Source organism: Thalia democratica, chromosome 4, assembly GCF_965202585.1.
Source record: "Thalia democratica chromosome 4, ktThaDemo2.hap1.1, whole genome shotgun sequence".
Lineage (NCBI taxonomy): Eukaryota > Metazoa > Chordata > Thaliacea > Salpida > Salpidae > Thalia > Thalia democratica.
This window is the reverse complement of record NC_139168.1, coordinates 47,003,127-47,070,642: the sequence shown is the minus strand read 5'-3', so window position 1 is coordinate 47,070,642 and position 67,516 is coordinate 47,003,127. Positions and strand designations below refer to the sequence as shown.

The 67,516-nt window shown below is 25.1% G+C and overlaps 2 protein-coding genes across 2 annotated transcripts; one reads left to right on the top strand and one right to left on the bottom strand.

Moving 5' to 3' along the window:
• The first annotated feature begins 18,496 nt into the window (after positions 1-18,496).
• On the top strand, positions 18,497-38,313 carry LOC145833400 (uncharacterized). The gene is made up of 23 exons (XM_082940579.1): positions 18,497-18,694; positions 19,320-19,908; positions 20,182-20,356; positions 22,850-23,007; positions 23,073-23,171; positions 25,942-26,311; positions 27,300-27,470; positions 27,652-27,763; positions 28,205-28,368; positions 28,437-28,477; positions 28,539-28,585; positions 29,751-29,919; positions 30,542-30,757; positions 32,324-32,530; positions 32,918-32,992; positions 33,546-33,676; positions 33,904-34,077; positions 34,217-34,375; positions 34,564-34,770; positions 36,248-36,378; positions 37,023-37,156; positions 37,872-37,991; positions 38,165-38,313. The coding sequence occupies exons 1-23, from the start codon at positions 18,497-18,499 to the stop codon at positions 38,311-38,313; spliced, it is 3,996 nt and encodes a 1,331-aa protein (XP_082796705.1).
• Positions 38,314-44,528: 6,215 nt separating this feature from the next.
• LOC145833399 (polyadenylate-binding protein 1-like) lies at positions 44,529-50,463 on the bottom strand. Its single transcript, XM_082940578.1, has 5 exons — positions 50,402-50,463; positions 49,508-49,643; positions 46,953-47,195; positions 46,519-46,654; positions 44,529-44,680 (listed from the first exon to the last, which is right to left on the bottom strand). Exons 1-5 carry the CDS (start codon positions 50,461-50,463, stop codon positions 44,529-44,531), a joined length of 729 nt encoding a protein of 242 aa, XP_082796704.1.
• Between the last annotated feature and the right edge of the window lie 17,053 nt (positions 50,464-67,516).

Genomic DNA, 67,516 nt, shown 5'->3' with positions numbered 1-67,516 from the left:
ATAAAGCTTGTCTAAAACAAAGTATCTTTTCAGACTAAACATATTAGGCTTTAAACATAAATTTTTAGCCTAAAATTATGGTTGAAATAAATATCAAATATAATGTAATATTAGTATTGGTGTGACATCTTGTTAGGTAATTATTGTTATATTTAGCTTGTGGCTTTGATATAAACTCTAGGACTTTTTTTGATTCTTTATGTTTTTAAAATTCATATTATTTTTAAAATTTTTAAGAAGTAACTAATACCATGGTAATAATAGCAAAATAAGCAAATATAATCTACTTTTAAAATGAGGGGATTGATAATTTTATTGGTTTTTTTTTTTGTACTTCAATACTGTATAAAAACACAATAGATCACTTGACCATAAAAACACCAAAGATTTTTTATTTTTTAGGTAATAACAAGGTCAATAATTTTACCAGACATTTGAGAATTTAGGCAAAGAAACTTATTTTTTTGATATTTTTTATATGCAAAGTAAATACATTTAGATTAAGGCCATAGGGGGGGGGGGGTCCAACATTTTTTTTTTACAAAAATTAACTTTGGCTTTTATATGAAAGTTTTAAGTACAAATTACAAGCTAGGTTTTATAGAATTAAAAAATATCATTTAACTTTTGAGATATTTAATTTTTTGTAAAAATTTTCCTATATAAACGTATGAACCACAAGTTTTTTGGGGTCAATTTTCACGGAAATTTAAAAATTCACTAAAAATCTATCTCCTTCTTTATTTTTCAAGCAATCTTCTTCAAATTTTTAGGAAATGTTCCTTATAATAAACGGAAAAAACGTTACTTTAGAATTTTAGTAATTTGAAAAAATAAAAATTTTATCACAAAAATTAAAAAAAAGTTTTTTTTTTTCAAAAAAAAAAAATTTTTACAATTTTTTTTTTAAATTCCAAAGTAAGGTTTTTTGTTATTGTATAAAGATTAGACTGTGAAAGTTTGAAGAAGATTGCGTAAAAAATGTAGGAGGAGATAGATTTTAAATAAAATAGTCTTTTTTTGCTGTTTTAGTTTTCCCTTCCCATTGGGAACCTATTATTCGGCCCAACTTTGACTGGTCATTTCTCAAAAAATAATTCGAATTTTTTAAAACAATAAAAAGCATCTTGAAGCTTAGAAAAAACTCTATAAAATAAGATCAACTTGTAAAAAACATGGTTTACCCCCCCTATGGCCTTAAATAAGAAATAGCTATTACTTACATGTGTTTATTTCATAGGGGGTAAATCACTTTTTTCACAACTTGATCTTGTTTTGTAGAGCTTTAACTAAGCTACATAATACTTTTACAGATTTTTAAAATTCAAAATATTTTTTTGAGATCAAACTGGTTAAAGTTGGAGAGAACAATAGGTTTCTTATAAAAAGATAAAACTAAACCAGAAAATAAACATAAATTACTAAAAATATATTATCTCTTATGTTTTTTTGAGACAAATACCTCAAACTTTCAGGTAATGTTCCTTGCTATATTTAGAAAAATGAGATGTAAAATAAAAAAATAAAATAATAAATTAATTAATCAATAAAAATTTTATGACAAAAAAAAAACAAAAAAAAGTTTTGTTTTTGTTATAAATTTATATTTTTTAATTTTTTTAATTTAAATTTATTTAAATACTTAGTTTCTTATTGTACACTCCAATGTTAACCAGCTATATCTCAAAAGTTTTTTGAGTTTTTAAAATCTGTAAAATGCATCTTGTAGCTTAATGTAACAACCTTACAAAATAAGATCAAGTTGTGAAAAGAGTAGTTTCCCCCTCCCAATGCACTTAATACATTTTTTACCGTTTATTACTTAAAAGGGGAAAAAAACTTTTAACTAGAAAACATCAGAAATAAAGTCTTTTTATAAGCTAAAGAACCAAATACAATACAATCAAGTTTTTTATAACAAAAATTTAGAAACATGTTTTTATTGGTAGTGACTTAGTTTTACTGCCTATTTTTAGTAAATTTCATTACATACTTCCTCATATTTCTTTCTTTCTTTTTTTTTGAAAATACTGTAGATGTGAGATATTTTCATTTTTATTGACCCAAAAAGGACTTTTTTCATTAAGTCTGATTGGTTACTTATAAAAAGCTGCCTGTTTATGACTTCCAAAACTTATTTTTAATTTCTCTTTGATGATTTATCTTTTTGATTCAAAAAATTTCACATCTAAAATAAGTAAAACTATCATTTTCAATTAGCAAATATATTTTAACTCTTACAAATTTACTAGTTATCTAGGATTTATAACTACTTAATATGCCTGTATTTACTGGATTAAGCAAAAAATAATAATTAAATTACTTCACTATTTTCATGTTAAGTAAATTTGGGATAATATATATTTTTTTTTAATCTTTTCATGTTCTTTTTTTTTTTTTGTGTAAGTTTAGGTTTTTTATGATAAAAGTAGTTTTTATATTGCCAAAAAATTTTAAAGTAAATAAGCTGAGTGTACTATTATGACATAAAAGTCTTTTTATACATCAAGGTCCTTTGACCAAATTTTTGAGCATCTATAAGTTGATAATGTGTATTTTTAGTTTCAGGAAATTAAAGCCTGTTTAGTCAAAATTACTTTTATCTTATTTTTCTGTTATAAACTTATTGATTTAGATTAGTAAAAAAGTGTTGTTTGAAGTTATGAAACTGATTTAGGTAAATTAAAAATGTTAAAGAAATTTTTGGAAGAAAAATTAAATTTGTTACCAACAAGTTGTCAACAGAAAATAGTGAGTGTTTTTGTGTTAATTTAATGTAATGTTTTAGGAAATACTTTTTAAAAACCTAATAATGAAATTCATTTTCAATTTAGCTTTTATATTCTTTTTAAATTTTAGATGGTTTATTTGATAGATTTATTTATAAATAACATTTTAAGGACTCTCTTAATTGCAATGAAGAATCATTTAGAGAAACTGCATGTGAATTTTACCAAAAAGCAGTATATAAAGTAAGTTTTATTTTTGATTTGTAAATAATGCAATTACTTTATTACTAAATTTTGGTACACAAGTTTTTATTTTTTATTGAGGATTTTACAAATTTGTTTTTTTACATGTAGTACAGTAACCTCTCGCATCTTTACGTACTCGTGACGTTACGCACTATCGTTTAGTTACGCATTTTAGAATTATAAAAACTTTAAAAATATGTTATTTAAATATTGCACAAATTAGGTTTAGTGTATGTTTTTAATTAAAAAAAAATTTATAATGATAGCTCACCTCTCTAAATATTTAGACTTTGTAAACTTATGTTCCTTGACTAATTGAAAAACATTTAGTTATTAGTATATCAGCATTTTGTTAACAATAAGAGGTTAAGCTAAAATTCTAAGATAAATATGACTGTGTTAAATAATGAAAAACCTAAGCCCAAATAAATAATACAGCACTCTTGCCCTATATATGAATAATCATCTAAAAAAGAAATCTTCTAAAATTTCCTAGCAAAAAGTAACAGTGATACTTAACAAATATAGAGCTTACACTTAACACAAATCTCAATTGTTTTTATTAGTAAAAAATATCACTAATTTTCATTTGACGTTTTTTTTAGTTTTAGTTTATCTTTTGTAACACAGCAAGCGTTGAAATTTTTCGCACGTTGCCTTTGTAATGCTCACCAGCACCAGTTACTATAACATTTTTCTTATATTTCATATATTTTTGTTTAAAAGTAGAAATCCATTACAGCACCAAATGCATATTTTAATGAAAGGCTATAGAAACAAATTTTAATATAAACACCTCACCATTTCTTAATTGTAAACAAATGCTTAAGTATAAATTAAATTTGCTAACTAGAACACAATGTAAATGTTAAGTATTAAATAAGTCACATATAAATAAAGATAAAATCTACTTATTATCAAAATTAGTAAAGTTTTTCTACAAGTATTATTATTTTATATAAACATAAATTTTTTTTTTTAATACATGTATAGTTTTATCTTTTGTTTTTATATAAATAAACAAAATAAACAAATTGTTGTAAGTGAAAAAGTCCCCAGTATGCTTTTAAATAGAAGCATTATCAAAAAACAGCCATTATAGTAAGTATATTTGATACCTCTCGTATCTTTACGATCTCTCATATCTTTACGCACTTTTTCTGTGGACACATGCGTAAATAAGCGAGAGGTTACTGTAGTGATAAATTTATAGTAGGTTGATTAATAAAATTTTAGTTTTTTGTTGGATATCGATAACTTAATAATTGTTATACATAAACTTGAGTTTATATAGCATCAATTAGCTATTCTTAGATATATGATAAAATTTAAGGCCATATCTCAGTGGGATAGAGTGGCAGTGAACTTGAACAGTGAAAATTTGTACAAAATCAATTATTTCCAATCTTTTCAAAAACTTTAAAACATAGCTCAAGATTATAGCAATTGAGTTTTTCAAACTAACTAAAACTATTCTTAATTTAACATAAATAACAAAAAACATTTCATTTTTTCCTTAAATTTATTTGAGATCTTTTGTAGTAAGTCTTATCAAAAATTATATTTTACTAAATTAAACTAAATTGAAATTGAAATAAGAATATACTGTAGTTTAAAGTTTTAAAAAATAAAATTACGTAATATCCAAATGCAAAAAATAACTAAGTGCTTATACTGTAGAAGTTTGTTGTACTAATAAAACTTGTTAGATTAAAATCTAACCTAAATAAACCAGCAATAAAAACTAAAATAAAACTACACTTTAAAAACAAAATTTTACAAGAAGCTAGTTATTTTAAAATTACTTAATATAAGGATTTAAAAAGTCTACCTTGGTATACGAACGTTTTCTGCTTACATAAACTGGGCCTTAAAGATTGAATGCATAAGGCTTCCGGAATATGTAACTTAAAAGAGTTCTCCGCTCTAACTTAAACTTAAGAGTTCTCTTTTTTATAATTTTTTGCACATTCATGATTGTCCAACAAATGTTGCACAATGGCCAAAAAATATTACTTGAACCCATTGCAACCCCATCTATCTGTTCGTACATTTTACCATCAAAACTAAACTCAACGCCCAAAGTTTTACAAAAGAAGAAGAATACAACAATTCATTAAATATCAAAGGTTTCACGTAAGAATCAATCAGCATGTTCCAAAAATCTTGAAAATCTGGTTTGATGGTCGTTTGAAGTAACCTACTAAGTAATACTTCTTGGCCGTCGCACAACATTTGTTGGACAATCATGAATGTGCAAAAAATTATAAAAAAGAGAACTTTTAAGTTTAAGTTAGAGCGGAGAACTCTTTTAAGTTACATATTCTGGAAGCCTTATGCATTCAATCTTGAAGGCCCAGTTTATGTGACCAGAAAACTTTTGTATACCAAAGTAGACTTTTTAAATCCCCATATAAGTAATTTTAAAATAACTAGCTTCTTGTAAAATTTTGTTTTTAAAGTGTAATTTTATTTTAGTTTTTACTGCTGGTTTATTTAGGTTAGATTTTAATCTAACAAGTTTCATTAGTACAACAAACTTCTACAGTATAAGCATTTGTTAGTTTTTGCATTCGGATATTACATCATTTTATTTTAAAAACTTTAAACTACAGTATATTCTTATTTCAATTTCAATTTAGTTAAATTTATTAAGATATAATTTTTGATAAGACTTACTTTGAAAGATCTTAAATAAACTTAAGGAAAAAAATTAAATATGTTTTGTTATATATTTTAAATAAGTTATGCACTGGAAAAAAGCTGTTCTCAATTAAACAAAAGTTATCAGGCTTAAAGTAGCAGCTAATTAAGATGTTTTTGTTAAATGCTTTATTATTTTAAAATTCAGGTATAGTTTAAACTAAAAAATGAGACATGTTAAAAAATAATTTCAATTATTTTTGCATTGTTTACACCTTGTAATTATTAAGTAGATGTAAGTATTAAGCTTAAAGTTTTAATAATAATAATAAAAACTTTTCCAACTAAAATTAATCAATTATAATTTGAAAAATAAGTTCTATAGGGTATTTATGAAAAATATAATGACTAAAACAATCTAAAAGTTAAAAAATAAATATTTATCTGGTTTGTCTATATATTGTTACTTAATTGCAATCTTTTTAATATGAAATTTTAAAACTTTATACACAAAAATGGCAGAATAATTTGGTACTACCTTATTTTCTGAAAAATGAATAGGTTTACAACAAAAAAAAAACTGCAAAAATACTTTTTTTTTTAATCAGAAAAATTTAATGAAATTACTAATTAAACTTTTAAAATATTAAATTTAAATTCATTTTTCAGATTATGAATAAAGTGATAAATTCTTTCGATTCTTAGATAGTTGATTTTCTATGAATAAGTATGTTTAAATTTGATCTATGAAAAAACTCTTAAAGTTGCCTCACGCCAACTAGCTAATATAACAAAGTTTCTGTTATAAGCCAAATATTTGGGTAGGGGACAAATTTGCACGAAAAAATAATTCTACAAGGACACTTTTGAGCAGAGGGTCAATTTTGCACAAAGATATTTTTGCACTATTTGAATTTTTTTTAATAATATTTGATTAATTTTTTATTAGTTTTTTTTTACTATCACTGTTACCACTTACCCTTACCCTTGGGTGGTAACTTATTTTTTAGTTTTAATTTTTTTATTGTGTAGTTTATTATTTAATTTATTAGTTAATATTTGTTTTTTATATTATTTTTACTATCTCTGTTACCACTAACCCTTACGGTCCTTTAGTAGCTTTCTTTTTCTTTTTTAATTTGTTTGATTTTATTCAATTTCTCTTACTTTTTTTTGTAATAGTATTTTTTATTATTTTTATTTTTACTATCACTGTTACCCCTAACCCTTACCCTCAGTTGGTAACTTTTTTTTCTCCTTGTTTTTTTCATTTCTTTTTTAGTTTTTAATATTTTCTGAGTTGGTTTTATATTTTTTATATCTGTTTTTTTTTACTCTTGTGCAAAAATGACCCTCCGTGCAAAATTGTCTTTGTGCAAAATTGGCCGTTTGTGCAAATTTGTCTTTGTGAAATTCAGTCTCCTAGTGCAATTTTGACCCGTTCCCAAATATTCAAGTTTGGTTTGAAATTCTTAATGCACTAGAATCTTGGCTTTCTAGTTACTAATTTTCAAAAAAGAGTTAGGATTTTTTTTTTGATAAGTTGCTGTAACACTCTGCATAGAAGGGTCCAACATTTTTTTACTGCAAATACCTTTCGCCTACAAGTTTAAACATAAAACAAGTGAATATATATTTTTTCATTTAGTTTGTGCTTTCTGTAAAACTCATATGAAACTCTCAAGTTAAAAATGCTTATAATTCAAAAGTTAGTCTGAGTTTTAAAAAACTGTATAAAGTAACCTTAGCTTTGAGCTACTTTAATAAAAAACAATACTATAAAAAGTATTTTGCGCCCTATGTTTAAGCTAATTAAAAGTTTGTATAAGAAAATAAATATAGCATATTCTTATAATTTCTAATTCATAAAAAAGTTTTTTTTTCGGTTTTTACTTTTGTTGCTTTAAGTATGTGTATTTAGTATACACTTATTAAGTTTACCAATTTTTCCTAAAAATAAATAAAATTTTAAGTAAACTTTAGAAAATAAACTTTCAGCTTTATAGTCAGTATATCTTTATAAAATTAAATTTCAGTGGAAAGAAAGCCCTGAAAAAAGTTCATCAGTCTTAGACTTTCTAATAGATTTTAACAAGCATCTTATAGATCTACATGGTTCCAATAAACAATCACTAAGTTTGTTTTTTACTTGTGGATCAACAGAATTATTTGTGTTATTGCTTAATGGGTTAGTCTTGTGTTTTTATAGAACATATTAATAATTTGGAAAATTAAACTTAAAAAAACAAGTGTAGTAACTAAAGTAATTTTTTACATCATATTAAATATTTTTCAATTAGTTATCTATAAAGTATCCACCTGTTTCCTGCATTTATATATGTTCTATAATTTTCATTCTTAAAAAACAGTTTGTTCTTAACAAAATTTTCTAACATATTTTTCTTTTTAACTGTTTTCAACTTTTCTTAGTAAGTATTCCTACTACAAGTTAGTTGTTTAAAAACTAAGTTTCAAGATATTGCAATTTATTTGCTTTAAATTAACACTAGATTGCACCGCATGATTATCAACAACTTTTTCAATTTATGATATTTTTATCTTCTACTAGAACTCTTTAGGCAGACATAGTTGCAAAAAACTACTGTTGTAGTCTTATCAAACAAGATTCGGTGCTTTTCACACTGGGCCAAATTTGTGTTTGTCTAAAAAATAGAGAATAAAATATTGTATAAAATTATATTTCAAGTATTAAGTACTTTTTTCACTATTTGATCTTATTTTAATGAGTTTTAACTAAGCTACAATATGCTTTTTACAGACTGTTAAAACTCAAAATACTTTTTGAGATATAGCAGGTCAAAGTCAGAGGCAACAATAGGATCCTTATGGGAAGCGCAAACTAAAATGGTAGTTTATTTAAAACTCTTTAAAGTAAGACTAAATTGTGAAAAAGGTGATTTACCCCTCTCCTATGCCCTAAATTTTTCATAAAAAACTCTGGGTAGGTTTAAGATTTTTTTAAACTTTACAAGTGTTTTTTAGGTATTAAAAAAGAATGAAGTGAACCAGTAACCATACTTAGTTATTTTTTTTTATATATAACCAACTTTATAGAAATACTTGATTATAATAGAAATATTAATTCAATGTTCGTTTATCCCTTTGGCTATCTCTTTTTACACTTTGACAAATTATTGAGTTGTTTTTATTTACTAAATTACTTACTTTTAATTTTTATATATGAGACTTATAATGTGTAAACAGCTTCTAAAGAAGTTATTGTTCATCTTATAGTTCGAACTTATGTAAAAAAAAGTGTTATGTAAAGCTTATCATAAAAAATATATTAAAGTTTGTGTTTTTAAATACATCGTACCATTTAATTTCTTTTTCTTTTACGTCATACAAGGTACAAAATTATTCAAGTTTAGTCGTAAAAGTAGTTTGAAATTTAGCATATAAACTCAGATTTTTCATATGGGTAGATTGTTTGTTTTTTTTACAGCATTCTTTTTCCTAGTGTTGAAATAAAATATTTAGACAATAGCATTGTGTTTTTTTTTTAACAAAGCATTAGTATCAAACAGTTTTTACTGGTATTATAATACAATCAATGGTAATTATAATAATACAATATTTAAGTTTGTTCTATATTGAAACTACATAATACTTAAAATATTTAGGATCCTAATTTTAAAATAAGAACCGGATCCTAAATAGTGAATCCGGTAGATCACTTGATAATTTTAACTCCAAATTATTATAACTTATTATGCTGTTCTATTTAATTAAAAGAATTAAATATAGTTTTTTTGAAGTATAAACTATGATTTAGTTTTTATACGACTATAAAAATGTTAATTGACTAATGAGATATAGTATTTTTATAAATATATTAGATATAAATCAGTTAATTGCAATTTTTTATTGTCAATTTTACTTAAAATAAAATTTTAAAAATACTTAAAATTTATCTTCTCTTTTGTTTTTTCTTTGTAATTTGGCCTGATTTTGATTTGCAAAAAGAATCGAGATCAGATTCTGCTAAAATATTGATTTAAAAAAAAAAATTAAAGTTCCCACAACTGCTGGATCCTTGCTGAGATCCAACTAGATCTGATCCAATAATTTAAATGGAGTAATACTCATTTTTGAAACAAAACTTCTATATTTTAAATAAACGATCAAGCATCAACAAATCCATATATTTACCAATTATCAAATTGTGATTAGTACATATACTGTACATTTACAAACACCTGTAAATAATCTTGCATTGCTAAAGAAGTTACTAAAAGTCTTAACTAATAGTCCTAAGATTAATTTTTTACTTGCAATTTATTAGCACATGTTTAACTTTGTGGATTATAAAATTGTATTGATTGGTTTGTAATAGTTAAATGTTTTTAATTTCTGAATCACATACTAGTTTTTTTTTTTCTGATTTTGTACTGATGCAATTATTTTTATTTAAATAAGTTTGTTAAAGTATATTTTTTCAGTAATCTTTAATAGGGTTGGAAAACATCTTTGGTCATTGAGTTAGATGTGGCAGCACTAAGTACATTTAGGCCAGAATTTCGCAGGCTAATTTACTTATGTGAAACTTTAAATAACTTACTTAAGTTAATTGTTTACAAAGTGAGAGCTTTATTAATAGGAGATAATGGATAACTAAGTACAATTTTAAACTTAATGCTTATAAAATTCACACCGTTCTATGCACTAGGCCGGTGGTCTGCAGCCATCTATAAGTTGTGAGATTTTTATAGATTAAGTTGCATGCCCGCCGCAACCTATATAAAAAATCCTTGTGTGGGCTGCAGTTATTTACAGGAATGTCAAAAAACCTGTAGTTTAAGAAATCGTGGGAAAAAAACGGAACAACCTTGAATTTTTAACAATTTTACCATGTTAAGTAATAAAATTTCGATTTGACACAAAAACCTATCCTATAGATAATTTTTTTTTGTCTTCATCAAAATTTTTATATTTAAAAACCACATTTAAAGTACAGGGTTCCCACTTACCTATAAATCCCTATAAGTTTGCAATATTCTGAAAAATCCCTAGAAAAAATTGAAAATATGTAAAAATCCCTATAGATAACATTTTTTTTTGCTTGGTGATTGAAATTTGATAGCCAAAGCAGCAACACCGCCTTGTAAAAAACACCATTTTTTTTTTTTTTCTAAAACAAAATCTTTTCAATCTCCGTACAAGCTGTTATTCCGTGGTACCACCTAGTGGATATTTTTTCCTTGTTTATTTTAATAAAAAATTCTATAGTTTCCTTGTTTAACTAAAATTAGAGCTAAAAACTCTCAAACTTTTGTAAATTTCTTATAAAGGCTGTGCCTATTAACGGTATAGACATATTTTACTTTATGTATCTTTAGAATATGTTCATAACGTTTAAAATTCATTGGTTTTTTTTCCCTGTAAATTTGCTATATTTTATAAATTTCCCTCTTTTTTTTTTAATTTTAGTGTGAACCCTGAAAGTAGCTCTACAGTATCTTTTCAATGCTTTTATACTATTTAATACAATTTCTTACCTTAAACTCAACTTAAAACTAAAAATAGACCTAAAAAAGTGTACTATTTAAAATCTGGATGAAATTTTGAAAACCTGAAGAAAATTCGCCAAAAACAAACCTGGTTTTAAATGGTAGTTCAATGAAAAGTTACTATTCTAAACCACAAATAGTTTATCAACCATCCCTCTAGGTAATGTTTACAAATAATAAACTCTACAAAGCAAAATAAACAAAACTCTTTCTAACGTAAGTGTAGAATTTTAATTTGTTTTATTTTTTAACTAAATTAAAGCAGAATTTTAATTCATCTTTGCACCAATCTATAAGAATGTACAACAAAAATACTACGACTGATTACTCTTAATTTAGTTTCTATCATACGTCTAGAATTTTGTTTACCATATCGATTTTTTAAACTATATACTTTTTGTTTTTACAATATAAAGTTTGACTATCTTATCAAACGAATCGACGTTTTTTTTGAATTTGAGATCTTACCAAAACCAGGTCTTAAGAAAAAAAGCTGGATGCGGTAAAACACTAGTTAATACTGACATTATTTACTTTAAACAGTACTGGTTTTCAAATACATTCTTATCATCCTAGATATTTTTTACAGGAAAGAATACAATAAACTCTATGAAGTTTATAAAAATTGGTATGTCTTTTGTATCAATAGTGGTTGTCCAGAAGAATTAATTCGAACAACAGTTTTACAATGTAAAAATAATAAGGCAAGTTTGATTAAGATTTTAACTTAATTATATGATTTTATTACCATTATTTTTATGAATTTATACTCATAAGTAGGGTTATCTTTTTTTTCAGTTTCACAAACAGTTATTTAAATATATAGAAAAATAAAAATTTTATATAAAAAATAAACAAAAAAAAATTTTTTTTTAGATTTTTTGTTATAAAATTTTTATTTTTAAATTTTTCTTAAATCTGTTCGGACAGATTTTTTTAAATACTGCAAGGAACATTTCCTAAAAATTTGAGGTAGTTATCTCAAAATACGTAGGAGGAGTTAAATGTTTAGTGATTTCTAATTATTTGCCGTTTAATTTGCGCCTCCCATAAGGATCCTATTGTTGCCTCCGACTTTGACCGGCTATATCTCAAAAATTATTTTGAATTTTTTAAATCTGTAAAAAGCATCTTGTAGCTCAAAAAAATAAGATCAAAAACCATAAAAGGGTGTTTACCCCCCCCCCCCCCCCCTATGCCCTTAAACGTTATTTATTGATCCATAGCATCTTTAAGGAATTTCAATTTTTTTCCACTTAGTTTGTTGTTTTTGATTGTATGTTTTAGTTTGTTTAGTACGCCAGCACACATTTGTTGTTTGTTATGTTTATTTTTTATTTTTTGAATTATATGAATAAGTACTAATTCAAACGTATGAAAGCTTGTTTCTAGTCTTGTATTTAGCAATGTACAACAGTTTTTTTATATGATAAATTGCGGTGCAAAAGAAAACATTGTTTCAATGAAACCAAAAACTCAAGCCTACTTTATAGCAGTGTCATACTGGATCGTGTCATAGGGGTTATGGAGTAACATAATGTTAAAAATAGCTATATCTCATACTTAAGAGATTCTTAAGGACTTTTTCAACTTTAATCAAAAATGCTTACATAAATTTAATTATAATTGAGCTACTTCATATTGATCTCCAATGATATAATAACACGTTGTCACTAATTCATAGTATAGTATTTTTTTGTTTGAAATAAAAAGGAACACTTGTGTATCGTAAAATTTAGTTGAAATTGGTTTACATTAGCACCATTTTACATAAACTAATATTACTTAACGACATTGTTTAAATTTTAGTTTACTGAACGCGTTCAAAATTTACACAAAGAACTGGAATTGTCACATTGTAACAATTCAAAAGACAAACCTTCTACATATGATGTTTTTAAATGTCAGTTGTTGTCTTTAGTGTATTTATCGGAAGCCCAAGGTTAGTTGGTTTATCTTGAAATAATTCTTGCTGCATGTGTATAATAGCGCTTTTTTACAGCATAGTTGTTTAAAAACAAAACCTTATACAAAAGCAAAAAGTGTGTATTTTATTTACAACTATTTTTTCTTAGAACTTTAAAATATTTGTTTTAAAATTGTTCATATAAATTAAAAATATTGTTGTAGTTCAACTACCATATTCTCATTAACAAATATGAATTTTAATTTAGTTAAAGATATAAATAAGAACATCAGCTAAAAGCTGTATGAATAAATAATTTCAATACTAATTATAGAGGTTTCTACTGTTTTACTTTTACTTTTATTATGTATAATTAGCTTTTTATGTTGGTTACTAGACATTTTTACAGCTTGAGAATTAAACTTGTACCTTATACAGGGTTCGTGCGCGTCAGGCTAAATCAGGATAAGTCAGGCTAAATCAGTTTTTTATTTAAAAATTTGAGAATATCAGTTCAAGTGCTTGAAAATCTTTGATTAAAAAAAATTAAGAAATCTTTTTAAGATCATATGAGATGTGAATTTATTTCTAAATAAAGATTTAGTTATTAAAGACAAAATCAGTTAGTATTTGTAAAAATAAACGCTTAAAACCGTTTGTGAATCTCTAAAAATTTTTTAGAATCTTCATTATTTTTTTTTGAGTAGATTATATACGTCATAATTATGAAAATTTATTAAACAAATACAGATTAAAAACATTACAGTTTAGTTCAACAACTTAGCTGTTTGTTTGAATTTTAATACTCCTGTAAGCGTTTCATTTTGAATTTTAATAAAACACAACATTTCACGTCGTTTTAATGTTAATCTTCTTGTTATAATGTTTTTACTTCGTGATTAATTAAATTAAACAACTGTATTTAGTAATATATATTAAATTTTTACACTAGTAATAGATTATATATGACACTTATTTTAAAACTTATTACTAAATTTGTTATGTTAAGAGCATAGGAAGGGGTAATCACCTTTTTCACAATTTAGTCTTATTTTATTGAGTTATAACTAAGCTATGAGTTGCTTTTTGCAGATTTTTAAAGCTCAAAATATTTTTGAAATAAAGCTGATTGAAGTCGGAGACTATAATAGTACTAATCAAGACCCCCCAATACCTAAAATTACTTCTAAAGGGGATTTTCCTTACTTTGAAAAAATGTCAGGCTAAATTGGTCTCAGTCAGGCTAAACGAAAAAAAATTCGCGCACGAACTCTGCTTATAAAAGATGCAAAGCTAAAAAAGAAATTTAGTAAAATAACTAGTTGATGTTGATGACTTAACATTCAAAGGTTCAGTTAGCCTGGTTAACAATCTGCACTCAGACGATCATACAGACCAAACTGAACCTTTAAATGTTAAGTCATCATTATTATAGCTTTAAAAGTCCTTTTCATCTTCTTTACTTTCAAGGCAATTTAGCTTTTTCTTTTAGTGTCAATTTTTACCACTTTTTATTACAAAAATACTTTAAGACGAGGCCCAACATTTTTTATCAAGTTTTATTTTCTTATATGCATGTCTTAAATTTAAAAGCACCAGATTAAAATATATTTTAACTATTTTTTTTACCATCCTAGCTTCATAAGAGATCTGTTAAACTCTACAACTTTAAAATTGTTAAGCTCTAAACAGTATCATGTAGATTGAAAAATTTATTAAGACTAAACTCTAAAAATAAGGCCTCTATTGTCTTAAGTATTTTAATTTTTATACTAAATACTAAAAAATTTAAACATAAGTCACTCATTTTCAAAAAAAATTTATTAGTTAATTTCGTTTAGCGCATCCTCAGAATAATATTGATAAAAACTATTGATATTATAGTGTAATTTTAGTTATATACAATGAATTTGAAAAGTCTAGCAAATATAGTTACGCCATAAAGTATAAAAGTCTGTTTAAAAAGTTTAAATTAGAATTGAGTTGTGCTAAGCTAATTTAAAGTAATTTATAAGACAAAATTGTTAAAACAAAAACATTTAAAATAGCAGAATTTTTTTTTTACCTCAAACTAAATTAAATAAAAAGCACATTACAAAATACGACAAAAACGACAACAATAATACTACTAAAAATAATTAGCTTAGTACAACTCAATTCTAATTTAAATTTTTCAAACAGACTTTTATACTTTATGACGCGATTATTTTTAGGTAGACTTTTGAAATTTATTGTATATAACTAAAATTACACTATAATATCAATAGTTTTTAGCAATATTATTTTGAGGATGCGCTAAACGGAATAAATTAATTAACTTTTTTAGAAAATGAGTGACTTATGTTAAAATTTTTTAGTAAAAACCAGTACCAAAACCAAATTATACTATTTGAAATATACTTTAAATTTTAATCAATCTGTAATATTTTTAAAATTTTATCTTAATGTAGTATGTTTTTTGTAGCAATTAAAACATGTTACTGTATTAGAAATTATATCTATTTATATATAGTCGTGCACAAATATCTAAGTCAGTAAACTTAAGGAGCAATATGGTCCACTTAAGGAAACCATTTATTTTGTGTGAAATTTAGAGTCTATATCAATCAATTTTATCAAAAATGCCCTTATTAAACCAAAATGCTATATTTTTATATCAGATATTTTTGATAAAACATTTAAAATATTTTAAAATATATTTTATACAGATAATTCTATGAAAAATTTTTCAAAACAATTATGGGATTTAGTTGCTGATTTGACTAGTTCTAGCTCAACATGTCTTGATGTCTACCATTGCCTGACTAATAGCTACACTCAAATATTAGAAGACTTTAACAGTAATAAACTAAATAATAGAAATTTTCAAGTACTTCATCAGTTATTTTTAGCTCATTTAGATGTAAATTTCTTTATAAAAAGAACGATGCCAAAAAACTCTTGTAAGTGTTTTTTGAAAACCGGTTCATCAACTGAGTTCGCAAATTTGTGGAGTTTTTACAGTGAGAAGTTCATAAAACTTCTTAAAGTTGCTGAATCTAATGGAATGAGTTCTTCAATGTATCGTTCTATTTATTTCTGTAGGAAGGTAATTTAGTTACTTTTATCAAGTTTTACTGTTAATTTAATTTTGAAATAAAGTACATTTTTAAGCCATTGTCTAGGTTAATTGCGCATTAATGTTAAAATGAAATTGTATTTTCAGTTTTTTTTACAGTCTTTTGTGGATACCGTTTCAAAGATGTCAAGTTCTTATATTTCATTGATTCCATTGGAAAACCTTTTTAAATGTTTGAAGATTATGAGTGAAATGATGGTGTCTCTTTTTCCTGAAAACGAGATATCAAATATAGCTTTACAGTTGAATTATTTTTACAATAAGTTTCTGTATTCACAAAAATTTAAAGACTCCAAAGTTAAACTTATATGCTTCTCCAACGCCATCAGTTTTATTCTTAAAACTGATAAGTGTTTTAAGTTTATTGAAAACTCTCGCCAGAAGTATTTTACAAAAATGCAAGTCTCCATATATCGCTATTGTAACATTTTACCAGGAAAGCTCGAAAGTAACTTAATGGATAAAGTTTTTAGTTGTTGCTCTATTTTGTTGCCTCGTTTGTTTCTACCGAATATTTTGGATTTAGAATGTGCTAATGCATGTCATGATATAGCTGTGAAAATATATAACAGTAAAGGAATGTACAGCGCTAGCAAAAAGCAAACAGTGTTTTTAATAAACAAGTTTGCGAAGTTAAAAAATAAAACTATGTTAAAAAACCAAATACAATGCTATACCAACATAAATATTAAGTTAGCTTCAAAAAGCGATGATAATTTAAAAGATCAGTCAACTTTAATTGAAGACAATGATTTCAAAGTTGAAAATTGCTATGAATCTGATTTTTTTTCAATTAATCAAGTGTTGCGGTGCGAACTTCAGTCGTGTCTTTCTAGGTAAGACTATTGTTAATTGAATTTAAATTTTCTGTTTTTTGTCACAAAATATTTTTTCAGAGTTAGGTTATACCACGATTTTTGATTAAATATATAGGTTTTAACATGTATCCAAAATAGATTATCAAATTAATTTGGTTACTCTTATAATTTTGACGGCATTTTGCATTAACAGGTTGTATACTCTTCAAAGTTATGAAGGTACATCTTATTTTCACAAAGTTTTGATGAAAATAATTGAAGTAAACAAAGAAAACGATCCAATTAAAGCAATTGAAGCTAAAGTTATAAAGTTCTATCTTCAATACTGCTTTGATAAACAATGTGAAAAAAGTAGTTTATCATCTAGATCATTATTAAAACTGCACCAAGAGTTAAGTACAGAACTAAAAGAGAGTACTATGAACTGGAAAATTTTAAGCACTATCTACGTAACTGATTACCTTAAATCTTGGGCAGATAAAACAAAAAAAGCAGGTAAATGAGTTTGTGTAATTGCTAATAAACAAAGATATCAAAATTTAAAGACAAATGTATAATTAAAATTGTAATTCTTTAAAGCTTAGAAGAATTTAAACTAATATATGTTAGTACAATGAAATTAGGCCATAGAGGGTCCAACATTTTTTTTTACAAAAATAAACTTTGCCTTTTATATTAAAGTTTTAAATACAAACTATAAGCCAGTTTTTATAGAATTCAAAAATATTATTTAAATTTTGAGATATTTTAATTTTGTTAAAAAATTCCGATATAAACGTATGGACCGCAAATTTTTCGAAGTCAATTTTCACGGAAATTTTCAAAATCTATCTTCTTCTTTATTTTCCAAGCAATCTTCTTTAAATTTTCAGGAAATGTCCCTTATGTTATAAGAAAAAAACGTTACTTATGAATTTTATAATTTGTAAAAATAAAAATAAAAAAAAATCTTTTTTCATTTCAAAAACAAAGTATTTTTATTTAAAAATTTTTTAAGTCCAATGAAATGTTATTTTGTTATTGTATTAAGATTAGACTGTGAAAGTTTGAAGAGATTGCTTCAAAAATGTTGGAGGAGATAAGTTTTAAATAAAATAATCTTTTTTCGCTGTTTTAGTTTTCCCTCCCCTTAGGAAACCTGTTATGCGGCGCGACTTTGATCGGTCATATCTTAAAGATATTTTTGAATTTTTTAAAATGGTAAAAAGTAACTTGAAACTTTGTATAAACTCTATAAAATAAGATAAAATTTCAAAAAACATTATTTACTCCCCTACCCTTATGGCCTAAACTATTCCTTTTTTTGCAGTTGAACTTTCAATTTTTGTTAACTGTTCTTTGTTTTCGCATGAGAATTAAAAAGCTTTTGTAGGTCGTAAGATAAAAAATATCAAAATAAACTTAAATTGTGGTTTTTGTTTGACAAAACAATTGAAATACTTAGTGCGATGTTTTCTTGATTTAATTTTATTGTGCTTTAATTAGAACTGCAATTTGAAAAAGAAATGACGAATTCACAAAAAGATAAAAATATCCACAAGCTGTGTACTTGGTACCCAAATAGTAATCCTCCAGATGTAAAAATGCTGCTTGAACTTGCCTCTATGCAAATTCCTTTAGAAAATGGAGATTATGACGAAGTTACTGACATTTATTTTACATGTGCACGTGCTGCAGCATATATACTTCGCATTCGTGGAGAGGTTTTAAAAAAGATAGTTTTAAGATTTTAAATAAAAATACTTTCAAGTGTCTTTTTTGTTTATATATAATTTTAGTTTTAGATGAGACTAATGATTTTTTTGTTTATTTTAGAAAAAATCAAGCTTAAATTTTAAAGTTTTTAAGGTTGTTTGTGAAAAAATTAAAAAATATGTACTTGAAAAAGTATTAATATGTTAATAAAGTTTCCTTAAAACAAAAATGTCTGAAGAAAACTTGATACAAAAGAATTATAAAAACAAAATTGCACAATAACTAAATATTATTAAACAATAGTTTTAAAAGATCTAGAAACCTAGTTAACTTTTTGATATATGTGTTATTTATCCTTAATTAGTTAACATTTTTAATTAGTTTATTGATAGAAATGATTTCAAAATTACTTTTTTTAAACTTTCTTTCAGTTATTTGAAGAACTAAGTTTATATAACTATATTGTCAAAGAAAATTACAGCAAATAGAAAAAAAAATATTTATATGTCAAGTAAACTTTTGAATTATTATTACATAATAAGCGACTTATTATGCTAAGTCACTAAAATACTATGCCATTAAAATATGTATTTTAATGACTATAAAAATGTTTTTACTTAATTTTTTTAACAGCTTCGTTGCATACACCTGCTTGAATCTCTCGCCTTGTCATTGGAAGCTGCAAAGACAGGTAGCTTAGTTTGGTACAAAACTTCTATTAACATTCACTTAGAACTTTCCGAAGTACTTTTGAATTTTAATATACCAAGTAAAGCAGTTGAAATTGCTAAAAAAGCCAAACTTCTTGTCAAGCAGCTTAAGTCATCGGATTTTTTAAAAAGTGAAATGAACTTTGATTTTAACTTAAGGTACCTGTATCTTAAAAGCAAGGTTGTATTGGCATCGGCCTTTTTAAAGTTAGACGACATCTCCTCTGCTCACTCTGAACTTTCTGCATTAGCAGGAGAAAATTTTCCTTCCGACCAGCTTCAACTTTTGCTGAACTTGCAGTTAAATAGTGTACTCGCACAGATGTTTGTTAAATATTGCTATTTGAATTCTGGTTGCGATGTCCCGGGGTTTTACAAATGTCCTGATGAAGCGAGAATATATTGTTTAAGAGGAATCAGTCACCTCACTCAGTTAATATTTCCTTCACTTTCAAGACATTCTGTATATGCGTTTTCAAAAGATGTTGGAGCAGTTGAATTTGGGCGTCTAAGTGAGAGTGTTTTTTATGGATATTTATAATATATAGTACTTGTGTTAGTGTAGACAAAAACTAAGATTTTTTACAAGTGAATACTTAATAAATTTGTGTTTGTTTTAACTTGATATGTTGTTCTCTATTAGTTTTTCTTAACCAAAGCAATTAATGACGACAATTATACTTAATACTGTCGGCATATACATAAGTACTATTTGTTTTGTGTGTTTATCTTAAATATTTTTTTGTTCTTGCTTTGAAATCTATATTGAAAAAAAAAATTTTTAGAATATGCCAGGAGTCATCAATTCGATTTATTAAATCAACTGCAACTTTGTGATACATGGATAACATGTAATCAGTATGCAATTAACGTTGAGCATGATAATGGACAGTTAAGCATAGCCCAATCTACTATACTAGATGGAATTAATTTTACTAGACATCTTCTGTTGCCAGAAAGGTGAGTTGCTAATTTTATACTTTGTACTGTAGGTGTAAAATATGGGTAGGTGTAAAGTTTGCAAAAGCAGACTAAATTGCACGAAGGGTCACTTTTACACGAAGACACTTTTGCACAAGCAGACAATTTTGCACGGAGACTTTTTTGCACATTTTAATTTTTTATTTGTTTTTATTTATTTTGTTATTTGTTTTACTATCACTATTACATCTAACCCTTACCCTCGGTCGGTAACTTATTTTTGTTTCAATTAATTAATTTTTTTACTATCACTGTTACCCCTAACCCTTACCCTCGGTCGGTCGGTAGCTTTTTTTTTTAACTGATTTATTTTTATTAATTCATTTTTCTTGTGTTTTTAATAATAATTTTTATTATATTTTTTTTTATTATCACTGTTAACCAGAGTTGCCACTCGGTCAGGAAATCAGGAAAAGTCAGGAGAAATTTTAAAAAATGATAAAAGTCAGGAAAAAATGGGGGGTTTTGAAAAAATATCAGGAAAAGTCATGAAATTTGATAAAATTTAAAAAAAGTCAGATTTTGTCAGGTTAAATTTACAAAATTCCTTGTTTTTTAAAGCCTTCAAATGGTAAAAATTAATTAAAAGTCCTTTAAAGTCGGAGAAAATTTCCAAAATTTTCCTAGAAATTTACAAAAATATTTATTTTTATTTCCAATGCCTTCTCCTGGTATAAATTAATAAAATATCCTTTATAAAACTGCAAAAATTTTCTATTAGCATATTGAATAAAGTACCCTACTTGAACAAGCAGATTTTGTAAGCTTTTTAGTATTGATGATCTGTAGCAAGGACACTTCCATAGTGAAACTGTGATATATACACAAAAGCTTATCTAGCATAATTTTAGAATCAAAGTGTTTTTTGTTTAAGTAAATAATTAAGTTCTTTATAGTTAAGCAGTAGTTTAAGATTCTATGTAACAACTTAAAGTGTATACTTATTCTCTTTATAATTTTTTCAAAATTGTTTAAATTTTTATAATAAGTTATAAAAGAGGTATATGCCAAGATTAAGTTTACTTATTATTTGTATGTTTTGTAGAGTAACTCAAGTTTTTAAAGTAAATAAAAGTATATTTATTTGTTACAAATTTTATACTAAATGATAAGAGGAAATATTTTATACAACAGATATATAGTTACTTTTTTATGTCTTTTTTTTACAGTTCCTAAACTTAAGTACTGGAAGTTTGATGATAGAAGTCAGCAAAAAAACTATTGCTTTTAACCTGTATTAAAATTGAATTAAAAGCTTTGTATAGTTTCAAGTGTTAGATTATGTATTTTATAATAAGTTTAATTTAAGAGTTAGATTTAGAAAAGTCAGGAAAATTTTTGTAAAAAGTCAGGAAAAGTCAGGAAATTTTTCTCAGCTTGATCAGTGGCAACCATGGTTAACCCTTACCCTCGGTCAGTAGCCTTTTTTTATTTTTGTATTTTTACTTATTTATCTTATAGCTTTTTTACTCTCTTGCAAAAATGACCCTTCGTGCAATTTTGTCTTCGTGCATTTTCGACCCGTTCCATTAAAACATGTTTGGTTAAGAATAAAGTTGTTTACTACAAATAAAAATTACAGCTTATTTGATAGTTATCTCAATAAACTAATGCGTTGTCTCACAATTGTTCAAAAGCTGTGCACAGTGAATAATTGTATTATCAATATTTCTTAAGTGTGTATTATACAGTTTGTAGCTTAATCATGAATTTGTTGAAATAATAAGCGTTGTAAAACAGTGTAAAATTTCCGCTTATGTTATCATTTGTTGCAAGTGGTTGTAGTAATTAAGTTGTAGCGTTTTACTATGTTTGCTAAATGATCAGAAAAACTAAAGTTGTCTGAAGATTAGTTTTAACTTTTTTATTTCTATTTTGCAGTAACTTCAAATTTTTTTGATCATTTTAATTTTTCTGTTTTGAAACTGATTTTCTCAGTACGCTTATTTCGTTTCTATTAGTTTAAATTTATAATCAAAACTTAAAATTAAATTTAGACTAATAGAAATAAATCGAATTAGATAAGATCAAGTTAGAAGCTTAAATATTAAAAAATTGAAATAGTGATATATCCGTCTATAAGTATACTTCAATAAATTTTTATAAGATCCCTTTTTGTTTTACAACTTATGTTTACAACTTTTATGTACAACGCGGTATTCTAATTTAAACAAAATAAAACATGAAAATAAAGATTAAAGATACAACTGCAAACTTTCTGTTTTGTTTCGTGGGTTGAACACCGACCTTTTCTTTGAATAAAAATAATTTTTTATTTATCAGATAAAAATTTTATATTTTATGATATTTTTTTAATGTAGTTACCGATGTTATTTGGTTTGTTCAGTACAAATATATACAATTAGTTGTGCTATACCTTTTAAGCAATAAATAAGATCATAGGAAATTTTATATGCACAAGTTATATACACAGAGTAGAGTATAAGTAATAAATATTTTTAAATAAAAAAGGGAATTGGAGTTCCAGATATTCTTGATTGAACACAGTAGACTTTTGCGTAACGAGGAAATATATCACGATCAACTGATGATTACTGCTGATAACATTTCTTACGTAATTAGCTGTAGACAACTTGATACACCAAAACGGAGGCTTATAAGTTCAAAGGGTTTGTTGCTTGTTTTTTTGTAATACTTGATAATTCATTCATAAAGATTTATATCTTTTTAATAGCTATAGATGAAATTGTTAATCCGGAAAAGGAGCGGAAGAATACGGAAAGCAGTGAAAAAATGGAAGTTTTTGTTGAAGATGAAAGCGATAATTTTTTACGTAAAAAAAGTAAAGAAGATATAGCATTTAAAATTTCAAATGAATCATCAGCAAGCCCAGTACTTATACGCAGCAAAGCCTTAAAGAAATTTCAAATTTCAACTTCAAACTTGTTGAAAAATATTTCTGAAGAAGTAAAATCCAATACTTTTGTGTGCAAAAGCTATTTACTCTTTCTTGTCCATTGTGTAGATTTCCATTTTTTACACGATTTTATGAAAGAAACGAATCTTTGTTTAGAAACCGCTCTCAAGTTTGCAATCGTTTTTGAAAAACATTTTGAGTCTGAATTACTTCGGTATACGAAATTTCCAACCAAAATAAATGAAAACTTTAATTTGAATACTTATACAGGTTAGTTTTTTAGATCATGTAATAGTTTATTTTGTTGATTTTTTGTAAAGTTTGCTTGGGTACAAAATATGAAAAACTAGCAGGTAGTCTTTTAAAAACTTTTGTAATATGTGAATATTTAAATAAAACCATTAAAAGATTTTTTTGAATTAGATTTTTTATTTTTAAATATATTATCAATTGAGGCTTTTTTTAGTTTTCATAAAGTCCATATAGTAAATAAATAGTAATTAAGCTATAATTCAGTAAGTAAAACCTCTTAAATTTTGTATTCCTTTATTATTTAGTCAGTGTTTTTACAAACTACAAACAAAATTTACCTTTTAAAAAGATTTAATTGTTTCTGTTTCGAACCTTAAGTTGTGATGTGTAAAATATTAGTTATCATATATTATGAAATAGTTGTTAAATATATTATTTTAAACAGATATAAACAAAACTTTGTGTGCTAAGTTTTATTTTACCATGGTTTCGGCATTTAAAATTTGTCACTTTCTCAATAAATCTCAAGTAGTTAAATATTTGTTTAAAGAACTAAAAGTACAAGTTTTTAAAAACATAAACAGTACACAAAAAAAGTTTTTAACTTATTTTTCAATCAGGACAGAGTTCCAAATTAGAATTTTTTTTAAAGACAAATCAGTCTTTTTTTGTTTTGCAAACAGATTTTGATATCTAGTGATATAATCATTATTGATAACTCTTTGGTATTTAATTCTATAATACAATAATGTATTGAGTATATTATATTTTACATATGTTGTATGTAATAATTGTTCTTCAATTTTCTGATTTTATTTATTATCAAACTAAATGCGAATCGAGTATCTCTAATACCAATGATTTTTGTTAGAATGAATTAAAATAAACAAGAAAAGCTAAAGAGCTATAAAACATAAATTAAACTAAGTGCTAAACTGATTTAGCAGAGAAGGGGTATTCAAGTAAATAACATTTTAAAATTCAAGTCTAATTTTGGTTAGTATTATTTTTGATTTTTTTTTCAACCCTCAAGTTTTGTAGTAAGTCAATACACAAGTTATAACCGGTATATTAACATTTCTCACCCGCACGATAACCACCCAATTAATTCCCACCCGAATCAAATCCCACCCGATTAATTCCCAACTGATTCAAATCCCACTCAATCAATTCCCACCCGAATCAAATCCCACTCTATTTATTCCCACCCAAATTCTTTGTCACTTTTGGACAAGTATCCACATTTTGGACAAGGAACAGATAACATTTTTGCACAGTTTTAAACTATGTCAATAGAAAACTATATTTCAAATAAATTTAACTAAGTTGAATCTAAATTTCATATACCTTAAAAAAATCAAAAAATCTAAAACTATCTTTTAGTTTATGTTATAGAAAACCTTTAAGTTATTTAGTATAAAATATATTAAAATCAAAATAAACTTAGCCTAAAACTAAACTAAAAAGTTTTTTATTGCTAATTAAAATTTGCTTTTAAGTAAAATATTAAAAACATTAAAATTCTAACTCTCTTGCTTGTTTATTTTTTTAGAATTTTTCTATTAGAAATCAAATTAAAGATGACTTTGACTTGGTTTAAAGTCAAAAATACATAGACGCACAAAAACACGCACGAATCAGGATTTTTGAAAATGATGATAAATTATATTCTTTGAAGTTTAATTGTACAAATGGCGGTGTCTTTATAAAAATTTTCTAATAGAAAACTTTTTTTTTGGTAAAGTAAAACAACAGTTTGACAGTTTTACTTACTTATAGCTAGTTTAACAGTATAGGAGTTTTAGTAATCTTTATTTTTTTTATTTGTTTTACTCTACTTAAAATAATTTTCAGTTAGCTTTTATTTTAATTTTATGCCTAACTTATTTTAAAATATATTCAAGTTTATTTTTAGATTAATACGTAATTAATGATTAAACAGGTAAAATATATATTTAATACATTTTTTGTATAGTTTTTTTACAAATGTATTTAGATAAATTTCGTCAAGTTAGTTAAATCAAATTTTTTCAAAAAGTCAGCCGTGCAAAAATATGGCACCTGTAAAAAATTGATGCCATGCAACATAACGCTTTGTGCAAAGTGCAGTCAATAAAAAGTAATAATTCGTTGAAAAGTAACACCTATGCAAAACTGACACTATGCAAAAATAACTCTTCGTGCAAAAGTGATGCTGTGTAAAAGTGACGAGCAAAATTGATTGAGTGGGAATAGGTCCGTGTTGGAATTGTGCGGTCCCCGTTAAAATCTATTAACCTTATAATCTTGCATTATTTCTTTCAATATAAGTTTTGATAATTTCCACAAGTATTTTTTTACATGAAAAGTATAACTATGAATAAGGTTTTTATTTTTTGAAGTTACTACTAAAAAAGCACTTAGTATTTTTCTAACAAACTTTTAATTCATAAAGGTAAATTCACGTCAAGCTTGAACTTGTTTGTTGAGTTTGTGGCCCTGATAAACTTGAAGTTTGCACAAAAAATGATAAGTTGCAACAAGATTGACAAATGCCAGCAAATGGTCATGTCAGTGTTGAACTTGCTCGATTCAAACAAAACTTACAACTTTCATCTCAAGAGTAAAGTGTTATATGAAGCACATATGCTTCTTGCTAGCACGAATATTTCTGAAAAATGTGCTCCGTACCAAAATTATAAAGATGCGAATCAGCAAGCTTGTTTGATGAACAGCATAGTCGACATATCTTCAGAAATTAGTCAGGAAGCCAGCTTAGCATTTGGAGATAAATTAATTACTCCTCCCTGTACTCCTGTGTTTAAGTAAGTTATGAGAATTTTGAAATTATGCATAGTTCTAAAAGTATTATAATTGAGTAAATAATTGCTTTTTTTTATGCTTAAAATGTGTATCATTTAAGTTTGAAAGTTACTGTTGCTTTCCTTTTTTGTTGAAAAACTAACATAAAAGCATAACTTTTATATTTAAAATAGTTATACCAAGAGTAAATTATTAATTTCGAAATCATACTTAATTGTTAGTGTATCTCATTGAGATTATTTTTTTGATAGTTTTGTTTTTGTTCAAAGTATTTATTGAGATAAGGGGGATCAAAGTATGTTAGTTCAATAGCTTACACATAGAAGATGCAAACTAAAAATCCAAAAAAGACTATTATATCATAATTGTCTGCTTCTGTTTTTACCAAAATTTGTTTTTTTTATACTTTTTTATTTACTTATAAGTTTTAATTACGTGTTACTAAATTTTTTTAGTTTTTAGATTTTTTTTCAATTTTTATTTTTTATTTTTGATAGTTTTGGTCAAAAACTTTTTGTCTCTTATAATTCCAACACGTAAATTTTTTATACTATTAAAGAAATATTTCGTGGAAATTTTAAGTTTTTGAGAAACTAGACTATTAAAAATCGATTTCCATACGATATAGTATAAGAAACTTTGTACAAAAATGACTATATCTTAAAAGTTTATTATTTTTTACCTTTGATAAAAACAACTTACTTATAGTTACTGCATCAAAAAAGGACCAATTTTAGTTTTTGTTAAAAATTCCTGGACTCCATATGGCTTAAATTTTGTTTAGTTATTAATTTAGGCATAAATCAAAATTGCTCTAAACATGTGATATTGATTTTTTTTGAGCTTTTAATATTAGTTTAAGGTATTTTTAATTGATAATTTTAATATGACGTATAAAGTTTTAGGAAATGCTAAGCTCAAAAAATGATAAAGGTGTTTATTATTTTATAAATTTATATTTTTATATGATATTTTAAAACAATTTAACAGGAAGAAATCATTTAACCTCAAAGAAATGAAAACACCAGAAAATAATTCTAATAAAGTTTTAAAAGTCAAAAAATCTGCTGATACTTTTAAAACACCTTCATCTCAAAAAACCTCCATTATCAACAATGTTCCTCCTTTATTTCATGAACCTCTCAGCGTGAATAAAATAAAGTAATTTTTTTTTTGGTTTGTTCTATTGGTTGTAACCAGTTTAAGTATACTTTAGTTGTATTCTTATAATTTTTGATAAGTATATTTATTTGAAAACTTACGCTAACCTTATGGTCAAGTTTTATGATATTAAACAAAGAGAATGTTTTTGCATATGATAACTATATTTGTTTGTAATCAGTTCAAAAAAACCACTTATTACAACTGAGAATCCGAAAGCAGTCGTACCGTTCAAATCTCCAGAAGATTCAGTTGAAATTAGCAATACAAATTTAAAAGAGGCAATTGTTCCTGTTAGTTTTTTAACAATACCTATATATATTCAAGTCATAACATTTAAGTTTATATCTTTGATGCTGATATAAAAAACTTTAGTTAAGTTTATTTGTTTTTTATGCTTATCTGTTTTTTGTTGATGATCTAACTAGTATTTAGATTATTTATTACTTTAAAAACATCTAAAAAATTATAACAAGTCATAAACAATTAGTTTAGTAAGCTTAGAGCTTAAATAACAAGCACAAATAATAATCTACTCAATGTAACTAATAATAATATGATAAATATGTGTTTTAGAATATGATAAATGTTAACACAACAGTAAAAAGTAATACTAGTTTTTAATGGAAGTCTAATATTTCTTTAAGTAGCATTTTAAAATAGTTCTGGAATAATATATTTACCTAATTTTTTTTTTGTATATAATGTGTATTAATTAAGCTGTTCTTAAACAGAAAGTACGAAGAGGGTTGCGAAACACTCGCAGCAGAACACTGAGGCAAGCTACGGGTGTCAGAGAAAAAAGAAGCCAGGCGAAGAAAAAGTATTTAGAATCAAACAGACCCGTTTACACCGATGAAGAACCAGAATGCGAACGTCCAAATAAGAAAAAAGAAAAGTATGATCAGTGTTTAATCGTAGTTATACAAAACTTATTAAGTTTAATTTTATTTTAATTCATTATAGGCTGGACCCACCTGTGCAAAACTCCTCAGATTCTTCCAATGGTGAGTTCTAATAACATTTTTTAGCAACTGATATATATGTTAAGTTTATTTTATTTTTCAGAAGCTGATGTTGAGTGTGAACGATTGTCTTCCGATTGTGTTCGAATGGTAAAATTGTTTACTATGTAGTTTTAAATAATTAAGATATTGTTTACTAGAAAAACATATTCTTGATTTTAAGGCCATAAGGTAAAATAAGCATAACAATAAGGCCATAGGGTAAATCACTTTTTAAAGTAAAGTCCTATTTTACATAAAAATAAAGGTAAAAATTTTTTTAACCGTTTTAAAATAACTTTGAGATATAAGCGATCAAACATAGGGAGTACAATGAAGGCTTGGGAGGGGCAAACTAAATGGGCTAAAACAGACTATTTTACTAAAAATCTATCTCATCCTTCTGATTTTGAATAACTATTTTTAAAGTTTTTTATTTTAATTTTTAACAATTTATAAACAGTTTGTAGGAATCAGATGTTTGAATTTTTTCTAAACATATACTTTTCCATAAACAAGTTTTTTTTTTGTAACTTTGGTCATAGTTTTTATTTTGAAGTTCGCTTCCTAAAAGTTAGTTATAATATTTAAAAGAACTTTTCCTAAAAGCTTGAAGTAAACTTCTTTGAAGTTGAAGGAAGTGAAATGTTTTTGATAACTTTTTCAAAATTCCGAAAAAATCGGGCTTGAAGATTTTTTGTACCTTACGGTTGTATCAGATTTTTTCTACAAAACTGGTTATATCTCCATTTTTTTTCTCTGTTGAAAAGTATTTTATAGTATCAGGGTGGCCACAAAACCTGGAATTTGAAAGTTTAGACTGGAAAAACCTGGAATTTTAAACAACTTTTACGTGTAAGTAGTGAAATTTCGATACGACACAAAAATCTATCATAAGGATCAGAAAAGTTGTCATCACTATATTGAATTAATAAAAAACGGGTTTAAAGTAGTATCTTTACAGTATCTTTTCAATTTTGTAATACTATTTAACACAGTTTTTCACCTTAAACTTAATTTTTAATTAAAAGTAGACCCAAAAACAAGTACTTTCAAAAACCTAGAAAAATTTTGCCAATAACCAGTGGCCACGCTGTAGTATATACTCTTTAACTTTCAAAAAAGGTCTAAGGTTAGTTATTGTATAAAAATATTAAATCCTCCCCTTTCTATGGCCTTTATTTTTAATTTTTTTTACGAGTATAACACTATTTCACTGTGTATATTCCGTATATAAAAGTTTAAAGTTATAATCTTTTTATACTTTTTCAAACAGGAGTTCTCAGAAAAAGAGAACTTAACACCACCAACGACCCCTTATTACAATCAAAGGGCCCTCACACATTTACACAAAGATCGCTCCAATGATCTTTCGAACACATTTCAAACACCTCCAAGGCAAACTAACCGGCTTGATCCAAAACATCATTTAAAAAAAGCCCTTAGTTTGGCTCTTATACATAGTTAGATTTTTGTCGCTTTACTGATAAACTGTTTAAAGGATACAAATTTTAAGTGTAACTATAGCAGGGTTGCAAAAAAAACCTGGAATCCTAGAAAAACCTGGAATTTTGAATGAAAATCATTAAAAACTTTGAATTTTAAAGAATTTTTTCATGTTAAGTAATGAAACTCAGTTTGACACAAAAAATCTGTCACATACATTAAAATTCTTTGTTATCTTTAAAAAAATAAATTTCATAAAACACATTTAAAGTAGCTTTACAGTATCTTTACAATGTTATTATACTATTTAAGACAGTGTTTTACCTTAAACTTGAATTTATACCATAAGTAGACTGAACATTTTGTACTTTCAAAAACCTGGAAGAAAATTCTCAAAAACTTTTGGCAACCCTGCAATAGTTAAGATATATGTCTAATAGCAGCTTATTAGTAATTTAATAAGCAAATATATAATTCTCTTATAATTTATTCAAAAAAATTTAAATTCCTTGCATGAAATGTTAAATTTTACACTTATCTTTAATAAGATAGTTATTGTATTTATATATAAAAATACTAAATCAATTGTTTTTTATCATTAATTTACGCAACTTTTTTCAGGTGATTTTTATCGTGCTAAAAAAGCTGCAAGGTATATAAAAAACTTGGTTTCATTTGAGAAACCAGCTAATAAAAGTAATAATCAAGTTTACAACCACCTAAACGATGAGCTAGTCGGCTTGCATGCACTTTCTATAGGATTGTCATTTAGGTTTGACATGCTTTACAGATCTATGTTTATTAAAAGAAGACTACTAAAATCCTTCCAACAAGAAGGTAGTTTTGTTTTTGATCAGATTGTTTTCTTAGCATAATTTACAATTTTTTATGTTATGCTATAAAGCTTAGCTACTTTTTTTCGAACGCTAATGTTTATCATTTACTTGAAATAAATTAGTTTCTTATTTTATTATTACAATTATACTTTTATTTTTAGTTGTAAAATAGTTTTAATTGTTAACATGGTTGCCACATGGTCAGGAAAGTCAGGGAAAACTAATAAAAAAAAGACAAAAGTCCGGAAAAGAAGGGGTTTTTTAAAAAAGTCAAGAAATTTGACAAAATTGAAAAAACGTCAGACTGTGTTAGTTCAAATTTAAAAAATTCCATGTTTTTTAAAGCCTTCAAATGATAAAAAAATATTTAAAAATCCTTTAAAGTCAGACTAAAATTGCAAAGTTTTCCTAGTAATTTACAAAATTACTTAATTTCCAATGCCTTCATCTGGTAAAAATTAATAAAATAAGTTCAAAAACAAAAGAAATGAAGCCCACAAACTGTGGCTAGATTTAGAGAAAAGATTTTCTTCAAACAAGTGTAGGAGCAGCAGATGAGAATGATTTAAATAAAATGAGGCAAATGGTTTTAAATGCCAAGAAAATTAAGCGGTATGCAGACCAGATGAAGACAGCCGTATTTTCATTAGATGAAGAGGTTGAAGTGCTAATAAAGAAACGGAGAAAATAAACTCTAGCACATATAGTAAAAAAACTTGAGTTTGATTAAGTTTTTTATTGTTTTAAGGTTTTTACTGTTAAAATTCCTTATATGTCTTTTGGTTTATTTAGATACATTTATGTTAGGAAACGCTAAAATATCGGCGATCTATTTGTCCCTTATCTAGTTGTCCCTGCTCGAGTTGCCGGTAATCGATTTGCCTCTACTCGAATTGTCCCTATTCTAGTTGTCCCTGCTCGAGTTGATTCTGCTCGAATCACCTGTGCTCGAGTCGCCCCTACTCTGCTTAGCTTTGTTTTCATTTTTTGTTTACAATAGCTTGTGGAATGATACTTAAGCCTGTACTGTTTTAGGTAATTTTCAACTTAGCTTAGTTACCGCAATATGTTGATTTTGCGGTAATTCTTGAAAAAATTTTGATTTTTTTAGTTAATTTGCGGCAGTGTAGTGCAATTTTCTGCTAAAAAATAACGAAAACGTTATATATACTTAATTTTTTCTTACGAAAATAAAAGGTTGTGCAATTGCGGCAGTGCAACACCGCACGCGACGCCCCTGTGTTATAGTATAACTTTTCAAAATAATGCTACTCACGAAAGACTTTTTTTAACAAATCCTGTCCGACGACTACAAAAAATTTTAAATGAAGCCAAAGCTTAGTTTTAAAAATTTTTGAATATACTTTAAAAAGTTCTTATTCATTGTTATGAAAATTTGAAATAGTGTGCCATTTCTTTTGCTTTTGTAATGTTCAGAAATTAAGAATATTAAGTAATTTCAGGAATTGTATACATAGATCAGTAAAAGAAGTTAAAAGTTATTTTTATTATCATTCGATTCGTTACAATAGTTTTAGTAACACTAATAATAAATATACATCAGCAGATTCCTACCCACCTGAAGTCGAGAAAAGAATTACCAATCTTCAATCTACCATTAATTTAGTAAGAAGGGACAAAACTTTATCTAATAGCCGCGATGTTAGCTCTTATTTACAGCAACTGAAAGCAAAAATTCCTGATGACTGGAGCATAATATTTATGTCTCATGAAGATGACTGTGCACCAGAGAAATATTTAGAAACAGATATTGGTAAAATTTTAACTTTTGTACTTAGTTTTATCTAAGTTTTTTTTTGATGTAAGGTTTCAAAAAACTTTATTTTTTATTCTTATAGCTCTCTAATAGATCTTAAATTTCTCACTGGTTTTAATTTGCTCAAGTTAGCATAAAGTTTTGATCATATCACTTTGACCATCAGACCACAAGCTTTCTGTAGACTGAGACCCGGGTTTTCACAGAATTTAGAAGTAACCAATCGTACCCGAAAATGATAGTTTAATAACATTTATAGTGCTTGAATGTTGAGTCTGTGGTCCAAGTGGTATGGTCAAAACGTCTTCTAAAAATTATTAAGTATTAAGGTTTTAATACACATGCATAACTTTTTTATCTTGTTATTTATTTAATGAATTGTAGATAATAAATGGCCTTTGATGATATCCAAAGTCAGAGGAGATACAGAATTAGAAAGCCTTTATATAAATATTGAAGGTTATTTTTTGTTGATATGTTGTTCTATAAATATACAGTTTTCAAAAGCTATTTGGTCTTATGATTGATTATATAGGTAATTTAGATACCAAATTAATAATTTTTCAACAGTTTGGTCAAAGTATCAAACTTTTGATTTGTTTACTTATTCACAATCTAAAAATTTCAATGTCATAGAATAAGACAAAAAAAATCCTGATGAACACTATTAAAACTAGATTTTCTTTATTTTAGATTTTGGAAACTAATCATGTATAGCTATTAAAAAGATCAATAAAGTTTTATTTTTGTTTTTGGTTTTTAATTTGTAAAATAATGTAGACAGTGGTTTTTCTTTTAAGTTTAACAAATTTTATGATATATTTTATTTGGAGTAGAATTCATTCATGATAGGTATTTTTAAATTTTGTTTTTAAGCAATAAGATGATTATAAAGGTGTTCATTTAATTTAAAAGAGATAATAAATTTTCAATTAGAAAAACTTTGAAAAAAATAATTTAAATTATCCGTAAATAAAAACTTTTTTTCAACGTTGTATATTTATTTTCTTAGATTCAAAAATGAGTTCACTAATAAAAGATTTAGAAGATATAAAAACTGCCATTGACGATAGTGCAAGTATAAAAGAAAAGGTTCAATGGTGGACTGCTAGGCGAAACATTGACAGAAAAATCGAGCAAATGGTATATAACTAATCTTAACAACATACTGTAGAACAGGATTTCCCAAAGTGGCGATTTTGGCCATTATGGGTAATAACTATTAAGGAGGCGAAAAGTGTATGGGTGGTTAACTAGTGCAATTGTGAAAATCAGTTTGGGAAACCCTGCTATAGATACTATTTTTTTATATATAATGCGTTTATTATTTTTGCAATGCAATGTTTATATGGAAATATTTTCGTTTTCAGTGTGGATGTATGGATTCCCTGCTAGGCATTTACCTACCTGTAATGCTTGGTAGTCATAAGCAAAAAAGTAAAAGACAAAGTTTGAAATTAAAAGTCGATTTAATTTCAAAAAGTTTCTTAGATAGTCTCCACACAAAGGATATAATTAACTTGAGCAAAACTCATTTAATTGAAGTAAGCGTTTTAATTACTTTTATATTTTGTAAATATTATATGATGTAACGTTTAAAGCTTAACGCCTACTGCAAGTTTATATTTTTAGACATAAATTTTATTAAGTCAGTTTTTATAATTTAAGTTTTATACTTTCTAGATTTTTATTGAAGGATGGTATGATTATACAGTCGATCAAAAAAGTCAAGTTATCTCCCTACTTTTTGATTTAAAGAAATTGAATGATAATACTAAAAAAGAAGCATACTCGTTTATAATCAAGCAGTTTAAGAAGTATTCGGAAAATAAAACTAAAGAGGTTTGACCATATGTTTAAGATATTCATCTTTTATGTCATAGTTAGTTACTTCTTATAAATGATTTTATAAATAGACAATGCACATAAGCTATACAAATTAAATAACGGGTAGTGTATATTAGAGTTTAAAAAACTTTTATTTATTAAGTTTCTCCTAAACCCTTAAAAGACGATTTTGAATTTTATAGGACAAATCAGAACGTGGACATATAGTTTTCGTTCTAGACAAAAAAGTACATTTGTTTCCGTGGGAATCTGTGAAATATGTGCGAAATAACTCCGCATCTCGAGTTCCTTCAAGCGACGTTTTGATTCATTTGTTGACAATGAAGGAGGAAAATGATAAATTTACTAGTGCTGATATGAACAACGTTTCTTTCGTCATTAATCCAAAGGTGCTCTTTTGCTTCATTGTTTAATGTTTTTAATGCAGTTTAATTAATCTAAAATCCTATCAGAGCATTATAACTATTTATATTTGTAGTGTTATAAATAGTGGTCTACCGGATCCATAAAATTAGTATCCGGCCAGAAGTGGATCTTATTTTAAAATAAGTATCCGACGGATCCGGATCTTTTGACAATAGGTTCCTGCCGGATCCTATAAAATTTTCCCGTAATATCTAGTGTAATTTTCAAAACTACTCTTAAATACGCCTAATAACTGTTATTTTTTTTGCCCTTTATCACAAACTTCAGAATATTTAGTGTAAGTTTTAAATTTTCCTAAGATTTTTATTTGAGAAAAACATTAATACTGAAGCTAAAGTTAATTGAACTTAATTAAGCTTATTAAATGTTGTTTAGTTTGAATTTACTAGTTCTGCTAAATAATTTAGAATGTTTAGTTAAACACCTAGTTTTTTTTTTTTTTTAAGATTTTTTGCTCGTCTTGACCAATAGTTTAATATCTGTTCTATATAAAGTTCTTTAATATCTAATGTAAGTGTCAAAACTACCCTTGAATACGCCCACGACATTTTATTTTCTCTTCATCATGAAATCCAGAATATCTAGTGTATCCCCATAAAATATGCGTATTACTTTTTTTTCATGCACCCTTTTCAGTGATCTACCGGATCCATAACATTAAAATCCGAATATGTTTTTAATTAGCATCATCCATCCGGATACTTGGATCCGGTAGATCACTAAGTATAGTTCAAAGTTTTGATTCTTTAAAGGTATGTATTATGTTGTAAATAAAAATTAAGTTTGTTTGACTTTTTTATACTTTTTATAGTACAATTATACATTAAACACATTATTTTACTTTTACACAAAGTCAAAAAATTTAAATAATATTGTAAATACGGCAAATAGATTTTGTTTTAGACCTTTAAAATTTAATGTAATTTCTCGTCAAATTGAAAACTAAAAAAGTAAAAAAATAAGTTTTTGATTTTGTACAAAACATTTGTTCATGTGTTTTAAAATCAAGTTAAGTAACCTGATGTGCATGTTGAACCCGAGTCAAAATGCGTTGTTTTGGCGTTTGAAATCATCTTTATAAAGTTTATTTTTCATTTAATGTATGAATAAATTTACTCATATAAACTTAAATAAAAACTTTTGATATATAGGAAAATAATTTAAATTAAAATTTTACTTTTATATATATTCACGTTTAAGTCTAAAACAAAGACACGTATAAGTCTATAAAAAAAATTTGTTTATTGTTTGTAATTGAGACTTGTTATTTGTAGTTGAGTAACCATTTTATATTTAAATAAATTGTAAATGTTAAACACCATTTTTATGGATATATACTTATTAATACGACAAATTACTGTGTACAAAGTTTTACTTTTAAACTTATACCCAAAACTTTTTTTGATAAATATTAAAAAAAAAACAAACAATATTGTATAGGGAGATCTTTCTAAGACAGCGTCAAGATTTCAGAGCTGGTTTCAAAGCATTGATAACTGGACGGGCACTTGTAATAAGAAACCTAGTAGCTCACAGTGGGTCAAGTATGTCGAAGAATCAGATATTTTTGTGTAAGTTTACTTCTGTTTATCTGTAATTATGAGCTTTTATTTAGAGAAAAGTATGGGTTTTAAAGTATAGTTTCTGGCTTATGTCGTTAAAGTGTCAGAAAATTAATTAAATATATTAAAATGATAATTATGATTGTGACATAAATGAAAATAAAAGTTGTTAATTAGTTTGCATGGTTGAAATAGCGGATTTTTCTTACTTTTTTATTAAGAAATAAGTTTTGGTTAAAATAAATCACAAAGTGTTTTGATAGCTAGAATTTAATTAATGTGTTGAGTTTTAGAATATGCTTTAAGATGTTTAATAATTTAATAAATGTTTTTGTTAGGTTTAAATGGTAAAGTTTTATTTTTACATCAAAGTTTGTTACAAGCAAGATATTTAAACATCATAGATACACATCGCGATAAAGTTTATTCATTAGCGCTGTAGTAATTTAATTAAAACTAAACAAGCAATCTAAAACGCTTACATCAGGCAATGTTTCAGAAGGTAAGTGCAACAAGTTATAAATCCGCCGAAAAACTAACTACTACTAGGAAAATTCAGAGTTTTTTAAATGACTTATTTATTTAATGATACTCGTTTTACAGCTTTAAGTTGTCTTAAAATTATTTTTTTATAAACCAAAAAATAACCTTAGATACTGTGGTCACGGAAGCGGTAAGCAGTTTTACTGCAAAGAAGAAATAATTCGTTCTAAAAGCAAAGCACTGCCATTTTTAATGGGCTGTTCTAGTGGGCTACTTAAAGAAGATGGAATTTCTGAGCCTACAAGTTATTTTTGTTCCTTTTGTTGTACACATTAAAAAATTTCTTTTTGTTAAATTTCTATTGAATATATTATATGTAGTAAAATGTATATAAAGAACAAAAAACATTATATATTATTTTTAAATCAATATACTTTTTTAATATATAAAATATTGACGAAGGGATTTATTAATGTTACTACTTAAACATAATAAGCAAATCATAGTACGCTTCTGTTTTATCAAAGTATTTCAGGGGTCGGCGAATTAAAGCCTGGTAAACACAAATCTCTGGCCCAAGGCTTGAGATAGAATAGTTTATACAAACCATTATAAAAAAAAATTAAATAAAAAATTAAAATTATAAATAAACTTTTTTTTTTAAGTAAGCTAACATAGTTATTACTTTTTCTTATATTTTCAATAGTCAATCACAAAAAACTCTACATCTACCAAAGACATAAGGTTCGTTACCCATTACAGGCTGCACACTCCCCAGAGATTATGTTTTTAAACTTAATCTATTAATGGACAAAAGTACATAAAGTTATATACTACTTTTTGAAACTTATGTGTAGTTTTTTTGTTATATTAAATCTTATGCAAGATAATGTTACGATGTGTATGGTTAAATATTTTGTAAACATTTTTAAAAGGTTTCTAACGAAGTACCATTAAAACAAATACCTGTTTCTAGTATTTTGACTTTTTCAAAACCATAAACCAGCGAATATTTGCAGGTACAATTTTGAGCTATTTAGTAGCTGGCTCTCCTTGTGTTCTCGGTTACTTGTGGCCAGTAACTGACAAAGACACGGACAAATTTCTCGCCAGGTGTCTCATACTGTGGAGTGACTCAAGTTTGTTTTCACTTAATGTAGATTTAATACATGTGGTAAAAAATTTGCCTTATACTAAATTGTTTGTTGTATATCGTTTAATGAGACGAAACTTAGCAAATAAAAAGGACTAATCATCAAAATGTTCCTCCAATTGTTTATTTTAATTTAAGTTAGTCTTTACGTTTCTACAGATTCTGGAATTAGTTCAGTTTTAAGAAAATGTGAAAAAGTTTGCAAAATGCCACGAACAAATGGAAGTTCTTGTATTATATACGGTTTACCTGTAAAATGTTCCAATGCCCCAGTTAAATGGACTGAAAATAAGCCCGATGATTTATAACATTTAATTTTTCATTTTAATTTTATTAATTTTCTATTTAAACTAGAATGAATTGCAAATTGTTTCTATATATGATTTTTTTCATGTTATCGTTAGTAAAATTGATATTTGGTTTTAAAAATGTGTTTTTTGATTAAAGTATAAAGAAATTTAATAGCTTTGTATTATCTGATTTAGTATAACTGTACAAGATAAAATAAAGGCTTTAAAACTTATCGAAAATTTTTAGTCTTATTTAGAATAAACAAAGATAGTTTAATTTCAACTTGAGTCATAAAACATTTTAAACTTTTCAAAAATTCCAAACATTTTTATTTTAATCATGAAAGGAACATTTCCTAAAAATAATATATATTTAGCTTAAAAAATGTTGCTTTACAATTATTTCATAAAATTCTTACAAAGTTAACAATATTCCAAAAGCTAAATAAAACTATATTATTTCAATTAAAATTATTTAAAGCAGTTGTATAAAAGCCAGAGTTTTATTTTTTAATTTGTATTTTCTCATGACTCAATTATATTGTTCGTTACGTATTTGTTTTTGTTTAAATAAATATATATATAAATAACTGAAACTAACCATAACTAATTTTTTTTAATATCGTTTTATACATTTTAAAAATTCAATATATTAAACTATTGTTTAAAATGTTAGTTTTAATATGATTTGGTGGATTTAAATTTTTGCAATATCTAAAAATCTTTAAACAAGTTAAGCTAAAAATTCGGTGATTAAACTGTTTAATCTAATTTAGTTTTTAGCTGTGTTATTAAACCTCCTGTTGACCCTTTTAAAACCTTAGCTTTATTATAAACAATACTTATAAGTTTATTATCTAGTCTTGACGGGTTTTTTGTGACTATTGCTTGTTTTTAAACGTTTGTGTGGTACATATTTTCGTAGTTTTCAACAAGGTAAAGTTTTAGAAAATAAAGTTGTTTAAAACTTTACCATTACTATAAGAAATGATGAACTTTATAAGTAGTCTCAACACAAGTAATTAAATTGTATTTTAAAACAAAAATAAGTTAAAGCCACTTGTTAAGTATAATATCATACTGTTCCATTTATGCTTTCTTAAATAGTTTATAAACTTTTATTTATTGATAACAAAAAACAAATGAGTGTTACAATTATATATGTGGTATAGTCGGCTAGGTAAACTTCAATAGCGACTAAATCGAGCTTTAATAACATTTCTCTACACCAACCGCCTGCTCAACGATATAGTTAAAGATGCTACACCTACCCACGAATAAAGTAACCTAGTATACGTTTTTAGTTTTCATTGTGGAAATGACTAGGTAGGTCGTACACCTCAACATTTCCATGTCAGACAAGAGCAGCATATAACAAAAAAGGTACATTTTTAGTAACAACGCAACGGTGAACAATCAACCATCGATGAACATTTCCTTTACAACCCTAGCTGTACTGAGAACTACATGGATAGTAGATTCAAAATTTTATCTAGAGCGAGAAACACTTACCACCTAAACAGTTTAAACTTTTGTTCATTAGAACTCTCAAGCCAAAAATTTGTAAACATATAGATGTGTATGACTTAAAATCATATAATACGCGGATTTTAGTTTTTAAATTTTACGTGTAAAGTAAACTTTCTTTAATTTTAAATGTTTCTATTCTACTTGTAAACACCACTTTAAATCAGTTAAGATTCAATTCTGAGTGTTTATATAAACTTCAACAGAACCCATACGCCATCAGGCTACGCACAAAGAAAAAATTAGGTGGTAAAGAAAGTTTAAAAAAAATAAACATATTATTGTAAAAGCTAAAGATTCACTTAAATTGTACAAAGTTTGTAAACAAAAAGTCGAAGAAAAACTATGAAATATATAAATAAGGAAGAGGGAACAGGTCAAAATTGCACGACGCCACAAAATTTCACGAAGACAATTTGCACGGAGGGTTATTTCTGCAGGAAAGTAAAAAAATATATGTATATATTTATAAAACTAAAGCAAAAATTAATAAAAATCAAAAAAAAAAAAATTACTGACCGAGGGTTAGGGGTAACAGTGATAGTTAAAATCAATCTAAAAAATAACAGTAACAAAAAATTATTAAAGCTACCGACCGAGGGTTAGGGGTAACAGTGATAGTAAAAAATATTAAATAATAATTTTAGAAAATTATTATTTTAAAAAAAAGGTTACCGACCGAGGGTTAGGGGTAACAGTGATAGTAAAAAGATTTAAATTTGTAAAAAATAAAAAAAAAATTCGACCCGTGCAAAAATTTCTCCGTGCAAAATTGTCTGCTCGTGTAAAAGTGACCCTTCGTACAATTTAGTTCCCTCGTGCAAAAGTGTCTTCGTGCAACTTTGAGCACTCGTGCAATTTTGTACGCTCGTGCAAATTAGACATCTACCTAAGTAAGAGGCTTAAAAGCACAAAAAATCACCTAAAATATTTATAAGCGAAAATAATATTTTTTACACACTAATAAAAGTCGAGTAAATTTAAGTTAACAATTATAAAATGTTATTATTAAGACTACAGCAACAATAATAAATAATAACAATAAACTAATATAAATTATTTTCTATAAAAACTCAATTTTTTTGATAAAACCTGGGTAGATATATTGTATATGTAAATCCTGCAAACAGATTTTTTTTTGTTTTAACTTGTTTTCGTTTTAATAAACTAGTTTTAAAAGTTAAAGTACAGTTTTGTTTTGACTAAAAATTTTATATCGAAAAAAAGCTTATTTTGTTAAACTTGTATCTTACTTATATTAAATTAAAGTCATACAGTTTAAATAAAACATAGTTATTAATATTCATTAGGTAAGTTTTTGATGATAATAGGTTTTGTGTTTATAAAGTTACACCTATTTTAATTGAATACCTTCATATGAATAATTTCATTATAGTTAGACATTGTTTTACATAAATAGTATAGATAATAACCGATATGTTTTCATAGTGTTTAAAAGTAAATTTTTTGTTTCATTTAAAAACAGTAAAATAACTTATTTTTAATTTAAAACTTACAAATTTTAATCATCAATTACAATAATGTATTTAACATTTAATCGTTTGAATTTTTTACTTGATAACGAACGGCTAGATAGTTATACATAACTAAATGTAGATTTAGGAATTAAGCTTAATATTTTAAATTGGTAAACAATAAACCAAAAGTGAAATTTTAAAATAACTTTTTCAAATGCAGCTTAGCTTTTTTATATAATCTAAATAAAAAATGCTGGTACATGTACTTTATACTGCATTTATTCTATTTAATAATCATTAAATTGACTCAAGAAAGTTTTTAATTAGTTTTTGGTACTGTTCTATTTTTAATAGTAAAGGCATGTGCACTTAGTAGTTTTTTTTTCGCTTAGTTTTATAATTTAAAAAAATACAATAAACTGGAAGTGTCAAATACTCTGTAATATTTGGCAGTTTAAGACAACTTCACTTAAGTGAAGATAAGTTAGTTTTTAAAAAGTTTTTAGTTAATAAAATTTAAAACTCTCTCCTGTTCTTTATAAAGTAAAGTTGTTTTTGTATGCAAGCACTTTGTTTAACAAACGAAGTTTCGCTACTAACGAAAAATGAACAGCTCCACGGAGTATGTAAGTAACGTATTTAACGTAGTACTATTGTTTATTGAACAATAAAAAAAGAGCTCAAAAAGTTTAGTCAAAGGGTCTGGTGTACAAAGGAACCTTTCGGTTATCGAGTCGTACGCTGTAGTAAAGAAAAATAGTGTACAATATGAACATTATACTGTACTTATTATTTAAAAGTATTCTTAGATATATAGAAAAAGGATGCAACAATTTGTCTAAAATCGATTCTCTAAAAACCTAAAATAAAACATTCTTAATTTCAAATTAATTAAGTACTATTCTATATATTTACTTTCGATAAAAACGGTAAATACAGTTAATGAGATTTAAAAAGTTAAGCCCTGAAATAATAATACTATGTTGAAATCCTAGACAAGACGTTAAAAGGTATCCAAGTGGTGTGCGACTCGATAACTAAAAATTTTTTTCGTGCACCAGGTCTAAGGACCAAATATTTTGAGCTCTTTTATTTTTCGTTAAATAAACAATACATGAAGTTTTAATACGATACTTATAGTTTTTTAATAAAGAAACAATAAATAATTATTTAAAATTTATATTAGATAATCTAGGTTAGACGTCTTTAGTTGAATGAAGTACTTGCGTACTTAGCTTTTCGAATTTTCGGACGTGCTTATCTTCACTAAATGTTTAGAATTACATCTCTTTGATTTGTCTTTATAAACAGAAGCATAAAATACAAAGTTACAGTGTAGTTTAATCATCAATATGTTTATTTAAAAGTTTTAAGCTCTAAGCCTGTTTTTTTTTTTTTGTTAAAACGTTTTTTCTAAATAATATTTCAATCGGTATCAAACCTTTGCCGCAATTTTTAATAAACTACTTTTTAAAATTTCATTCAAACTTGTTTAACCTTTTTTTGTAGATTTTTGTTATGTTTTTAGATATAGATTTTTAAGATAATCCTTAATTTTCATTTCAAATTTATAGAATTTAAATTATAACTAAAGACCTCTTACCATGTAAATCATTGTTTTAAAACAGATCTTTTTTAAACATTATATTTGTAAAAAAAGATTTTAAAATAAAAAAGGAGTTTACTTTTATGTGTTTAAAATAAAGTAAAAAATACAGTAAAGTATATCTAATTTAGATTATTAATTTGTTTAAAGAAAAAATGTTTTTGTAAGTGATCTTTTTCTATAAAGATAATTAAAAAAATCAAGTGTTTTGTACGCTTTTACTCTTAGCATTATTATATTTTTGTCTGATTACAAAATATTTTTTTAAGACTTGAATTAAACATTAAGATGCCATAAACTAACCAAATTGTTTAAACAAATATTAATTTTCTAAATTTTGAAAAAACACGAAGTAATTTTTATAGTTCTGTCAAATATTTTAAGCTTCTTAAACATTATTCTTTTTTTTTTCATTTTAGTTTTAGAAAAACTCATCAGATCTATATGTCAAAGTTTTAAGTTGTTGTATATTCAAAACATCTGAGAAAAGTACAATAGCTAAATTTATATTTGGAATATATATATATTTTAAGCAGTTATGTAAAATCAAGCAATAACAATTAATAATATGTAACACCAAATTTTTATAATTAAATGTGTCATATGCTTACAATATAAAGTACAGTATTTTTATTTGTATCTTTTAAAACTATTGTTATCTTTTAATAAATATGTAGCGCTTATTCAATTTTTTAAAACAAAACTTTATATGATAAAAATGACTGTTTTTTGTACCATCAAAAAAACTGTAACATAAAACAAGTTAAGTTTTGAAACCTAATATTGAAAAGTTTATGGCATCGTTTTGAAATCTTGTTTGATTCACTAAATATAAACAAATAAAGTTTATATTATTTATACTAAAACTTAAAAATATTACTGATTTCAAAGTGCATTTACAAGTTATAAAATCAAAATATAAAAAATACAAACAATCCATATATTTTTAGTTTCTTTAAAGTTTCAAGGACACTTGATTTTTATGAACAAATCTACCATTGTACTTATTTTTGTCAGACTTATACTTAAAAGTTGTGGCTCTGCAAAAAAAATAAAATTAAAGTTGTAAAAATATGGTTAGTGATGATACTTTTATATAACAACTATAGTTGTGATAACTTTTCTGTAAAGCTAGACTTGAATAGGTTCGAAAAATATTTAAAACTATCACTTAGGCATATAATTGCCTATTTTGCTAACTTATTTAACTACTGCAAATAAAATTTTATACTTTTATAAAGTAGTTTTATGGTATTTTAAACGTTTTTTACTTTTTAGTTTGATTTATACTTTAGAAATTTTAACTTATATATCTATTAAGTTTATAGTTTTAGAAAAATGTAATCTAGTTGAGGTTTTCTTCAAAATTTTAAGTATTAGATTTATATTTAAGTTTGACTTTGTATAACGTTAATAGAACGTTACACTCTGTTTTTAGTACTCATTAAGACTTTTTAATCAAGTTTAGTATAATTGAAATAAAACAAAAACGGGTACAATTCTTTTAAATAGCAAATTCACTAAATAAAAACATTTTGTTTGTAAGTTTCGATATTTTACAGTGTAAATAATTGAAAAAAAAGTTATAGTTTTATTTTATTCTAAGATAAACCTTACAAAGTTTAACAACCAACATTTTTTGTGCAACTGAAAGTCTTAGCTGAAGCTGAATTGTTTTTGGATGCAGCTGCTCTTTCCTCTTTCGTCTGGTGTTTGCTCACGTACAGCTTCTTGTTACTTTGCGCTAAAATATATGCAATCAGGACCTTTTTATCTATTCAGTCAGTAATATAATGTTTTTAGTGCCATTAACACTTTATTATGTATTAGTTAGTTAGCTTACAACATTCCCTATCCAAAACGAATTGAATTGCAGTTTGAGAACATTTTTACAACAAAATGATACACAATATTGTATAAAAAAAGCTTACAACTAAATATTTAATTAAAGAAACCCTTAATTTTAATATGGAAACGTAGTAGGTTAATGTACTAGGGAGCCCACAAACTTTGTAAGTCATCTAATCTAACAACATCGTGTCATTAGTATTTTTAAGACAATAACTGTTTTAATTTTTGGCTGTTTTTTAAATATATCAAACCGTTTTTGTCAATTAAATAAGTCACACAACAATATTAACAACTAGTCGATTGAAAACTTTTATCTTAAACTATTTTAGGCAAAAAAAATTGAATGACTATTAAACATTGGAATGATTTAAAACTTACAACTTTTCATATTTTGGAAACAAGGTAGTTTAAGTTATGTAAAAACATTTCTTTTACAGGTATATTATTGTTTAGAAACTATATATTCTTCACATGGTGTAAAAGATCTAAAACTGTAAATATCTTTTTATTATACTGTAGGAAACTTTCTTTCATTTTTCGCTTTTTTACAGTTTAGAAACTGTTTTCTTAACCGTATATACTTTATATGAATTTTAAATTTGTATAACAATTACAAGCATACAATAAGGATGCATAAAAACTAAGTTATACCTAAATTTTTACTAACTTTAAGTTTAATAGAAATAGGTTAGGAAAATAGTTGGTATACTTATATACTACATATATTATCTATTATTTATATTAGCATATTTATATACTAACTTAATTGTAATTGTAGAAAGTTTGGTAGACTTAAAATTAATAAAATGGTTATGCTTAGTTTAAGGATTACGAAGAACTAAGTTTATTAATATATGAATTTATTACTTACTTACTTTGAGCAAAAGTAAACTATCACTATATAAAAGTGGAAAACTGAAGAACTATTTTGTGTTATATTAATAGTTTTCAAGTTATTATAGAATTTAAGCTAACAAAAAGATTCTTTTACTAACAGAAGCTTTAATTCAAACTTTAAAATTAACAAATTAATAGATGTAGCAACTTTTATATAAATATATATTTCTTTCTGATTTTAAGCCCTATGCATTTGAAATTTTAATTGTTTTTAGTTATGTGAAAAAATAGTTTATGTTTAACTAAGGTTAAATTAAATCAATTAAAGTTTCTATTTCAAAGTGTTCTACAAAATTGCTAGAAAGTTGTTCTTTTGAAATGACGTTTTGTCAGTTTTAATAATTATATTCATGATACTTTTAGTTAAAGTTCAAATTAAGAGTAATTCTATTTTTAAAGAGAGTGGACTAAAAGTTCTTGATTTTTTTTTAAGAAGTGTCTTCTAAACCGTTTATCTTAAGTTTTCTAACGCTGAAGTAAAATAAATTATATAGAAATATGATTGTAAAAAAATTATGTCCTGTGTTTACTAGTATTATAAGCTTAAAGCCTATTAACTTTTTTAAGTTAGAACATTATTTGTTTTCAACAAATATTTTTTTAGTTTTCCTGCAGTACCAGGATGTTTGACAAGTTTAAGGTAATTTAAGACGAAAACAGATGGTACTTTTTAACTAACACCTAATTTAAACTGTTGTTAATGTAAGTTATTAACTTTTTAAAATGTTTATGATATTGTTAGCGTCTATATTAGTTTTTTTTTTGTCTATTTGTCTTTTATTCACAAACAAGTAATTTTTTTTTCGGCCTTAATAAATATTAGAAAAAAAAAAGTTTCAAAACCTATAAAACATTTAAATATACCTTCAATAACTTTTCCATTTAATATATCAATTGCATTTTCTGCATCAGTGTAATTGACCATATTAACAAATCCAAATCCTTTACTGCTTCCAGATTCATCTTTCTTTACTTGAACGTTATTTACGGGGCCAAAAACCTTTTATAATATTACAATTTTTTCGTCATCAAGAATCACAAAACAATTTTACTATTAAGATTCGTACTTAAAGTCTTAAAAACTCATAACATTTTTAGATACTCATTTTCAACACTACCCTTCAAAAATTCTTACTTATGTTGTGTTTATATCATTTATTATATTGTTTTGTTTGTTTTAGAATATAACTTTATATGAAAATTTTATAATAAGTAATAAGAATTTGTTTAAACTCTATTTTTCTTACTACATTTAAATCTTTTTATTTAATTTTGTCAGGCAATCAAAAAATACTAACTTGAAACATTCTTAACAAATCGTCATCGTCTAGCTTGTCACCGAAATTTTTCACAAATAAATTTGTGCCTTTAGTTTTAGCGTTCATGCTTTTTATCCGTTGCTGAGAGTTGAACTTTTCGACCTTAATGTGTTTACCCATCAAAGTTTTGCCATCAACTTCGCAATTGGCTTTATTGGCTTGCTCTTCCGTTTCAAACTGAACAAGACCGTGTCCATTTGCTTTACCGGCAGTTTCAAATATCTGAAAATTTTACTGGCTTGGTTATTGTTAACATGGAAAAGAAACTTTGTTATGATAAGTATAAAAAAATAAAATAAAGAAAAAAAAACAGTATTATAAAACAAGAACTTTCACTTTAAAAAAGCTCAAGTAACAGTTTGTTATAAGTTTTGATAGCTTTTTTTAAAACTAAAGCCTTTTTAATAGCTGTTTTTTTTTTCTTTTTATTATATTTTTAAGAACATCATACTAGTAAAGTACTTATGTATAATAGTTTTAGCACTATTCTTAAAACAACTTATCTATAAGACATTACAAACAAATTTCTCAATATAAACAATTTTTAATAAATATTTTTGTTTATAAATATTTAAAGACTACTTTTTGCACATAACTTTTGCTAGTGGAAATCCGAACAAAACAAATTTGTTGGAATATACAACAAGAAATTACAAATTACTTAAATTTTCAAAGTAAACTGCTGCCAATTCTTTGTTAAGATCATTATGCACATGCTCTTTTTATTTAAAACAAAGTATTTGAAATATTGTGGCTCGAAAATATCTTTTTCATTAAACCAGTTCCTTATGAAAGGCAGCTGACTCTTGCTAAACGTATTTGTGTATAAAAAAGCTACTTTTATTTCTTACAATACTTTAAAAGCGTTTTGCAAAATAAATGCCTGACAGAAAAGTTTGTTTTGTTTTATTATAGAGTTGTCCTTATAAGAAAAAATTGCAATATTCAAAGTAAAATTTCATATGACGCTTTTAAATTTAATAAAACTAATGAACAATCAACGTTTGTAAAAACATGATTAAAACTTGTTTTTTCCACTACAGATATAGTAATACTATTACAAGTTTTCTAGGAACACTCTACTAAACAGTCCTAAAACGTTACTTTTAAAACCAATTTTTTACAGTAAAGTTTTAAGATTTACCTTTTTTTCTTGTTAATAAAAGGACTTTCGGTCTTTTTAAGCACATTATTTATTTCAATTTGCTTTATGCATTCGGTTTTTAAAGTGTAAATGGAGTTTGTCTGTAAGATGGTTTAATTAGTATTTTACTGGCTACTCTTTGGCTAGAACAACATAATGGCTTATTAGATAAAATTGCATCATTAAAAAGAAGTTGTTTGAAATTATATTAAACCGTCTAAAAATTTCTAATCCAAGCAGTTTGATATTTTAAGCATTTTTTCATCCTAAGCCAACTTACTCTGTATGTTTTTTAATTTACGTTGAATTTTTAAACAAGATTAAAATGTTAGAAAGTTTTGTTAGCGCGACTGCTTTGCTACTCTGGCAATAATGGATTATCTATAAAAGTTAAAGAAGTTTGTCACAGCGTAATAACAATCATTTAAGAGTTTGATAGTATTTATATGTGGTATTTGTCTAGTTTATGTTGTATATCTAGTTTTCTTTTAATTACACATTTTAAAGTGATAATTCGGTATCTCATTAAACTATAAAAAATATTGGTATTTGTACTTAAGTTTTTCTTTTATCAGGTAAAATATTAAAATACTTTAAGTTAAGATTTTCAGTTTCGCTTGCGTAGATAATATGAAAAAGTAAAGCTTTAAAATCACTTTACAACTTAGAAAACTAAAAGTTGTGAGTTTTTAAGACTAAGGAGAACTATTAAACTTTGTTTGACAGCAAAACCGTCAAAAATGTATATACGTACTAGAAACAGTTGTTTAGATTTACTTTTTAATCAAAAAAATAAAACCTTTACGTTAACTATTTTTCCATATGAAGCAAATACTTGTCTTAAGTTTTCCTCATTAACTGATAAGTCAAGATTTTTAATAAAAAGTTTTCCTTTATTAAAGCTTGTTGGTAACGAGAGTTTAGTTGGCGTATTGTAACTTATTTTCATAGGAATTCCTTTTATTGGTTTTTCATTAATTGTTTCGTATGCTTCTTTTGCTGCAAATTGCTTTATTATAAAAAAGTTTTGAGACCTTTCAAATGTAAAACTAAACCACAAAATAGCTTATCAACTCTAAAATAGTATTATATTGCTTTCCAAATGTCTTGTTTAGTTGCATTCTCAAATCTTTAAAACAATGCTCTTTCGTACAACTTTTATTGATACATTTTTAATAATCACCAAAGTTAAATTAGTTCGATATACTTATAAGTATTTCGAGAAACATATAACACATAGTTTAAATCAGAACTATAACTTTAATCATATTACAGAATACAGAGAGGTCTTAAAAATTATTTTAGCAGTCTAACCATGTGCAAGGTGTACAAATTCAACGTATGCTGAACCTTCGGATAATTCGTTTTTTTTACCAGTCTTAAGTTTTACTGATTTAACAGGTCCAGCTTCTGAAAACCGTTCTAACAAGTGGTCACTTGTAGTAGCATGATGAAGGTTTTCCACCAACAAAGACGTTGAAGGAAAATTTTTATGCATTTTACTTACAGCTTTATAGCAGATCAACCTGTTAAGCCATTTTAGGTTAAATTTATTCTATATGTTAAATACTAAATGAAGCTTTTAAGAAATATAACAATTAATTAACAAGTTTTATACTTGATCGAAACTTAAGTATTCATTTAAAGCTATTTTTTAAACAAAGTTTTTGCTTTACAAATAAGTTAATACTAACTACTTGTTAACTTAACCTAAAAAAATAAAAAGAAAACTAAGTAAATTTAAAAACGCTAACTACAATAACATTTAATATGTACTAATTTGAAAAAACATGAACTTTTTACTAATGTGACGTCAGATTAAGGTACTTGCATGATAGAATTTAACTAATATTATTAATTTATTTGTATAAAAATAAACTTAAAATTAAAACTTACACAACTAATACATTAAGTAAAAGTAACTGATGCTGCTTACAAATTACATATATATTTCAGTCACTACAAAAGCCATGAGGATTTTTTTATTTTCAATAAACAATATTTACTCTGATATAGAAACTAACTAGTTAGTAAAGTTTTTCTAATGAGTCATCAACAATTTCTCAATATTCATTATATTTTTCAACTATTAGTTATTTTTCTTAAGGAATGAAAGAGCTTAGAAAATGATATTAGTAATTTTCAAACTACTTAATTTATCAAACTTAGTTTGATTGTTATCACAAGTTACTATAAAAACTTAATAAATCGTTTTCTATCTTCTCTAAGGCCTTTTGCAGTGGTTTATAAAATCTTTGCACAATGGAGCGGGTCAGAATTGTACGGCGTCTTTTTAGCCTGGTGCGTCACTTTAGCACGTTGGTTCACTTTAGCATGGTGGATCATTTTTGCTCAGCGTTACTTTAGCACAAAGCGTCATTTTAGCACGGTAGGTGACTTTTGCACGGCGTAACTATATCACAAAGCGCCACTAAAGCACAAAGCGTCACTTTAACACGGCGCCAGTTTAGCACCGAGCGTCACTTTAGCACGGTGCGTCATTTCAGCACAAATTATCATTCTAGCATGGTACGTCATTATTGCACCGTTTTTTTTTTGTTTTTGTTTTAAGCGTCGTTTTTTAACAGTAGTTTTTATGTAAGAACCAAAGTTTTTTTAACATTTTTTAAGATTTTTGAACAACACTTTTGTTATTTTAAGTATTTAGATCTCTGTAATACATATAACATGTGTTTTAAAACTATACTAAATAAATAAAAGTAAACACGGTTTATACTCTTCAAAAATTCAAGTTTAATTTACAACTTTATTTTAGAACTATTTTAATATTATTAAATAGCAATTCATTTTTGGTATTAACCATTTAAACAAAAAACTTAATTTTATGTTTCAAAATTATAATAGCTTGAAACAATCTTAAATAATGTTAAAAAATCTAGTTTATAGTACTTAACTAACAAAACCTTAAGTTCCTTTCTTTTTAGTTTTGCGTTTCTCGGCTTTTCATATTTATTTACTTATTGAATAAAGAGCTTATAATAGAAATTTTAAAAATTCAAAAACACACACTATTTTCTGTATAAATATACATATGCATATAATTTATAGAAAAAATATAAAAAACATTAAAAAAAAATTTGAAAAAACATTAAAACAGAAATCAAAAACGAAGTAACTAGTTTTACTGAAATGGATATTAAAACAAACTATTTTAATTGGTTTTAACAGAATAAAATACTTTAATTAGTAAATAATCATAAACTGGAAACAATTTTACAAACAAAACTTACTATTTTTTTTACAAATTAAGTATGTATTGTTAAGTAATTAAGTGCAATTTAAGTAAGGAAGTATTTAAATCGTCAATTTTTTACAAATTAAGTATCTTTAATATCAACATGCAGGTTATACAATTATTCAGTTTGTTTTTTGAACAAAAATTAATATATTAATACTGCTAGAAATTTTTAATACTACTGTAAAAAAAAATGATTTAGATATTTTCATGGCTACTAAGACTAGTAAAAATAATAAGTTTTAGTTTTGAAATTTTCTATAAACCAGTTCAGTTAAGAAAAAAAATTTGCCAGGGAATATAAGCAAATAGTATGCGCCGAGACCACAAGTTGTACCTGATATAATTTGTTTTTTAAATATATTTACTTAAAAAATTTATTTTTATAAAAATTTTCTATGATAACAGAAAACATATTTAAAATATTATTATATTAGCTATCAGATTAAAAAACCAATTCAAAAATACTAAAAGTAGTACACTATCAAAAAAAACAAATAAAAGTTTACCATGTTGCGGACTTAAACTCTGGTCTTCCGCATAAAATGCCGGATCACAAACCGTTACGTAAACAAAGGAAAATATTATTTCCAAAAATTCTATTTAAATAAGTTACTTAAAAGTTAAGTTACTATGTTTTTCTGTAGTTTTGTTTCTCGAGACAAATTAATTTAAACATTTATTTCAACGTTGAAAACCGTAGACTACATTTAATATAAAACAAGTTAATGTTGCATAAAATTAAATTTAATATTTGAAAAAAACTATAATTCTTCCACAGATAAAGTATGAAATTTTCAATTTAATTCGTCAATTGAATTACTTTTATTTAGAATCTTTTAGTACTTAAAAACTTTTCTTAGTTTTTCTAAACTTCCTTGCCAAAGAACAAATAAAAGTTTTAAACTTTAGAAGGCTGCATATTATTATAATATCATAAGGTATAAAGGAATAAAAAACATTCATTACCAATTACAAAACCAGTTAATGATAATGCACTAAAAGTCTCTAACAGCAGACTTTAATTTGTTTTTAAAAAATTTGTGCTACTTTATAATCTTGAGCTTTTTTACGAGGTTTTTAAATGTCGAATTTGTTTAATTTATATTTATTTTTAATCTTTTTGATTAGTCGTTATCATTATTATATTATCGTATAATTAAATTAGATTAAAATGTATATGATATTAAGATAAAATCTTTAATATTTTTATCTTTGGTATTAAATAGTGTTAAAAAGAAAACTATGACAACTACAAAGTGCTACATATTATAAGTTATTACATTGTTGTTAAAATATTTAGGTTTTCCTACAAAAAATAGTTTACAACTTTTTTAAGAAAGTTTTAAATCAAACTTAAATTTACTACAAACTTAGAGAGTATTTAAACTTATTTTTAAATCCGTTAAATAAAAGAAATCATAATTTCTACTACATTAAAAAACACTTTCAAAAGTTTTAGCTTGTGGTAAAGTAATGTTTCGTGCTTAAGTTACGCTGTGCAAAAGTGACAACACCGTGCTAAAGTAATACCGTGCAAAAGTGACCCATTGTTCAAGAGTGACGCTGAGAAAAAATGAAACGCCGTGCTAAAGTGACGTCGTGCAGAAGGAACCCACTGTGCTTAATTTATGCACCGTGCTAATGTGACGCCGTTCAAAAGTGGCGTACCGTGCTAAAAAGATGCCGAGCTATTCTGCCAATAAAATACATATAATGTTTTCGAATCTTTCTGGTAAGTTCAATAATTTCAAAAAAATACAATCCGAAAAGTTTCTGCTGTAAATTTTCGTTGTAACTCTTTGAATATAACTTCTAGTTACAACGGTCAGCAAGCCAAAGCATGAGAACTAAACACGATTTAATTATTAAAAAAAGTAGCTTTTATTCACAAAACAAAATCAAAGTAGACTTGTATCATACACTAAAAGATTTGTTAGTAACTACTTTAATAAAATTTGAATAATGTATTTAATTTTAATAATTAACTTAACTATCTTATATGATATTTTCAACTTCATGTCGTTCCTATAAAACTTGTCAGTTTTACAGTGTTAGATATTTTTCAAAGTATTTTAAAGCTTGAGCATTTACAAGACAACCAAAATAAAGTAAAACACAGTAACTTAGGCTAAAATTTTTATTTCACAGATTATTAAAAACAATACAAAGTTTCACTCCTATTGTGATCTATAAGAGATTTGCAGTTGTTAACTAATTCTTAAAATTGTTTAAAAATGGAAGATATTGTAAGTCAAAAATGATAATAAAAATAAACAAAATTCTAAAAATCCTAAAAAGTATACATAGAATTAAAAGAATGTAAAAGTAGGCTAAAAATTTTATTGATTAAAAAATAATGTTTATATATTTTAAAACTAATACTTGGAATATTAAGTATATTATAGGACTAAAATTTTTTAGATAAATGGTTACTATAAAGCATAATATCTTCCATTTATATTTTTTTACTAACTAACTTTGACTTACACTATCTTCCATTTATTTGTTTAAGCATTTTTTAGATTGAATTAACATTTGAAGATCTCTTAAATATCACTATAGAAGTGAACTATTGCGTTTTTTAATAATCAAAAATAAAAATCGAACCCGTCTCCTTATATTTAGATAGTTATAAATATAACAAAAAACAAACTACAATGTCATAATTAGGGCTTGATTTTAAATTTATTAAAAAATGTTAAAATGAACAAGTATACAATTAACTTAATCACAGTTTTTAAAACAATTTAGCAATAAATAACAAATTTAACATTTGACATTCTTTTTAGATACATGAGATCATTTCCAGTAACCTTACATTTTAATTGAAGTAAACAATTGAAAAACTAGACAAAGGTTCGACAGCCTTTTAAAAGTAATGGACCAGACTTACTAAAAAAGTTCTTCGCGGGCCACAGTAACTTTTAAAACTAAAAAATATATGAAGAGCAATTGTGTAATGAAATTAAAATGTTTATATGCAGCAAAAATTACTCAAAAAATTAAAATGATCACATTTCTAAACCTTTATTATTAATAAAATTATTTTATTCTTTTTCTACAAAAATTGTTTTTTGAGCTAAATTGACGTTATGGGCCTTTTTTTTTTGGAGGATGTCACGAGTGTTTGGCTCGCAGCAGTTTGCAGACTAGAATCAATATGTTACAGTATTTTAGTTAAAAAAGTAAAACTTAAAGTTTAGCTATTAAGTTAGTATTTTTTGTTAATTTCTAAAAAAACAAAGTTTTTTTTTTTTTTGAAATAAAAGTTTATTGTAAATTTAAATAACTGATGATAGATATTACTATTCTAGTCTATTCTTAAGAAAAAAGAATTACATTTATACCTTTTTTATCAAAATTTAGTCTTTTTAACCATAAATAAACATGCTAGTAAATACAAACAACAAATGTCTTTACAATTGAAGTATTTTAGCCCACATTTGTTTATTGAAATAACGTAAAGATTGATTACTACGTTTTTATGATTTAATCAAAACTTAATATTACATTACACTTGAATAGTTAAACATCAAAATTGTTTGTATCTTTTATTAAATTTTTTAATGTTACTTAGTGTTGTGATATGTTATTTTTGAATTTAAAACTTAATTCCTCTGATTTTTAACGGTTTTAAAGCAAATTTTTTAAGCTTAGCTGTCGTACTAGTCAACTAGTGTTTAAAAAACTTTAACTGAACATAAACACTAAACTTAATTCAAACTAAATATTTAGTCATAATTTAGAAATAATCCACTTTAATATAAATAATTTTTTACTTAAATAACTTAAAATAATTATGACTTCATATATTCTAGGGCTTAACTGTACAACTAAATTTTTAAAATTTATTTGTGATTTATAAATATGCAGGTATATCTGTCAATTATTAAAACAAACCATTAAAAAAAGCAAAATGTTAGATTTTTTTTTCAAAAAATAGAAGGTATTATTAGATTGGTTAGATTAGTTGTTTTTATTTCGAATTTAAATTTCATAACACCATATAGAGAACTTACGTCTATCTAGAAGTAAGCTAAGCAACATACGCCTCGTGAGCTAGATCTGGCAAAATTATTCTGTTCTCGATTTGTATTAAAACTTGTATAAAACTAGAAGCTGGCAACATACGGGTCTGGCTCGCAAACCTAAAACCTCAACCCACGACTTATTTTTAACTTGAAAACTACTTGCGTAAAACAAATAAGGTTGAGTGAGCTTTTATTAAAAAGGTACTTTAAAATTAGCTTTTGATTTGCTTTTCAGTACACACGTTTAGTTATTTATGCTTAAGGTTTTTTGTTTAAAATGTGTATTTAAAATTTTTTTTTTTCAGTTTAAGAGTGTATATAATTTCAACTACACGGGCCGTATAAACTTTTATAATGAACCTTGCGAGCGAAAGTCCTATTGTAGTAAATTTACCCGTTTTTTAAAATAATACTTACCCCTTATCTAAATAAAAAAACTGACTAAGGTAAGTTATTTAGAATTAAACAGCCTTGTATTTTAATAGGATTATGTTATTGTTTGAAACTCTCTTAAAAAACATTTATAAATACTCAATTAAACTTTCTTTTTTGTAGGTAGTATGTTAATGTTTACAAAAACTTTTTTTTTTACTTTATAACTAGGTTACATTAATAAGTTAGATTCTTAATTTTATGTGCGCAGTGCACACTTTTATTCGATTTACAGAATTTTTTAAACTTTATTTTCAAATTAATAACCTACGAAGCTCTATAAACATATTACGGAATGTTATTTTAGCTAATAACTAAGGTGCCTCTTAAGTTGTTAATATTAGGACTTTTTCAACAACGCGTCATTTGATTTTTTGGTTTTCTTTTAGTTTTATTGTTTTTGTATGTTAGGTATCTCTTATATTAGTGAACCTGTTATGATATTTTACTTATTTCGTTAGGGCTAAATCTTAATGGTGTTGTCAGCATAACTTAGTGTCATTTCAACTTATTTTTATTTTTTTACAATAAATCTTATGTTTTTGTTCTTTTAGATACATCATAAGGTTCAAGGCAATACTTACCAAAGTAGTGTCATTATAACAATCAGATAAGTTTTAAATTAAACTACGGACTATTAAAATGAAGCTTTTAATAACAATGTACAAGATACCTAACTTTGAGGCTAAAATCGCAACTAGTTTCAGATGTATATTAGCAGGGCTACTAAAGGGTACCCGCAGTCTGTTTTTAGTTTTAGTCAGTAATACACTGCGCTTTCAGTTGAAAAAATGCAAGCTAGAGAAAGGAGCTCAAAATTCAAATAATTAGAAATTGACAAAAAAAAACAGAAATAAGAAAAAAAAATAGCTACACACAAGAGTTTTAGTTTACTTATATTACTAATATACTTATATACTATAGTTATATTAGTATATTATATTAGTATACTATAAGTAGTATATACTACTCATAGTAATATTACTATAAGTCATATGTAAGTGTTATACATTATCACTTACATGCACAAAATTATTTCAAATTCTAATTATTATACAATAAAATACTTTTTTGTATATGTGTCAACCACTAGGTTTCAATTTGTAGTTTGGTAATTACCAAGAATGATATTTCACCAATATCAATCTGAAATTGTATTATATTCAATGTGTTTTTTAACCATGATTTTAGGCAAAGTAATAAACAAAATTTAACATATTTATGTTAAACTAATAAAACTTGAATGTTTAATTGCTTTTAATCTACATTATTTATTGATTATTTCAATAAAACAATTTATATAGACTACCAATATCAAGCTGAAATTATAATACATTTGATGTGTTATATAATCATAATTTTTGGCAAAAAATTTATCTTTTAAAAAAACATGAATAAAATTAATCTTTATATAATAAACTAATAAATTAAAGTATTTAATTGCTTTTATTATGGTTAAAAAAGACATCAAAAGTTTTATATTTTCAGTTTGTTATTGGTGCTGACCTGAAGAGCATAATCAAATGTTATATATATTATTTATTGATATCAGTTGAAAATCACTTTAATTCTCTGAATAGGTTAGATACTACAAAAGATTTTTTGTATATGTGTCAACCACTAGGTTTCAATCTTGCAGTTCAACTCAGAGAGTTTTAACGTTGTCATTAGGGCCCCTATGCCCTCAGACCACACATTAATAATAATTTTCAAAGAAACTTTTGTAACACTGTTGCAGGTCAGAGTAACTATTTTCAAAGTGTTTTGTTACAGATCAGTTTTTTAGGAAAATTTCCAGTATTTACCTAGCCTAGTACTATGTTGCACCAATATTAAACTGAAATTCAATAATAATCCTCAAAATCAATTTCCCAATTACTATGAAAGTTCTTTGTCTAGCAATAAAAATCCTAGATTAATCACTATTGTTTGGACCACTGCCTCTAATATTGTACAAACAAATAGTATTAATTATACATTTAATAATTTTTGTCCAGTTAAAAAAAAAAAAAGAATTTTTGTACCATACCGGATTTCCATTTTAGAAAAGTTAATAACTTAAAAGATCATTTGTTTAACCCGTTAAAAGACACCAACCACCCATGTAGTTTTGATTCTCTTGAGAACTTTCAACTAAAATCTATTCTAGCACCTATTTTGGGAGGAAAAAAATAAGTTCTTTCATTAAAACCTTTAAATTAGTGGATAATAAATATGATTCACAAAATTTTTGCAACAGTTATATTAAAAAGAGACGAGCATAAAGTTAATTTTATAGACAAATTTATAAACTTTTCAAAAAACATAAAACTTTAATGTCAATTATTTTCCTTATCTTAATAGCTATCTAAAAAATTTTTTTTTTATCTTAGAGAACGCACCTTTGTCTTTAATTTAAGAAAAAAAAAATTTGGTTTAAGGTTTAAATTATTTCATGGGGTCCCTCCAAAAATAAAGGTTTTTTTTTCTTTTTTTTATTCAAATTGCCTTATAACCAAAAAAAATATTTTTTTTTTAATATTTTTTTTTTTGATTTCCCTTAGTTTGCATGTTATTTAAACTCTTAAATAGTTATTTTATAAATAATGTTGATATCTTTTACGATTTGGCCCCAAAACAAAATGATGTATATTACACTATCATTTGCCTTAGCCGTTTCCTAGATAAAAAATTGATAAAAGAAAAAAAACAATTAATAAGAATGTGAATTACAACAAATTTAATTAAATTATTATAGTTTATTTAAATTTGTTGTAATTTATATTCTTATTAATCGTTTTTTTCCTTTTATCAATTTTTTATCTAGGAAACGGCCAAGGCAAATGATAGTGTAATATACATCATTTTGTTTTGGGGCCAAATCGTAGAAGATATTAATATTATTTATAAAATAACTATTTAAGAGTTTAAATAACATGCAAACTAAGGGAAATCAAAAAAAAAATATTAAAAAAAAAATATTATTTTTGGTTATAAGGCAATTTGAATGAAAAAAAGAAAAAAAACCTTTATTTTTTGAGGGACCCCATGAAATAATTCAAACCCCCAACCAATTTTTTTTTTCTAAAATTAAAGACAAAGGTGCGTTCTCTAAGATAAAAATAATTTTTTTTAGATAGCTTTTAAGATAAGGAAAATAATTGACATTAAAGTTTTATGTTTTTTGAAAAATTTATAAATTTGCCTATAAAATTAACTTTATGCTCGTTAAAAAGAGTGAACTAATGAATAAAAATAAAATTATAAATAATGATAATAATTCTAATAATGTTGTTAAATTGGTTAAGTTACAGGATAAATTCAGGCTGTGTTGTGTTTTTAACTTTGTTTTTTTTATGTAAAGCAATGTTTCAACACAACGCATTCTGTATTGTCACATCAACTTCTAACTGTTACTATGGGTCACTAACTTTTTTTTTCATTTTGCAAAATTGACCCTTGGTGCAAAATTTTCTTTGTGCAATTTTGTCACCTTGTTCAATTTTGACACTTGGGATTGGGACCCATGCTTTCACATGGGACCCAATATTATTTTTAATTAAAATTAAAAATGTTCCCCCCTATGCCATTATATTGGCAGATTTGTTATACAAAAATTTTATCCATGAAAATGAAAAATTAAACTATCAGTTTTATATTTTTAGTTTATATTATATAAATATTTTCTGAATAGAAAATGACTTTGGACCAATATCGAGCTGAAATTAGCCATCCCCTCTTTCCATTTCGACAGATCTTTTTAAAAGAGTATTTCAAGTTTATATTCAATTTTGATAATAATATTCAAATTTTCAAATTTATATTCAAATTATGTCTACAATAGGGCATATTTTTTTTAAAATTAAAAATTACTATAAAATAAAATAATAAAAAAATTTATACAACTTTTTAAATTTTACAACAAAACAAAATTTAACTCGTTTAAACAAAATCAAACGAGGTCATCACAATGTAAACTACAATATATTTACACAGTAAAAAGTGCACAATATAAATAGTGTGAAACATAAAAATTTAAAAAAAACTTGAAACATAATTATTTAATTAAACAATATGTAATCTTTATATTACGGTAATCAAGTATTTAGAATTACTCTGAATTCATATAAAATATAAATGGTTAATCAATGGAACATTATGAATAATCAAACCTAAAATTTTTACCTTGACAGTATACATGATCAATGATAATGAATAAATATGTTTATCTTTTAAAGTTTTGTCTAAATTTCACGTTGCACATTAAACTTATGTTTATTAATATGTTTAAATAAAATTGATTTTGTTTGATTTAAATAAAATGATAATATGCGATATATAACTTTATATTATTTGTATTTTTAATTAAAAAAAAGAAATATAAAAATAATACTAGTATTAATATTATATTATTACTAAATAAAATTTACACTTGAATATTTTAATTTTATCTTATATATTAATGTATTATAAAGTTTAAGTTATAATATATTTGTCTAAAACTTTAAATTTAAATCGCATTATATAAATATGGTAAAATTTTAATAATTAAAATAAAAGTCAATAAAATATATTTTATAGATACTTTAATTTGTATATTTCTTTTATATATATATATTAATAATATATTATAAGCAAATTAAATTTGAACTGAAATATTTTAATTTAATAAAATATATAATGTATTATGCAGCTAAAGTTTTAATGTATTTCTCTAAAACTATAAATTTAAATCGCATTACATAAAAGTAGTAAAATTTTAATAACTTAAAAAAAAAAATTCAATTAAATATATTTTAAAGTTACTTTAATTTGTATATTTCTTTTACATATATTAGTATTGTATTATAAGTAAATTAAATTTAAAGTGAAATATTTTAATTTAATCTAATATAATAATGAATTAAGCAGCTAAAGTTTTAATATATTTCTCTAAAACTATAAATTTAATTTGCATTATATAAAAATGGCTACTAAAGGTATGGTATATAATAAAATTTTAATAATTAAAAAGATCAATTAAATATTTTTTAAAGATACTTTAATTTGTATATTTATTTTATATATATTAATATTGTATTATAATCGAATTAAATTTAAACTGAAATATTTTAAATCAATCAAATATATAATGTATTATGCAGCTAAAGTTTTAATATTTTTCTCTAAAACTATAAAATTAAATCGCATTATATAAAAATAGTAAAATTTTAATTATTTGAAAAAAAAGTCAATTAGATATATTTTAAAATTACTTTAATTTGTATATTTCTTTTACATATATTAATATTATATTATAAGTCAATTAAATTTGAACTGAAATATTTCAATTCAATCAAATACTTATGTAATATGCAGCTAAATTGTTAATTTATTTCTCTAAAAATATAAATTTAAATCGCATTATATAAAAATAGTAAAATTTTAATAACTTTAAAAAAATTCAATTAGATATATTTTAAATTTACTTTAATTTGTATATTTCTTTTACATATATTAGTATTGTATTATAAGTAAATTAAATTTAAAGTGAAATATTTTATTTTAATCTAATGTAATAATGAATTAAGCAGCTAAAGTTTTAATATATTTCTCTAAAACTATAAATTTAATTTGCATTATATAAAAATGGTAAAATTTTAATAATTAAAAAAACAGGTCAATTAAATATTTTATAAAGATACTTTAATTTGTATTTTTCTTTTATATATATTAATATTATATTATAAGCAAATTAAATTTAAACTGTATAATATAAATTGCAATATTTTAATTTAATTTTACGTTTTAATGTTACATGCCGCTAAAGTTTTAATAAAATAAATTAAACTGAGATATTTAATTTTAGTTATATTATATTCATTAAAATGCAATATTTAAAAAACTATTAATGCAATTAAATGTTTAATATATCAAATTATTTTTTTTGAATTTATTTTGCATATTATTATAATATATAATAATTACAGTTATATAATAATTGTTATATATTACAAAAGATATCCGTCGTGCAAGACTCAATAATCGAAAGGTTCTTTGTATCGAATAACACGTCTTAGGACCAAAAGTTTTGTGCGTTTTTAATTTTATCGTTTGATAAACTACATTATTAAATTGTCATCTTAAATTTAGGCCCTGGTAAAGATACAATTTGAATATAAGTTTGTAAACATGGATATAAATATCAAAATTATGTAAACAATATAAAAAGGGAATTTTACCTAACCTGAAACCCACTGCGCTTCTACTTTACTTTCCTATTAGCAGCGCGAAGCCCTGCTAATGCTTTTATTCTGAAAATAGATTTCAAAACTATCAAAAATAAAACTAAAAAGCTCCTGTTTACTGAATAAAAATGTGCGTACATAAAGCTTAGGATAACCGAATACAAATCTTGAAAAAACTCTGGCTATTTTTTTATATATGATCATAACTTAGCTTGAACAGCATTTTTTTTGCAATTTTTAAAAGTGTTAAGCCTTAAATCCAATTATTTTCCTTATCTTCAAAGCTAACTAAGATTTACTTTTGTAATTTTTTTGTTCAGATGGAAGTTTAATTTTTCCACTGGATGTTTGTACTATTTAATAATTATATCATACAGGGTTGCCACTCGGTCAGGAAAAGTCAGGAAAAATTTGAAAAAATTACAAAAGTCAGGAAAAGTCAGGAAAAAATGGGGGGTTTTGAAAAAAGTCAGGAAAAGTCAGGAAATTTGATAAAAAAATAAAAAAAAGTCGGTTATGCTTACGAATCGGGGCACACGCTTTTCAACATTATTTGAAGGAACTTTTTCCTAATTTTAAAGATATTCAACATACTTTTGCTAACAGGTCCAAATTTCAAAAAGTAAAGACGTCGTAAGGTAAGAACTTTGAGAGGTACGCACCCGCGTAAGGTACGCACCCGCGTAAGGTACGCAAATTAGAAATTATCTTTTTATAGTTGGTTTTTAAAACTAAACATTTAAAAATTTTTTACAGGTATTATCAGAGACGAAGACAAGCTCTTTAAAGCAAAGTTAGAAAACTGTAACAGTAACTACCAGTGACATTTCAACTACGTTTGACATTTTTACTATTTCAAAACTTTATCGTCAAATAAATGAAAATTTTATTTTTGTGAAACTTGTATTTGACTAAAACGAAATAAAATTAAAAAAAAAGTTTAGTAATATATTTAGTTAAACCAAAGTTTAGTCAAACTTGTACTAGAACTGTTTTAAAAAGAAAATTAATTATTATTATCAGTAGATAGAAATAAGAATGCAACTCTTCAAAAGAAATTAAACTCTAAAATTTATCAATATTTTTAAGTTTTAACTAACTAAGTTTAAATAACTTTTTAAGTTTAAACCACAGACCATTTTTTAAATAAATATAAAAACAACTTAAACATTGTTTTCAAAACTAATTAAGTATAACAAATATACTGTATTTTTAAAGTAAAGATACTACTCAAAGATTTTGTTTAACTTCGTTTCTTTTTTCGTTTGCTTTGTTTGCTGAAAATTAAATTAAAAAAATATTAGTTCGTTTTAATACAGCATGATCTGAACATCATCTAAGTTGACAGCACAGCAGAAGTATTAAAATAGTTTCAAGTCAAATTAGTTCTAAAATATTTGAACAATTGTCAAAAGCTGAACCTGGAAATTTCGAAATTATTTTTATATATATGATTATTTAACTAAAATAATTCTATAAAAATAAGTTTCATGGCAATTAAGAGGCGACTGCTACGCTCTTTTTATTTTTTTTTTAATATAAGAAACAAAAGTAAAACATTGATGTTAACAATATTAAAAACGTATGTTAAAAAAACCACTAAAGACATTGCTATTTTTTGCTAAATATAAGAATAAAATTAGATTAACTTGTTTTATTTTCGCTAAAAGTGTATGCACGCGTAAATTTTCTTGTTTATTTAAACTAAAACTTCGTTAAATAGCTTAATTATATTAAAAAACTATTGCACACACTATGTATGTGCTTGATAAAACGATAAAACTTTCAATACTTTTTTATTTTTTTAATAAGTATCTGCACAATATGTAAATTTTTCTTTATTCAACAATAAAAATTTGTTATAATACTATTATTTAAACTATAGACTGTTGCACGCATAACTATAACAATGCAAAGTTGTAAAAAATATTTAATGAAAGCGTTTAAGATATCATTAACTTACTAATCAGGTAAGCATTTTAAAAGAAAACAAAGTTTGAAGTTATTTAGTTAAAATATACTTTATTTAATTGAATTTTTTTCTTATTTTCGTTAAATTTTAATTTTTAGATTTTAGAATTCAGTCTTAAATTTGATAAACATGACCAAAATAATGTTTTAAAGTCATGCCAATACTAATTAATTTTGTTAAAAATCATAAAACTACTACTTATTAAAAAATAATTACAATTAGTACTTTATAAAACTCGCCTCAACAAGCTGTTTTAAATCTATTTTTAATAACTTGTTTGAAACACGTTAAAGTTGTGACAATGGTAACATAAAAACTAGTAATAAACAAACATTGCAAATCATATTGTCATAAAATTACCAAAATGTCTATCATCTACGGAGCTGATGTAGAATTTAAAGAATGTGGAGTCTGTCCCTTGGAAAAGGACTTGATAAAAATTTCGCTAATTCTAGAGGTACTGACTTTTATAAAAACTTAATATGTCCTTTATTAATTTATCACTTTTAGTTAATTTTAGTTAATATTTATCATGTTTAAAGTTAATAAACGTTTTGTATATAATAAAGTAAAAGTATTTAATCATTTCAATAATTTTTATAAAAATTTAATACAGAGCGCTCAAATTGGACGAGAAAGCTACTATCGCGACTTGTTAATTAGGCACAACATCCTTCCAAAAGGCAGAAGATGCAAAAAATGCAACAACCCTTGCAGGTTTGTATGTATAGTTAATTAAATGTGATAAAAACATCTATGTTTCTTAACTATGTTTAATTATTTTCTAGAAAACATAAACATGTTCAAAAATTGATCAAGTAAAATGTTGGTTTAAGTGGCTTAAGTTTTAATGCCTAGGTCCTTCGTTGGACAATAAACTTAATAATAATTTAATTTTTAATTATTTCTAATTTAATTTTTATCTACTGATAAATATAATAAATATCTTATCTTAAACTAATATGAACTAATTATTAATTTTTTTTTGAACTTATTTGGTTTTAATAAAATAAATGTTTCACAAAATTAAAATTTTCAGTTATTTGACGATAAAGTTTTGATATAGTAAAAATGTCAAACGTAGTTGAAATGTCACTGGTAGTTACTGTTACAGTTTTCTAACTTTGCTTTAAAGAGCTTGTCTTCGTCTCTGATAATACCTGTAAAAAATTTTTAAATGTTTAGTTTTAAATAAGTATCTCAAACCAACTATAAAAAGATAATTTCTAATTTGCGTACCTTACGCGGGTGCGTACCTCTCAAAGTTCTTACCTTACGACGTCTTTACTTTTTGAAATTTGGACCTGTTAGCAAAAGTATGTTGAATATCTTTAAAATTAGGAAAAAGTTCCTTCAAATAATGTTGAAAAGCGTGTGCCCCGATTCGTAAGCATAACCAAAAAGTCATATTTTGTCAGTTTAAATTTACCAAATTCCTTATTTTCCAAAGCCTTTAAGTGGTAAAAGTTAATTAAAAGTCCTTTAAAGTCAGAAAAAAATTCCAAAATTTTCCTAGAAATTTACAAAAATATTTAGTTTTATTTCCAATGCCTTCAGCTGGTATAAATTAGTAAAATATCCTTTATAATACTGCAAAAATTTTCTATTAGCATATTGAATAAAGTACCCTACTTGAACAAGCAGATTTTGTAAGCTTTTTAGTATTGATGATCTGTAGCAAGGACACTTCCATAGTGAAACTGTGATATATACACAAAAGCTTATCTAGCATAGTTTTAGAATCAAAGTGTTTTTTGTTTAAGTAAATAATTAAGTTCTTTATAGTTAAGCAGTAGTTTAAGATTCTATGTAACAACTTAAAGTGTATACTTATTCTCTTTATAATTTTTTCAAAATTGTTTAAATTTTTATAATAAGTTATAAGAGAGGTATATGCCGAGATTAAATTTACTTATTATTTGTATTTTTTGTAGAGTAACTCAAGTTTTTAAAGTAAATAAGAGTATATTTATTTGCTACAAATTTTATACTAAATGATAAGAGGAAATATTTTATACAACAGATATATAGTTTACTTTTTTATGTCTTTTTTTACAGTCACTTAAGTATGTATATTTTTATTTTTTATTTAAGGACTTTATATTAAATAGTTTAAGTAGTATTTTATTAAACTAAGTGAACAATTTATATAAGTAAAACATGTTTTAAGTAAATACTTTTTATTACTAGATATTTTTAACTTATATGCTAAATTTTTATTACTAGATTTGTTTTACAACTTATATGCTAAATCTGACTAAAGTTTACTTTTTTAGTTAGATAAATAGCTTATTACTGATAGAGAGTAAATTTATTTTTCGTATTAATGTGTTAGATTAGAATTATTTGTTCAGAAAACTATTACTTTATGTATTGGATTTTTAAACTCAGACTAACCATTGTTATTTTTTTCAGATCAGTATTTAATTGTTTTTTTATATTTTAATTATGCCAAAGTTTACATATTTCAAGAATTCTTGGCTTTCTGAAAAAGATTTTTCTGAATGGCTCATTAAAGATGATGATGATAAAAAGAATTTTAAATGCAAGTGGTGTTCATGTACTCTGTCACTGTCAAATATGGGAAGAAAAGCACTCACTTTACATATGAATGGAGCTGGACATAGAAATAAAAGACCAGGAGCTCATCGAATCCAATCATTTTTCTACAATGCTGGATCAAGCTCCAGTGGGGTAAGTGGTGAAAGCAGCGGCAGAGTACCAAGTTGTGAGAGCAGTGGTGTAAGCCCATCAATAGGTTTGGTAAGTAAGTCACAAACCACAACCGCTGAAATTTTATGGGTATTACACACTGTCAAGCACAATTACTCAGGCAGTTCGTGTAACAAACCGGCGGAGCTGAACAAAAAGATGTTTCCTGACAGTGCAATAGCACAGTCATGTCAGATGGCCCGAATAAAATTATCATACATGATAAATTTTGGCCTCGGACCATATTTTGAAAACATCTTGCTGGAAGCAATTAAAAAATCCAGGTGGTACAGTGTATCTTTTGATGAAAGCTACAATGAAATTATCAATAAGACCCAAATGGATATTGTGGTTCGATACATGTTTAACAACAGAGTGGTTTCACAATACTTAACAACAAAGTTTTTGGGTCATACCACCGCTGAGGACCTCAAAGAAAGCCTTCTTTCAGCTTTACAGCCTTTAGAAGAATCAAAACTGGCCCAGATAAGTATGGATGGACCAAATTCAAATTGGTCCATGTAAAGAAAAATAAGGGATTATAGGAAAGAAAAGGACCTGAGTGAGCTTATAAACATTGGTAGCTGCAGTCTCCTCATTGCTCATAGAGCTTTTGAGCTTGGAGCTGAAGCTACCAACTGGAAGCTGGATGAAATTTTTAAAAGTCTTTATAAACTTTTTAAAAAAGCTGGAGGACGGAGAACCGGTAGCAAACTTTTTCCGTTTTTGTTTTGTAAAACTCGTTGGCTTGGCGATAAGATAGTGGCTGATCGTGCAATCAAAATTT

Bases quoted from the DNA above. Each gene is read 5' to 3' on its own strand.
- LOC145833400 (XM_082940579.1), top strand. From the start codon at position 18,497: ATGACGAATTCACAAAAAGATAAAAATATCCACAAGCTGTGTACTTGG. The intron at 27,471-27,651 runs GTAATTTTTTTT...GTTTGTAATCAG, and splicing joins CTCAGCGTGAATAAAATAAA to TTCAAAAAAACCACTTATTA. The intron at 34,078-34,216 runs GTAAGCGTTTTA...TATACTTTCTAG, and splicing joins GCAAAACTCATTTAATTGAA to ATTTTTATTGAAGGATGGTA.
- LOC145833399 (XM_082940578.1), bottom strand. From the start codon at position 50,463: ATGATCCACCATGCTAAAGTGAACCAACGTGCTAAAGTGACGCACCAG. The intron at 47,196-49,507 runs GTAAAACTTAAG...TAAAATTTTCAG, and splicing joins AAGCTGGACCTGTTAAATCA to ATATTTGAAACTGCCGGTAA. The intron at 44,681-46,518 runs GTATATTTAAAT...CTGACTGAATAG, and splicing joins AAATGGAAAAGTTATTGAAG to ATAAAAAGGTCCTGATTGCA.